The sequence below is a fragment of the Cornus florida genome, unplaced genomic scaffold (genome assembly GCF_030987335.1).
Source record: "Cornus florida cultivar Cherokee Brave unplaced genomic scaffold, ASM3098733v1 CherokeeBrave_3.0.0_Hap2_Chr09, whole genome shotgun sequence".
NCBI lineage: Eukaryota > Viridiplantae > Streptophyta > Magnoliopsida > Cornales > Cornaceae > Cornus > Cornus florida.
Window position 1 is genome coordinate 86,161,237 of NW_026775579.1, and position 72,089 is coordinate 86,233,325.

General features: G+C 34.9%; 4 protein-coding genes across 4 annotated transcripts; all 4 read right to left on the reverse strand.

Annotated features, from left to right (window-relative positions):
* Positions 1-15,261: 15,261 nt before the first annotated feature.
* Positions 15,262-18,911, reverse strand: LOC132273069 (F-box/kelch-repeat protein At3g06240-like). The gene is made up of 3 exons (XM_059774102.1): positions 18,824-18,911; positions 18,513-18,640; positions 15,262-15,840 (listed from the first exon to the last, which is right to left on the reverse strand). The coding sequence occupies exons 1-3, from the start codon at positions 18,909-18,911 to the stop codon at positions 15,262-15,264; spliced, it is 795 nt and encodes a 264-aa protein (XP_059630085.1).
* A 4,566-nt stretch (positions 18,912-23,477) lies between these two features.
* LOC132273427 (precursor of CEP14-like) lies at positions 23,478-24,060 on the reverse strand. Its single transcript, XM_059774382.1, has one exon. It carries the CDS (start codon positions 23,993-23,995, stop codon positions 23,702-23,704), a length of 294 nt encoding a protein of 97 aa, XP_059630365.1. The 5' UTR covers positions 23,996-24,060; the 3' UTR covers positions 23,478-23,701.
* Positions 24,061-31,765: 7,705 nt separating this feature from the next.
* LOC132273070 (precursor of CEP14-like) lies at positions 31,766-32,056 on the reverse strand. The gene has a single exon (XM_059774103.1). The coding sequence runs from the start codon at positions 32,054-32,056 to the stop codon at positions 31,766-31,768; it is 291 nt and encodes a 96-aa protein (XP_059630086.1).
* A 27,103-nt stretch (positions 32,057-59,159) lies between these two features.
* Positions 59,160-61,319, reverse strand: LOC132273071 (uncharacterized). Its single transcript, XM_059774104.1, has 3 exons — positions 60,667-61,319; positions 60,061-60,549; positions 59,160-59,958 (listed from the first exon to the last, which is right to left on the reverse strand). Exons 1-3 carry the CDS (start codon positions 61,317-61,319, stop codon positions 59,160-59,162), a joined length of 1,941 nt encoding a protein of 646 aa, XP_059630087.1.
* Between the last annotated feature and the right edge of the window lie 10,770 nt (positions 61,320-72,089).

A 72,089-nucleotide genomic window follows, 5' to 3' on the forward strand; every position in this document is an offset into this window, starting at 1 on the left:
TATCTTAGGATTAAACTTTATAAATTTACTCATCGGAGGATTTATGTATACCCCTACAATTTTACAGTTTTTTAAGAAAGGAACCTTTATTCCATCTAGAGATTCTTATATTCCTCAAAAAGATAAAGGAGCCATTACATATGTCAATACTTTACCTATGATAGAAGAAATGACAGAAAATTATTTGATGTATCCGAATTTTTAGAAGACGTTTCTGAAGCCTTAATGTTTCTTAGTCATCTAGACGAACCAAAGATTTTCCTTAATAATAAAGCTATCTTAAAGAACCCCAAACTAAACATTGATAATCTTATAAGATTAGCTGAAACTACAAAAATTCTAGGAGAAGACCCCTGGAAACACTGGTATAAAAATAAAATTGAAGCAAAATTAAATATAATAAATCATTTTATAACTATAAAGACACAAGATAATCCTCATACCGTAGACGATCAAGAAGAATTCCAAAGACAAATTAAGGAACTGTTGTTACTAAAGGTAATAAAAAAAAGTAATAGTAGACATAAGAGTCTATCTTTTATGGTTAGAAATCATGCCGAAATAAAAAGAGGAAAGGCTCGTATGGTTATAAATTATAAATGATTAAATGATAATACTTATGATGATAGTTACAAAATCCCTAATAAAGATGTTTTAATAAATCGAATCCAAGATAGAAAATGGTTTTCTAAATTTGACTGTAAATCAGGATTTTGGCAAATCCGTATGGCTGATGAATCCATTGAATGGATAGTGTTTACATGTCCTGAAGGACATTATGAGTGGTTTGTTATGCCTTTTAGATTAAAAAATGCGCCACAAGAATTTCAGCGTAAAATGGATACTAAATTTAATAAACACTCCAAATTCTGTTGTGTTTACATCGATGATATCTTAGTCTTCAGTCAAACTAAAGAGGAGCATCGAAAACATTTTGAACTTATATTCAACGAGTTTATAACACAAGGACTCATTATAAGTAGTAAAAAAATGATATTAGAAAAACAAGATATTGAATTCTTAGGTTTATACATAAAAGATGGAAAAATAGAATTACAATCTCATATTGTCAAAAAGATTTTAGACTTTCCTGATAAATTAGAAGAAACCAAGTTATTACAAGCATTTTTAGGATTATTAAACTATGGTCGTAATTTTATTCCAAAATTAGGACAATTAGTAGGACTTTTATATTCAAAATTAGGAAAACATGGTCAAAAATATTTCAATACCCAAGACATAGAGTTAGTAAAGAAAATTAAATCTTTAGTCTCTCATTTAGAACCTTTACAAGTCCCACTTGAATATAGTTATAAAATAATTCAAACAGATACATCAGCTCAAGGATGGGCAGGTCTACTTCTCCAAAGACCAACAAAGGAATCTTCTTGAGATGAAGAACAAATTTGTCGCCATGCTAGTGGAACTTTTAATAAAGCACAATCTATTTTATCCTTAACAGGTCTAGAAATTCTAGGAGTAACCAACTCTATTGAAAATTTTCAGATATTCCTTGATAAAGAATTTCTTATACGAACAGATTGTGACAATATAGTTAAATTTATAAACAAGGCAAAGCAACAACAGATGTCTGCAAAACGATGGATTTCCTTTATTGACTGTATTACTGGAAGAGGTTTTAAACCTATATTTGAACATGTCAAAGGAAAAGATAATTATTTAGCAGATATTCTATCCCGTTTACTAATTGATTATTAAATCTTTACAGGAATGGAAATCAAGAGCAACAATAGCTATAGCCTTATACCAGGATCTTCTAATCCTCTTTTGATTATTCAAAACTCAGCTCAACAGTTCCGCGCTAGACATAATCTTTTTCCTGACCAAAAACTTGTTTTAAATAATATTTGGTTTTCTAGAAACAACCCCGATAGAACCCTCGTCAGAAATCTAAACACTTTAAGTGAATATTTCGTATCATCTAATAAAGCGTATCAGAATTTACAGCAAGAACATAAGACTCTTATATCTCATTATAAAAAGTTAAATTTAGCTTATCAAAAAACGACAGCAAATCCCACAGAGCTAACCATTTCTGAGCAACGGACTGATGAAGATGAAAATCTTCAGAAGGTTCAATTTCTGTAGGTACAAACCAAGTATGCCAAGTTATTACCAATGTTTTCTCCCATATATAGAGAAATCCTGAGACAACAAGTTGAGTTCTTTCCTGACGACATCAAAGAGCTTATCCTTGAAGAAATTAAGTCAGATGGGCTTAAGGAATGGGTTGATATCCAAAATTACCTCAGAAATAACAGTCCACCCAAAGGAACCCGTTATAACTATACTTTCATAAGATTAATACAAACAGGCACTGACATACCAATAGCCATTATCCTGTTAGATATAGACCCTATTTTCTTTATTCCTTTTGAAATAACCAGAAAAACCATTTTCTCTACCAAAACAATAATTTGTTATTTAAGCAAGTTGTTAGAACTAGGAATGATCTACAGTGTCACTATACCCAAGGATACATTCTTAGAATATCTAAATTCTTTATGTAATTTTCCCAACCGTTTAAACCAAGCCATCATCTTCGAACAAAAACTAACCCAAAATTTCATGCCAGAAAACCCAATTCTCCTTCAAATCCACAGTACTCCCCTCGAATGGGTAAAAGATGGAGTTATAATTCTGGGACAGTATCGAATCTACATTCATTCTGATCCCACTGAAGTCAAAATTCTTACCCAACATGTTGATTTTGTAAATAACTTTCGTAATGAGATAGAACCAGCTACCTTTAATCATTTGGTGTACTATAAAGCTTATCGACAAATCAACCCAAGCTACAATCCTGGTTTCAGACTTTACGATCATAATATCAATATGGAAATTTTTGTTAAGGCAATAAATTCTCATGTCATTATGTAATACCCCTAATTTTAAAAGGACAGCCCCGGAATTTTATATAAGTATTTTAAATATTTTCCAATTAGTTAATTGGTTATTTGCTTGTTTTAATTAATTTGAGTTTTTAATTGGATTTTGTTTTTTTTTTGGTTGACTTAATTGTTTTAATTATTTGTTTTAATTGTTTAATTGGGTGTTTAAATTCTGTTTCTTTGCTTAATTGTTTTATTTTATTTTAATTCAGTTAACGGTGTATTTTTCTTTAATTAATTATTTTAATTTATGTTTTTTTCATTAACTGTTAAATGGTAGTTTTTCTTTTGGCAAGCAGGTATAAAAATTAAAAACATTAACCAACTTAGATAGTTTCATGGGCCGAATAAGTGTTGCATTAAGGCTCTAATTATACAAGGATTAGGGTTGGAGTATTGAGCCTATAAATATATAATGTTACTGTGGTTTAGGGTTTTAAAGAAATTAAACGTAATTCTGTAAAAACGATTACAGAGAGAAATAGAGAGAGATATGAAGGAAGACTAGGGTTTTGGTTTAGACTAAGGTTGGACCAAGAAGGAGGAAGGAGAGGTTGTTCGTTGGTGACACCAAGGGCAACAGAGGTGGAACATCAGTTAGGAATTTCATCGGAAAATTTCAGAGACGATAGTTAGAGATTTTAAACTGAAGTCTCGAAGGCAAGTCTTTGCTCTATTCTATCCCTTTAATCTGTGTTCTGTGCATGTTTAGGAAGAATCCAGGGATTAAACTAAGTTTTAAATACATCTTGTATGCATGTTAATCAGTATTTAAATTTATTGAATTAATCTGTTCCTCAATTGTTTTAAATTTCAATTTTGAATTCTACTGTCGTTGTTTTAAAACTGATGTTTAATTAAATTCTTGGTGGTATAATTCTATCTTGTGATCAATCTGGGACTGGGATGGACCTTGAAGCATGTAATTAAAATTACTACAGAGGACTGGTAATTTTAGAAATCGGAGAAGACGATGATGAAATGGACGGAGGCTGCAAAGAGAAGGGAGAGCAGGTTCCCAAAACTCTTAGAGCCGGCTCCTAGAAGGATGGAGCCGGCTCTTGGTCTTATGGAGCCGGCTCTAGGAAAAAAAAAAGAGCTGGCTTCAAAATCTTAAAGCTTGCTCTCTCATAAAATGCACAGAAACTGAGTTTAAAGGGTTGTTTGGTTGAAACTGGGTTTTCTAGGACTATTTAAAAGCTACTGAATGTTGTAATTAAGTGTTTAGGACTTATAAAAATGTTGGAAAGCAAGCTTACAATTCGGTATTGAAGATGGAATTAATCCGAGTTTAAACAGAAAACCCGTAGGAGGATGATTGGAGAATTAATCCTCTATTGTTTACTGTTTTTGGAATTTTAATTTCTCTGTAGAGTCTTAAACTGCTATTCATGTTTTTATTGTGATGCAAGCATATAGTAGTATAATTAGGTGTATACATGGATGGAATTAACGGATGGTTTAAACTGGATATAGATTGCATCAGTTATGGTATTGTCTGGTGAAGTAAATTGCTTACTTTTGCTTCATCAATTTAATGGACTGTAATGAGGCTTCTAAGTCTTATATTGGATGCATAAACTAGTTATATACATGTTAAACTGCACTTATGCATATCATGGGAATGGTTGATAAATACCTATTACCATTTTTATCAATTTATGGAGTTTATGGAGAATTTTAAATGCTATGGTTGATTCTAGCTATTTAAATTATTGGAGTATGATATTTAGGTTCTGTAGTGATTACCTAATGATGTTATATATGCATGAATTTATATTGATTCATATTTTGGGGGATGGTTGTTGCGTACATAGGATTAAATTTTGTAACTATGTTATGTGAAGGATTGTATGTACCGGTATGGGACGATGACATATTAGGTATGAAACTAGTTAAAACACTAAGTTCTACCTAACTTGGATTAAGGTATGGATTTACCATTTAGGTTAAGTCCATCTCCTATTTTGTGTCATATCAATTGAGAATTGAATGACCTACTTGGTTTCAAGATGGATGCGTTATACATTATATCAGACCACTACAAAGATGGATGGTATTTTGTATTAGGAGGAGTACAGATTTTATATATCTATTATATGGTGCCATGGTATGAGCTTGAGTCTCAGGACCATGGTTAGGGCTCGTATATCGCTTAGGATGGATAACTGGACATAGGTGTTGTTTCCTGGTAGGTCTAGGTATTCATGCCCACCTTAGGGTGTGTATTCGCATGTTTCCTTCTATTCAGGCTGAGACAGACCTATTGGACTAGCGAGCGTCCTATAGTGTGTACTATATACTTATATGGACTACTTTAGATATTGTTGAGTCTTCCTATGATGTATCTGCGTATCGGATTACTGTTTGGATTGTAGTAGATCAGGACTTGCATGTGGGCCTGACCCACTTCTTTATTTTTTAGGTGTTTGTCAGTTCCAGAGTTAGAGATTGGATGTGCAGAGCAGATACAGATATTCATTCCTTCGACTATGTAGGAATCTTCTTTATGCTAGTTTTAGATTTTACTTCTATTATTTCAGTTTCGGTTTGAGAATCTTTAATAAGGGGTCCAATGAAGGGATTCCCGAGTTGTAAACCTATGGAGTTTGGATTTAACAGATTTCAATAATTATATTATTTTTAAGGATTTTCAATTAGTATTCTTTTAGCTTATTAATTTTATTTCTTAGTTTATCTTGTATTCTGTGTTCGGTTACATATTAATTACTTGATATCCCTCGAGTTTGGGCCTGGGCCTGATCAACCCATGTGTCGGATCCAAGGGGTATCACAGTTGGTGTCAGAGCACTCCAAGTTCAAGTGTCTCTAGGATTTATCGTATAAGACTTTCGCGTAGCGTTTTCTCTTGTTTAGAGCTTAAGTTTAGGATTCTTTGTAATATTTACGGTTCAGTTTAATCGTACTGATGTCTGTCTGTCTGTGTTGACAGAATGGCTAATGCAAGAACCAGACGAAACAATTGGCAACGAAGGGAAGCGGCCCGTAGGCAGCGTCAGGAGGATGAAGGTCAGTTTTATGAGGAGCAGGAGGAAGTTCAGCAGACTTGGGATCAGGGAGGAGATTCAGAGTTTCCTCCTCACCTCAATGACCTTATTGCTCGGGCAATAGAAGCAGGGGTAACGGCTGCTCTTCGGAATCAGCCTCAGGTACAGCCAGCACCATTACCAGCACCGGTTGTTCAGACTGATACTTAGGAGAAGGTTATGAGTTCTTTCACAAAGGGGAGCCCACCTGAGTTTGCAAGCTCCACCGATGCGAGAGCAGCTCACCAGTAGAAACAGGATATCTAGCGACATCTTCGTTTGGTTCAGTGCACGGAGGTTCAGAAGCAAATGCTTACTACCTTCAAGCTAGTTGGGGATGCACTACAGTGGTGAGAGTCAGTTACCACCATAGAGGAGATGATGGCTTTGACTTATGATGAGTTTAGTGCACGCTTTGAAGAAAAGTATTTTCCTTATGCAGTCAGGGCAGCCATGAAGACTGAGTTTCTTAATCTGCAACAAGTAAACATAACAGTGGCAGAGTATAAGCAGCAGTTCACACGCTTATCTCTCTTTGCACCGGAGGAGGTGGATACAGAGGAGAAGAAGGGCAACAGTTTCGTCAAGCGACTGATGTGGTCTATCAAGAGAGCAATTACAGGTAGTCTAGCCTATACTACTTATGCTCAGGTGGTAGACGCCGCGCTACAACAGTACCAGTTGACAGTGGACATTAGACAGGCCAAGGGTGAGAAGCGGGGTGATAGAGACTCTGCTAATCAGTCAGCTGAGAAAAGGAATGGGAACGGATACTGACAGAACGACAAGGGCAGATTCCAGGGACAACAGCCTTGGAAGAAGCACAAGGGTGGTTCAGATGCTCCCAAGGATGTGTCACCTATTCAGCGACAGCAGAATGGGGGACCACAGGCAGGACAGGGTCAGCCACAGGCTAACCGATAGAAGAGGCCATTCGGTACTTTCCAGGGTAGTTGTAATACCCCTAATTTTAAAAGGATAGTCTCGGCATTTTTAATATTTATTGTATTGCATTTTTCTTTATTTTATTATCTTAATCGCAAGTTTTATTTATTTTATTGTTTTTCATTTGTTTAAATTGGTTGTTTGTGCATTATTTGGTTTAATTAATTGCTTAATGGTTTATTTGTTTAATCAGTCATGTTACTTAATATGTTTTTGGTAACTGTTTATATAATTTTATTTATTTATTTAATTGTTTAATTAATTTTATTTAATGGAAATTTAAATTTAAGGGAATTTAGTTTTCTGGTTCTTTACGTGAATTTAGGGTTGCAATTTTACATAGGTGGCCGACGTAGGTATTTATCTTAGGTCGGTTTATGGGCCGAGATGGGCTCTGGCTTTAAGGTTACATGGATTAGGGTTTAATCACTAAGCCTATAAGTATGTGTGTCACGGTGGTTTAGGGTTTGAAAATAATTAAACGTAATTTCTGTAAAAACAACAGAGACTGTGGGATATAGAGGGAGAATAGAGAGAGATAGGAGAGGAAGGATAGGTAGAAGCAAGGTAGAAGGAACGTGGATTTGTGGAACAGCAGTGGGGAAATTGAACGGGCAATATAGAACTGGGAATTTAGAGTTTCAAGTCTGAAACTCAAATGCAAGTTCTTATTGTAATACCCCTAATTTTAAAAAGGATATTCCTGGTATTTAATGTTATTTAATTTATTATTTAAGTGCATTTTATTTGATTATGTGTCATTATTTTTTTATTAGGTGCTTAATTGTTTTCTTTTGTGGTGATTTAATTTATTTCTTTTGTGGTGATTTAATTTATTTAAATGATATTTATTTTTAGTTATTTGATTGGAATTACTTGTTAGTGTTTTAATTATTTAAGTGGAATAAATGGTTTAAGTGTAATTGGTTTAGTTATTTGATTGGAATTACTTGTTAGTGTTTTAATTATTTAATTGGCATTAATGGTTTAAGTGTAATTGGTTTAATTATTCTATGTGTGTCTTATTTTATGTGTGTCTTATTTGATTTAATTGGGTTTACTAATTATTATTTTGTTAAATTAGATTATTTGTTAAGTATTTAATGGTGAATAGGGTAATTAGGTAAATACATCTAACTATGGTTTTAATTACAGTATAAATTAGGGTTTTATATTATCGCCGTCGTAAGTTTCTACGTTAATTGGATGGGCCGGTTAGGATTGTGAGTTGGACTTAAATGAACCTAGGGTTTAGGAAAACTCTATAAGTATAAGGTAGACGTCTGTGTAGGGTTTTTTTTAAACAAAGCACACGTTTTGTGGAAGTGGAGAAGGAAAAACGCAGTTTTTCACATTCTGCCAAGGTTTGATCAAAGCTCCGATCCCGCTTCGTCCGTGGTCCGATCGAGCTGAATTTTGGAGGAGAGGTTCACAACTCAGTCATGCACAATCTGAACGGTGGAGATCAGAGTTTGACCTCGGGAACAGTGATTCGTACTCGTGAACAGTAACCGGGGTCGCACAGGTTTTTTCCATTCTGCCCAGATTTCATCAAACATCCGATCCTGCTTCGTCCGTGGTCCGATCGAGCTAAAATTTGGAGGAGAGGTTTACGACTCAGTGGCGCACAATCTGAACGGTGGAGATCAGAGTTTGACCTCGGGAATAGTGATTCATACTCGTGAACAGTAACCGGGTCGCACAGGTTTTTTTCCATTCTGCCCAGATTTCATCAAACATCGGATCCTGCTTCGTCCGTGGTCTGATCGAGCTGAAATTTGGAGGATAGGTTCATGACTCAGTGTCGCACAATCTGAACGGTGGAGATCAGATTTTGAGTTCGTGAATAGTGTTTTGTACCCATGAATAGTAACCAAGTTTTGAAACTCGCCGGGATTTTTTAAGAAGACGACGTTGAAACTTTGAACAAAAGTTTCTGAGACAAGATTCTATCCTTACTCTTTCCCTTAGGCTTCATACTCTTTGCACTCTTAAATGATTTCAGGATTAATAAAGATTAAACCAAACTAAAATGATATCTGTTTTGCTATGAAACTGGTAGTTACAGTAGTGTTGTATGCTTGTTCAACCTAGACTAAGCATGTTTGTGGATGCATTATGGTTCTGTGGTTCACATTTTTCCTTACCACTGCTAGTATAAATTATTGGAAGGATGGGTCTAGATGATAGCTATCTTAACTTCTGTAATAGCAACTGTTGGAACTTAAATACTAGGAGGATTTGAGTTTAACACTAAATCGGTTTTGTGGAACACTATAATTTGAGTATGTTTACATACATACTGTGAATATTGTTTTGATGCTTACATTATCACAGTTAGTATCAACTGTAGAGGTTAGGATTTTGTGATACATACCCTACATATCTGTATGTCATTTGTAAGGTGTTAAATGGAAGTTTTAATTAATTCTGTCTTTATATTAGACTAAAGGGAACAACTTAAATTGGGCATGTATATGTTGTTGTTGTAACCCTGTTTATCAATGCTTATTTTATCACTGTTAACATTGAATGTTGGATGTTGGAATTTAGTTGATATATACTTGATTTATTGGTATTATTGACTACTGGAGGATTGGAAAGTAGGCACCGGTATGGGACGGTGGCATACTAAGGATGGGTTTGGTTTTTAAAACAATACCATTACCTACCTACTTGGAATAAGGATGGGATTAACTAAAAGTTAAGTCCCGTGGATTTGTATTGTCATGGCAACTACTTGTTGAGCGGCAATACCAGGGATTTTGGATGGATTTTATATATGTACTGTTATGGTGCCTCGATATGAGCTTGAGCCTCAGGACCGATGGCTAGGGAGCATATATGCATCGGGATGTGTAGCTGGCTACGATGGTTGGAGGTGTACCCTGTTTAGGTATAGATATATATGCCCACTTCGTGTGCGTTTTTGCATGTTACCTCTATTCAGGTTGAGACCGGCCTGTAGTCCAGTGAGAGTCCTTTAGTGTGACTATATATATATATTTACGGACTATTAGCTATTGTTGAATTGTTTAGGATGTACATGCGTATCGGGCCTCTGTTTGGATTGTAGTAGTATAGAACTTGCGCATGGGCCTGACCCACTTCTATTTTTCAGGTACACGACAGTTCCAGGCTTAGACGTGTTCGTGCTGAGCAGAGGTCTCTATTCACTCTTCCGACGATGTAGGGCTCTCTCTATAGTTTTATTTCTGGACGTTTATTACAATTGTTCTATCTTCCGTTTGGATGTTTAATAGGGGTCCACTAGAGATGGATTCCCAAGTTGTAAACTGATGGAGTTTTGGAGTTTGGGTTTGATGGATTTTAATAATTATAATATTTTGCGGATTCTATTTTTAGTTCCTTCCAGCTTTAATTTCATTTCTTAATTTATTTTGTATTCCGTGTTCATTATAAAATATTAATTGTTTGATATTCCCTCGGGGTTGGGCCTGGGCCTGATCAACCCGTGTCTCAGATCCGAGGGGTATCTCATGCCGGCTATACCTGAGGCTGATTCAGAAGTGCAGCTGTTACCCCAGTCTCTATAGCCCGAGCAACGAGGTCATTGAGGTGAGGAGGAATCTCTGGATCTCTGACCTGGTCCAGAGTCTGTTGAACATTCTCCTGTTCCTCCTAAAACTGATCCATGTCATCTTGAAACCCAAGCCTTTGCTGCTCTTCCTCCTTTTGCTGACGCTGTAGGAGATATTGTTGCCTACGTGCCGTTCTCCTTTCCTTCCTAGTTCCTTGCATGTTCTGTCCATTTCTAGCGTTAACTATCTGTTAACACGAAAAGACAGACGTCAGTACCCTTTCTATACGAACCATAAGGAATACAATGAATCCTAACTTAAGCTCTATTCAAGAGAAAACGCTACGCGGAAGACTTAATACGAAAACATCCTAGAGACACTTGAACCTGGAGTGCTCTGATACCAACTGAGATACCCCTCGGATCCGAGACACGGGTTGATCAGGCCCAAGCCCAAACCCGAGGGAATATCAAACAATTAATATTTTATAATGAACACAGAATACAAAATAAATTAAGAAATGAAATTAAAGCTGGAAGGAACTAAAAATAGAATCCGCAAAATATTATAATTATTAAAATCCATCAAACCCAAACTCCAAAACTCCATCAGTTTACAACTTGGGAATCCATCTCTAGTGGACCCCTATTAAACATCCAAACGGAAGATAGAACAACTGTAATAAACGTCCAGAAATAAAACTATAGAGAGAGCCCTACATCGTCGGAAGAGTGAATAGAGACCTCTGCTCAGTACGAACACGTCTAAGCCTGGAACTGTCGTGTACCTGAAAAATAGAAGTGGGTCAGGCCCACGCGCAAGTTCTATACTACTACAATCCAAACAGAGGCCCGATACACATGTACATCCTAAACAATTCAACAATAGCTAATAGTCCGTAAATATATATATATATAGTCACACTAAAGGACTCTCACTGGACTACAGGCCGGTCTCAACCTGAATAGAGGTAACATGCAAAAACGCACACGAAGTGGGCATATGTACCTATACCTAAACAGGGTACACCTCCAACCATCGTAGCCAGCTACACATCCCGATGTATATACGCTCCCTAGCCATCGGTCCTGAGGCTCAAGCTCATACCGAGGCACCATAACAGTACATATATAAAATCCATCCAAAATCCCTGGTATTGCCGCTCAACAAGTAGTTGCCATGACAATACAAATCCACAGGACTTAACCTTTAGTTAATCCCATCCTTATTCCAAGTAGGTGGGTAATGGTATTGTTTTAAAAACCAAACCCATCCTTAGTATGCCACCGTCCCATACCGGTGCCTATTTTCCAATCCTCCAGTAGTCAATAATACCAATAAATTAAGTATATATCAACTAAATTCCAACATCCAACATTCAATGTTAGCAGTGATAAAATAAGCATTGATAAACAGGGTCACAACAACAACATATACATGCCCAATTTAAGTTGTTCCCTTTAGTCTGATATAAAGACAGAATTAATTAAAACTTCCATTTAACACCTTACAAATGACATACAGATATGTAGGGTATGTATCACAAAATCCTAACCTCCACAGTTGATACTAACTGTGATAATGTAAGCATCAAAACAATATTCATAGTATGTATGTAGACATGCTCAAATTATAGTGTTCCACAAAACCGATCTAGTATTAAACTCAAATCCTCTTAGTATTTAAGTTCCAACAGTTGCTATTACAGAAGTTAAGATAGCTATCATCTAGACCCATCTTTCTAATAATTTATACTAGCAGTGGTAAGGAAAAACGTGAACCACAGAACCACAATGCATCCACAAACATGCTTAGTCTAGGTTGAACAAGCATACAACACTACTATAACTACCAGTTTCATAGCAAAACAGATATCATTTTAGTTTGGTTTAATCTTCATTAATCCTGAAATCATTTAAGAGTGCAAAGAGTATGAAGCCTAAGGGAAAGAGTAAGGATAGAATCTTGCCTCAGAAACTTTTGTTCAAAGTTTCAACGTCGTTTTCTTAAAAAATCCTGGCGAGTTCCAAAACCCGGTTACTATTCACGGGTACGAAACACTATTCCCGAACTCAAAATCTGATCTTCACCGTTCAGATTGTGCGACACTAAGTCATGAACCTATGCTCCAAATTTCAACTCGATCGGACCACGGACGAAGCGGCATCGGATGTTTGATGAAATCTGGGCAGAATGGAAAAAAAACTTGTGCGACCCAGTTACTGTTCACGAGTACGAATCACTATTCCCGAGGTAAACTCTGATCTCCACCGTTCAGATTGTGCGTCACTGAGTCATGAATCTCTCCTCCAAAATTCAGCTCGATCGGACGACGGATGAAGCAGGATCGGATGTTTGATGAATCTGGGCAGAATGAAAAAAACCTGTGCGACCCAGTTACTGTTCACGAGTACGAATCACTGTTCCCGAGGTCAAACTCTGATCTCCACCGTTCAGATTGTGCGTCACTGAGTCGTGAACCTCTCCTCCAAAATTCAGCTCGATCGGACCACGGATGAAGTGGGATCGGATGTTTGATGAAATCTGGGCAGAATAAAAAAAACTGCGTTTTTCCTTCTCCACTTCCACAAAACGTGTGCTTTGTTTAAAAAAACCCTACACAGACGTCTACCTTATACTTATAGAGTTTTCCTAAACCCTAGGTTCATTTAAGTCCAACTCACAATCCTAATCGACCCATCCAATTAACATAGAAACCTACGACGGCTATAATATAAAATCCTAATTTATACTGTAATTAAAACCCTAGTTAGATGTATTTACCTAATTACCCTATTCACCATTAAATACTTAATAAATAATCTAATTGAACAAAATAATAATTAGTAAACCCAATTAAACCCAAATAAGATACACATAAAATAAAACACACATAGAATAATTAAACCAATTACACTTAAACCATTAATGCCAATTAAATAATTAAAACACTAACAAGTAATTCCAATCAAATAACTAAACCAATTACACTTAAACCATTAATGCCACTTAAATAATTAAAATACTAACAAGTAATTCCATTCAAATAACTAAAAATAAATATCATTTAAATAAATTAAATCACCACAAAAGAAATAAATTAAATCACCACAAAAGAAAACAATTAAACACCTAATAAAAAAAATAATGACACATAATCAAATAAAATGCAATTAAATAATAAATTAAATACCATTAAATACCAGGAATATCCTTTTTAAAATTAGGGGTATTACAAATTTTGCCATCAAATTTCTCAATCTCGTATTTGGTCGACATCTCAAAATCTCCCCAAAATAATTCTCGGTGAATAGTACCGTATTTGTGAACAGTACCCGAATAGTATATGTGAATAGTATCTATACACAATATACACGAACCCGAGCTCTGATACCAGTTTGTTATGAAAAAAGGATCGAATAGGAGTTTATGAGAATAAGAGAAAAATAAATGACAAGAAAAATAAATTGGCACACACACAAACAAGACAAAGATATACGTGGTTCGGCTATACCTATGTCCACGGGAAGAAGACAAAATAATATTTCACTATAGAAATAAAGAGATACAAGACAAAAGTGACTCACACCCAAGACCCAATTACACCCAAAACCTCTCACTCTATAACTGATATTACAAACTCACACAATTGATGATTTGGATGCCTTGGATCAAATGTATGCAAGGGTATATATAGCCCAAAAATACTTGGTGAGCAAGTATATTCAAAAAAAAATTTCTTTTGAAGCTTTGTCAAATGAGTTTGCTGTGCACACCAAAAAACTTGCTCATCACACATACTTGGAGGCCAAGAAGATGAAGTCATGGGTGATGCAAGACTTGCTGAGTTGTCAATTTTAAGCCACAAAGTTTAACAAACTATAATTTAAGATTTACACACATATACACAAAAAGTTAGTGAACTTTAAAATTAGACCACATAAGGAAAAAAGAAGTAGCAGCTATTAACCACATTCAAGTTGTAGAGAAAATAGAGGGGAAGGGACTCAAGGGAAAGAGATTAGATAAAATCAGTGCCAGGCATATGTTATGTGCAATGTCTATTATTCCCTCAAATATAAATATAAATATTTAAAAAAAAAAAATTATATATAGGGAAAATTTTAGACAGAGGTAAATTTTTCATGTTGAAAAAGCTCAGATTTTTAAAGAGTAAAATTATCTTATTTATAGAGATTTTTGTTGTGGGGATATTAAATGCTCCTAAGCTTATAGATGAATTTCATTTTATTTACCGAAGAAAAAAATTCATTTAAAAAAGAAATAGCTGCTATCTAAACTTTTTCACTGATCTGATCAACATGATGGAACTCTCTCAAAATGCATTTAGTTACAAAAGTATAAGTAAATCTTGATCAGAAAGAGAAATGGAACAATATGTATCTTCAATTGGCCAAAACTAATTAATAAATATCACGGAAAAAATATTACCTGTAAAAAACAAGAAAACCTACAATCAAGGATAATATAATGATAGGAATTGTATCGGAAAACAGAATAATATGGAGAGATTGTCTGAATTACCTCCTTATGTGAAGCTTCTCTCTTTCCTTACCCTTCAGATGTATGATGTTGCCTCTTAATCAATTGTTGGCGAAACTAAACTATCCACGAATGAAACAACTTGTGTAGAATGCAACATTGTCCAAAATATTGTCGGAAGTTCCCTATACTTCTTTAGTATTATAGACGGCTAACACTTCTCCATTAATCACCATCACAATTTCACCTTTCTCCGCGACACACAACAACTCCGCTGACCAAGAATTTAGATGTGTTGCTCCTCTTGGAACACTAGGGATGATGATTATTCATTACCCACACCACAACCTGATGTCCGTCATCGCCATTATAAGTATTGCAATATAAACCAAGGCATCCTTTCACATCTATCAAACGAAATCTATCCCCTTTAGATCTACACGCTGGTGGTACTGGCACCATCTTGAAGTTTTCATTCACCGGATCAAAGAAAACAATCCTAAATTCTCTTCCGCCATGGTACTCAAAAGAGGGTTTGACCTTCAAGTGAAACATTCCATTCACATTAATCCCAATTTCACCACCGTAAACAAAATGCCTAAATTTTCTAGGCTCTGTCCAAGAATTGCCCTTGAGAGAGAAAACCAAATAAATAAATTTGAAAGGGTGGTTCTTATCACCAATCATACTGATAAGAACCACCTTGTAATCATCAATGGAAGAATCATAACATAGTCCAAAGTAATAGTATGCATTATGAAATGAACATGGCAACTCTTTATATGCTCCGGTGGATGGATTCCACAAAACCAACTTGCAATGATCCAAATCCAATAGTACTAAACCATTACAAGAATACCAACAGGTCAGTGGCCTAATAATATCAAGTTCCTACTTCTCAAAAAGAGAGGTCAGAGTTAGAGTCTAAGTGGAGACGTGTGTGTGAATACCAACTAGAAAAAAAAAAAAAAAAAAAAAAAACCATTACAAAGAACAATGGATTTTGTAACTATTGTGGAACAAGAGTGGTAAGTAGAGTTTTTCATTTGAATTATCCGGAAATTCATAGCCTATGGAGTGGAAACCTTGAAATTTCATGAAAAGGAGTCTTTGGCGGTCCAATTTAATGGATTGGTTTAAATGGGTTTTGATGAATTGGGGTTCAGAGATTACAAGACCCCCACAAAGATATAAATACTCGACTAAATCGCAACACAGACTTTACGGGTAGACTGGACAGTATACTATACATGATTTTTTTTTGGTTAAAATATACTATACATGATGTTGCGTGGAAGATTTGGTGGGTTTCTTTGCTTTTTCTCTCTCCCCATTATCTTGCACTCGTCCTCTTTTCCGCCGCAGAAGGGTTTATGTTGAAACTTGAATGGGTTCTAGGTTATTTTACAAACTTGGGCGGATTATATATTTATTTAAATACATTATATAATATTAAAATTATAATCACTTTTTTCACACATTAATTAAGGTTCAGACCTAACAATCCTAGCCCAAGTTGCCAACCCCAATTCCTATTCTAATATTATTTATTTATATATTTATTTAAATACATTATACAATATTAAAATTATAATTACCTTTATCTTTCCAACCTTCTTTATTTAGTAGGTTACTACTTTGGAAATTTAATTCACTAAGAATTTGTTTATAATTGGTTAAAAATTTATTAAAAAAATTTACAACTTTTTGTATTTGGGGTAATTTAAATTAATGATATTAAATTTTTAGTATCCAAATGGTAATATGAGTAATCCGACTTTTAAACTTGAAATCTCAACTAAAATTGTAATCCAAATTTAAAAATAAGATGACAGGTTAGGTTGGAGTTGGTAGTTAGGGATGACTGTCATGTTATACGACAAATTATTAGATGGTTCTAAACCATTAACACTTAGTGAGTTAAATTTAGACTCTAGGATTAAGAAATTGGCCCTACAATAGTGTATTAATAAATTATAAAGTTTCATAATCGAAGGGTTCTCATTAAATTAGTCCACCAAGTATCAAATAGATGAAGATCATCTAATAATTTCTCGTGACGTACACACTATAAATTATAATTCTACCTGTATACCACCCAATAGGAATTCTTCAACTGAGTTGAGGAAAAAAATAAACCTAGGTGAGTTGGTCCAGAATTCAATAAGGAAGTTCTTGTACTCGTGAACATCTTTGTTATATTTTTATTATATGGGTTTAATTTAAAAAATATTATTCAGGGTTCACCTCTCTACATAAAATTCCTAACTTGTATATTAGAAATTATTGTTAACTTAGGGCCTGTTCGGAGGCCCATATCTGATATTGTTTTGGTGTTTTGATTTTGGCTTTGGGCCAATATCATGTTTGGAGCGGGCTGATATGGTATTTAACAGTGCCAAAACATTATCATTTTTGGGCCAAAACCCATATCAACATTTTGGTGATATTAGACTGATATGGCACTGTAGCGGTGAATTGATCTCAAACCAAAACCAAACCAACCCTCGTTTTTACTGTAGCGGTGATATCACGTATATAAGGTCGCATATCAGATTTTAGGGCATTTTTCAGCGTCGTTTCTCTCTCTTCGTGTAGCTCCCTGGAAGGCGACTTCAGTGGCGATCCAACCTCTTCCACCACTGATCTGGCAGAGCTCCTCCACCAGGTACCTCATTTTGTGTCTCTGTTTGTATCTATAGATCACATATATCTTCGCTTTTGAGATTTACATTTGGGAGGTCCTCGTGTTCACTTTTTCTCTCTAATATTGTGACAATCAGGATCTATATTGCATTTCCAAGTTCTGATCTATATTCCAATCATGTTATGAGTGTTGTAATTTAGGGCATTTGTGTCCAGATCTCAAGTTTCATGAGGCTGTGACGGAGATCTAGGGTTTGGTTTTAGCCCTGTTTCTGGGTTGTTTCTTCTATCAACCATGGTTCTGATATAAGGGTTTATGTGTCATCCATCGATTGTGTGTGTTGCAATGTGGAAGCAATTAGAATGTTGACTGAGTTAATTACAGCTATCGATTTTAGCGATATTTTCAAGATCTGTTCTTAGTCCAAATTACAATTTTGCAAAGGATCTGTATTATGTATAAATCAACCTAACAGGCTCTTAGATCATATTAAGCTTGATCCTGCATTAAAAAGCAAAATTAAGATTGATATTTGTAAATTATTAAATTGTTTGAATGATCAATTTGTTGTATTATATTATTTAAGGACAAGTGGGAGGACAAAAGATTCGACAAAAGGATAAAATTTAAACATTCATCAACTTTTAAATTCTCAAACTTAGGATGATGAAATCTATGGCCAATATATATATATTTTTTTAAATTTGTGCATTATATTGGCTAGGCCCCACCAATATTTTAATGTATGATTCACAGTTCTGTAAACATTCAAACCAGTATAATTTAGACGACTTGAAAAAGAAGAATAAATACAAGTAAATCTTCGAATAAAATTTAAACTAGGGAATTCAAATATCAACAGAAAATGGAGTTTCACTATTATCTTTCCACAAGACCATAACCAACAAAAACATACCCTAAATGTAAAAAACAGAACAAGACTTGAGAATACAAGAATTGGAGTACTAATCTTGATAACAGAACAACTTCCAGCTACAGCACCAAGAAATCCAAACGACAGCCCTGATATTATGAAGAATACACCTAAAAAAAAAACACAACAGACCTGATCAGAGCTAACAGGCCTGCTGCAGAGTAAGAGATGGCACAACATAAGCAAAAGCATTAGATCTTCAAAACAGATTCAGGCAAATCCAAATCCTGCACAATCCTTCTGTTAGAATGATTATTTTCAAGTCTGGCAAAAAAGAATAGCTTCAGTCTAACAGTCTATATCAATTCCTTTTATACTCATTGCAAAAATTCTGGAATTCCTTTCCCTCCAAAGAACATAGATTGAAGCAGCAAGAACCATTTTATTCAAAACTGTTACCAAAGACTTTCCTCCAAGAGTCAAAACAGCCCAGTTCAAAAGAGTACACCAATTACCATTAGGCCAGGCAGTAAGCTTCTAGCAAGTAGCAACAACATAATTCCATAGTCTCTTAGTAAAGCAGCATTGGAAGAGCAAGTGATCTCTGTCCTCAATGTTTTGCAGCATTGGAAGAGCAAGTGATCTATGTCCTCAATGTTTTGCCTGCAGAAAACACAACTAATTCTGGAAATCACCCCCCATCTCAGTAATCTGTTCTGAGTTAGCAATTTATTTAAACAGGCAAGCGAACATATAAAAGAATGCTTGTGAATAGCTCCTTTAAACCAGACAGTCTCATTCCAAGCAACAACATTTTTCTTAGGTCTAATATTTTCCCAAGCAGTTTTAATGGTAAACTGCCCCTTACTAGGTAACAAAATAAAAAAGTGTCAGTTTTTGTTGGTTATGGTCGGTGTCCCTTGTTAATTAAATTTGTGGACGGTGTCCCTTGTTAATTGAATTTTGTAGGCGGTGTCCCTTATTAAATTAATTTTGTCCCTTATTGTGTTTTGAAATTTTGGAAATGTCCATTTTTAAGGGGAAGTCATGCCGGATTTTTTTAAAAAAAAAATAAAAAAAATTGAATTTAACTCTGCTTTATATTTTGCTACTATATTTTACATTCAAATTCATTTTTTGCTACTACATTGAAGGACATGGCAGTAAATTGTAGGCAGTGGCACCAGTGGGATTGATAGGAAGCATTCTCTAATTGCTGCAACTCCAGAAAGCTAGTGATCTCTAAGTTAATCAAATGGAGGCCTATGCAAGTATAAAAAGGTGGGTGTACATTTTATGGAATGAATATTAGTGATCTCCAGTTGTGTGTACATTTTATCTAAGTGTAATGAAGTGTGTGTGTACACACATACTATTTTTAAGGAATGTCTAGCTCCTTATATGTGGAAGTATATATGTGAATGGTGCAACACTCAAGTTCTTAAGATTGTGATGTACAAAGCAAAACTATACGTGGAAGTTTATATGTGAATGTTGTTCAGTCTTGTAAGAGGGATCTTCCTTGATTGCTTGCTTTTAATCTTTATTCATATTTATCAATTCTGCTTATGGTTGGATATTGTATGAAATATTCACAAGTCCGTTATCAAAATAAATACTCAAGAAAAGGGGAAATGGTCCTATGACTAAACAAAAAAAATATTACCAATTTGAAGAACCTCCATTACAAAATTTCAAACTAATCTAAGTGAAGTAAAACTATTCACAAGCTTTAATGTTCACCAAATTTTAACTCTGACCAATTCAAGACGATTAACGTTTTGGCTTTGTTTCTTATTTGTTTCAACTACAAGGATCTCTCTCTCTCACACATTCATCATGAATATATATATAGTGTGTGTGTGTGTGTGTGTGTGTGTGTGTGTGTGTGTGTGAAACAAAACAAAGTTAAATGGAATGCAAGCCAAAAGAAAAAAATAAATGGAGTGCAAAGATTTGCTCTCATTGAAAGATTATTACAAAGTTAGATTTGTAATTTGGTTGCCATTAATCATGTTTATGCAGATTTATTCATTATTACAAAGTAGTTTGGTTTCCATTATACATGTAAATTTATTCATAATTTTTTTTCCAACTCTAATGCAGAATTTTTTTTTTTTCACAAATTAACTCAAATCATAAAGAAAAATGGACTATTTTACATATAAACTTATAATTGTATTCATATATATAATTTTTCAAAACAAAAACAAAACAGTCTTTACCAAACAGGTATTCTGTTATTGATTCAGAATTTTTGATAACAAAACACTAGTCCCAAACGTGTTTTGTTTTCTGATTCCTTAAAACGCATGACAATACCAAACGCGTTATCATGTTTCTGATATACAATTATCAAAAACAAAACAATCGTTACCAAACATGGATCCGATTTCTACTAAAAACATACCAATACCAAAACGGTTGTTTTCATATCATACCAAACCATAACATATAACGTTATTGCCATCCAAACGAACCCTTAGGATTTCAAGACCAAACTTAAAAAATAAGAGAAATGCCACAGTCATTGTTCTTATTGGTGAGTAGAATTGTAATTAATGCTGGCATTAATTACAAGTTTTTCACTTTTTATGGAATATTAAAACTATATTTTTGTGGACAAAACAATCCTTTTAAGTCTTTCATCCGTCTCCTCAATTCTCACTCGATGAAGTTTACATATATATATATATATAAATTGGCATACGGATCTAACAAGGAAAAAAAAAAAAAAAGGAAATGAAAGTAACCCGTACAGATCTAACAAGGAAAAAAAATGAAAAAAAGAAAAGAAAAGTAACGCTATATATATATATAAAGGTTAAACGACAATTAAAAATAAAAGAGAAGAAAGAATACACTCACATATTGTTAGCTATATATATATATATATAAACACCAATATGTGAATAAAGGGAGGAGTGGGAAAAAAGGCAAATGAAATGGATAAGGGTAATTTTGTCCATAAAAATATATATTTTAATATCTTATAAAAAATAGAAAATATTGAATAAAAGAAGACATTAATTACAATTCAACTTACCAATAAAAGCAGTGATTATGAATAGACAGTTGCCTTAACTATGGTCCTTAACATTCCCCAAAAAATAATATAAGTACATATAACTATATAAGTGGTTTAGTTTCTAAAAGGATAAAATATATCAAGTCAACTCATGGTGTTGGAGGTAGTGGCAGTTTGGTCCGCCTAGTAATTACCATGGCGGTGATTTTATTTGTATGGTAAGGTTATTTTTGTAATTATGCTGATCTTGATGGATGGTTTTGACGTTTGGAATTTGTTTTTTAATTGACTTTTACAAGTCAAACAGTCAACTAATGACAGGTTAATTCGTAGTATACCGCCTAAAGGCCCTTATTATTTATTTTTTTATATTATTACTTTTACTAAAACCTCTATTTTCTTATATTATTTGACCTAATTAAGATAAGGAGTTTGACTATAAATTCAGCTAATTTTATATGAGTAAATGTTGCTATTATGATGTAAGGATATTAATGACATCCTGATAATATTAGTATTAAACACTGATAAATTCACGTATAACTTTAAAAATTTGAACATAATAAACATTGAAATTTTGGATCAAGAACACTACGTTGTAGAAGTGTAACATGTGAAGTACTGTTTCTTCGGTGGATTACAGACATTATAGGTTTAGGGCTGATTAGATTCTCAAAACCTAAATGGGTGATTGGATCATAGTAAGTTTACAAATTGTTCTAAAATAATACTGTATAAATGGGTGATTGAGTTCCTTCGAGAAATTCTCATCTTTACAATTATCTTTTAGGCTCCGTTTGTTTGAACGTAAAATACTTTTTTAAAAATATTTTTTATTTTCTGGTGTTTGGTTATCGTAAAATATTTATGAAAAAAAAATTAAAATTTAACAAAAATAATTTATCTATAAATTTTCGGCAAGTTATTTTATATGTTCCACCCGATAGACTCGACTTCAATTTCGACCTAAACCTTTATTAAACACCAACAAAGTAAAAATAAAAGAATGAATATTTTACCTGAAAAAAAAAAAATTCAAAATGAATATTTTACGTCGAAACAAATGGAGCCTTAAAATAAATAATTCAAAATGAAGTTTTATATTACAAAATACAGACAAAAATCACAATTTGGATTTCCATGCTTAAGCATCTTCGATGTTGTACACTTTTCAGTAACCATTATCTGATTTCAACACGATCATTTTTAACATGTTAAGTCTGTTATATATAATTAATATAAATAAATATAAATGCATTGAAAATATAGAAATAATGGTGTGGAAAAACTCAACCTCACCATTGCAGCACCAAAAATCACAACCACAGAGAATTTGAGTGCAAGAACTTGACTTGTTTGACTACTGGATGGTTAGTGTTGTCATTTGATGGGAATAGATCTCAGGTGTACATATGGTCAATTTTCCATCATGTTCTTTTAAACGTACAAGGTTGAAGTACATTCTTCAGCACGTGCATGACACGTTATTATGAGAAGTTCAATAGCATGTATCTGTCATAGTGTCATACTAATAAAAATTTATTATTGTCAACCAAAAAAAATAAAAAAAATAAAAAAAATTGATTAAACTAATGTTACCTTTTTTTTTTACTTTATCAAATAATTTGAATGGTCACAAAATAAATGTTCAAATATGTCTCATTTATTATTAATCAATTGAATTACTAATACTAGCTATCTGATTAATTTTCAGTCCCATCATGTTTTACATGCAAGCATTTGAGGAACTCAAATAATAATTCCAATACATATAACATGAAACTAGTAAACATTGTTGACCAATACATTGACTATAGATATATATATATTTAATAACTTCCATTACTCAATCCATACAAACTCAATCAATATGTATGACTTTACATTGCTTACATAAATCAGAAAGATAAATTTTCATGAGTATGAAGACACGATTTCGTCGTGAGATAATCACACCCTCGTAGCATTTTTCGTGTGTGTGTGTGTATATATATATATAGATATATATTCGTATAAAGTTTACATTGCTTACATATAAATCAGAAAGATAAATTTTTCATGAGTATGAAGACACGATTTCGTCGTGAGATAATCACACCCTCGTAGCATTTTGCGTACTATATAAAATATTTATGTGTATATATATAGATATAGATATAGATATAGATATATATCCGTATAAAGTTTTCCATGAAAGCCATGTCTAGTTGCGGTTACCGATTCCGGGACTTGGGTTGGACTCCAAAATCCTATCAATGCGGGAAAAGTGTTGAGAGAGTAGCTTTTCATAGATGACCATTGCGGGGCCTTTACCACTTGGGGAAGAAGATGGGACAGCAGTGCCCTTGGGAAGGGCAGTTAGGACCAAATTGTCCTCCGGAGAAGGTACTATCCTCCTCCTCTCAATGTTCATGAGCTTCCTTGCTTCTAAAGATGGCACATAACAGATTAAAACAAGAATAATGCAAAAGAGCCCAAGTGTGCTTAAGCGAGCCATGCAGAATGAAATAAGAGACGAAACAAAGAGAGTATTGAGGCTTAAGGGAAATGAGGTAAATTAAGCTCGTGTTGTCTACAATGGGTGGGGTGTGATATGCTTATATAGCAATGCCACATATATATATATAGAGACAGAGAGAGAGAGAGAGGCGTAAAGGTCAAGTTAATTATATAGTTGGCTGAGTCAAGATGCATGCATGTTTGAAACTAGAAAGAAAATTTTGGTTCTGATTTAAAAGTGTGCATTAGAAATGCCTCGTGGTATTAAATTGGGTAGGCGCCGGCACACATGAACTAAGCCGGCCCATGTTTCTTGGCAATTTCGGCCTCTGTTCTTACTCCCTCGTGCACTTATATTGCGTCTGAAAGTATTAAATCGGAGTCTTAAAGTTAAAATTATATTAATTTGGTACTCTCAAATATAATTAAAAGACTTCATTTTTAAGCTCTCCAACATAAATATTGTTTTAACTATTATTTGACTTTTTGGGATTACAAAATTTTATAGTTAGATTTCATAATAAAATTGCATGTAGTGTGTCTTCCTGACCCAAGATGCCATCTATGTTTAGTCACATTATATGCAGATTCCACATGTGCCCGGCATTAATTAATTCGGATTTTATAGCAATTTGATATTAAAAACACAAATTTGAATACTAATTTGTATGTATTCACTCAAATCAAACTCCGTTTACTGTGGAATTGGTAGGCACTGGCATATATCATATACAGTCTGCTACTGTTGTAATATTCATCAACTTTACGCAAAAAAATACTTTACTCAAACATGTGGAAATATGAATACTTTTAGTGATGAATTACCTGAATTTCGATGGTGATTTGGGTTGTAGTTTATAGCGACTGCACTGATATGGCTAAAAAACAAAGGTTATGAAAAGGACCCATCAATATGGCATCGATCAGAGAACTACACCCTTAACTAGTTAATTGCATATTGGCCTCATACATATTTTACTTCTAAGTTCTAAGGTTTAGAATTAACTTAGAAGTAGTTTTGATTGGATTTTACCTCGTTGTGACTTGGATTTTGATGCATGAAGGTTTTCCTCAAAGTTTGAAAGCTTCGAGCCCAGATTGAGGAGATGGATTGACCCGAAAAGATTTTTTCTTTCTATTGCCTATCATAGGCAAAACCTTTTCTTAGGGTGATGTCAAGTAAGATCAATCAAGACACGTATCTATATCATCAATTGCATTCATACAACTCTTTGTTGAATTACTTGATTTGTCCTAGAATAAAATGTATCCATTGAAATTATTGAAGTGGAGCACTTAATGATTATAGTGGGATTACATGGGCCCAGGGTGAAGCCAGGATCTTGAGGTCAACGGGTCAAAATTATAAGCAATACTACCTAGAGGAACAAAAAAAAAAAAAAAAAAACTTTGAAATTAATCTGGATTGCAATATGCATAAAAATTATTTAGATCGATGAGAAAGAAGTGATTCCTTAGATCAAATCATGCATGTGTGCAATGAAATAACTCAATAAGGGATTTTTTTTTTTTTTTTTTTTTTCTTTTCTAAAATTACATTGAAATAAGGGATTGTAAGGATATAATCTTCTTTTTTTGTGTGTGAAACTTGTCTCTCTACACTTTCTGTAGAAAAAGGACAAACAAATTTAAGTAAGGAATAAGACAAAACAAAAAGTGGAAAGTGTGGACGAAAATCATTAAAAAAAACAAAAAAAGGGATAATAAAAAAATAATTTAGATTATTTTAAAAAATCATAAAATGTTAATGGCTTACACATAGTATATAACTAATTTAGATTAGAGTAGTGCTATTTCATCCGATAAATACAAAACTATACTTCACCGACTTCATGTGACAGTGTAAAAATAGGTAATTTAAAACCAAAATATAAAGTGCCTTTCAAAACAAAAACTCTCCAAAAATAAATTAACAAAAATATTAACTCTCTTTACTTACCTATAAGAAAAAAACAAAAATAAATTATAAAAAAAGTAACAATTGAAAATTTAACAAAACAATAATTATGATAAAAAAAACACAAACAAATTAATAAAATAAGAATTTAGATTCTTCAATCATCGATTTTTGTTGATATTCAAAACTTCAAATGAAATTTTTGTTCTAGATTTTATAAAAATTAATTTCTTATAGAATTCTTATAAGAACATTCCAATAAAAATAAAAATAAAAATATATAATATTTGGATAATAAGGTTATGGAAATAATCATGCTTGAGTTGGAAGAATTTTAAGATACTCACGTTATGGAAAGAACTGTGTTTGAGCCGAAATTTAAAAAAAAAACATTAAATTTTTATGTGAGTAAATTTTTAACCAGGTTCTGCAATTGTTAATTAAATTATTTTTTCTTTAGATTATATATAAACTATCTTTTGTAAAAGGGTGAACTACATTAAACTCCCATTTTCTATCTGTGTTTTTCACTAAACCCCCCTTTTCTAATTTTTTTGGTCAAAAAACTCCCCTCAACTATTTTTTTTGTCAAAAAACTCCCCTCAACTATTAGAGGGGGGTGATTTAACTAATTTCTGTTAACTAACTATTAGAGGGGGGTTGATTTAATTCTCAAATATATATATATATATATATATATATATATTTATTTATTTATAGCAAATAAATTTCAAGAAAACAAACCTAGATTTAAATTGGAAAAAAAAAAATAGACATTATTTCTGGTAGTGTCCCTTTAATAAATCTATATAAAATGAAAATTAATAAAAACCAAATAAATGAATGCACAATATAATTCTCAAATATATATATATATATATAGCAAATAAATTTCAAGAAAAAAAACCTAGATTTATATTGGGAAAAAAATCATTGCAATAATGTGTACTCTTCTTCTTGTTCAACTTCTTTTATTTACCCATCATTATAATATTATATAAAATTTGTATCATAATATAATGGTATATATAATACGTATCATTAATTATTATTTAAATATATTTTCATTTCCATCTAACCTTCATACCAATATAAATCTAGGTTTCTTTTTTTTTTTTTTATGGAAAAAAATGTAGGTTTTTTTTTTCTTGAAATTCATTTGCTATATATATTTGAGAATTATATTGTGCATTTATTTATTTGGTTTTTATTGATTTTCATTTTATATAGATTTATTAAAGGGACACTACCAGAAATAATGGCTATTTTATTTTTCAATATAAATCTAGGTTTTTTTTCTTAAAAAATTATTTGATATATATATATATATATTAGAGAATTAAATCACCCTCCTCTAATATTTAATTAACGGAAGTTAGTTAAATCACCCCACTCTAATAGTTGAGGGGGTTTTTTTGACAAAAAAATAGAAAAAGGGAGTTTAGTGAAAAACACAGATAGAAAGGGGTTTAATGTAATTCACCCTTTGTAAAATGCTAATTAAAGAAGGAATATTTTTTTCTTGAAGGGGGTCAAGAATAGATTTTATACCATACATGTTATACTATTTTTATTTTTACCTATATTAAAAATATAAATTCAGAAAATTAGGCCCAAAAATCTGACATGAATATATTAGTACTAGCTCTAGCTACCTCCGTCATACAATCTAGCTCTACTAAAATGGTTACTGGAGCTAAACCTAGACTCACAAGTTAAACCAATTTTTTTCTGCTTAATTGAATTGAATGGTAACTGGTTTTTGATCATTGAATTTGATTTTTATTTGGTCCCACCATGCCCCCATGAAAAACATATTCAAATATAGTTTTCACCATTTGTAGCTGCTAACTATTTCTGGTTTCAGCCAAGAGAATGAGGCTATAGCTTATTGCAACTAAAAAAGGAAAAAAGATTCGAAGTAGTCAAAATTTAAAGCATGGTTCTGATGGATTATCATACAAAGACTATGGTCAAATAACTCTGAACCATTAAAAAGGCAACAGGATAAAAACAGTGTTGAATAATAAACTTGATTTTAGTATTTAGTATTTTCAAGTATTTTTATATCCATGATTCATGTGTGAATTTATCATATATGTTAGTGGGTAAAAAATTGTCTTAGTAGGAGTTAAGGTTATGTAAAATCAAGAGTCATGAGAGTTTGAACCTAATAAATACTATGTTAGTGGGAGTTATGTCTATTGAAGATTGTGTTAGTGGGAAAAATGAAAGCTATGGGCATTTATATGTAATTCATAGATATGTATTTTCAAGGCTCATATAATCATGTACTCTAGCAATTTTATTAAGGTATAAGTGAAATAATATATTTCTTTCTCCATTTCACTTTCAAATTATATATAATTGCATTTGTTTGTATAGCCCACTATTTTCAACAAAGTGGTATCAGAGTAAAGTCAGAAAGTGGTATCAGAGAAAAAGCTAACAAAGTGGTATCAGACCCAGGTCATTATCAGAGCCAAATTTCATGTTCAGAGCCTAGACAATCCTGAAGGCTTGACGAAGTTGATCCTAGAAGGTTCAACATTTGAGAAAAACATGTTTCTCCTTGATGATGATGAAGGGGAGAAAATGTATTTTCTTAGTGAGAAGATGATGTTCTCTAATTACAGGAGAATGAGAATCATCATGACTTCATACCTCAAAGCATGTGATTTGTGGAATGTTGTTGGATCAGAGCCAAAGAATGGCATGTCCAACAAGCTTCGAGATAAAAAAGAAGAAAAGCATTGGTAGTGTTGCAAAAAGCAATACATCAAGAAATTTGGGAGTATTTTGGAGAGTCCTAAACTCCAAGTTATGTTTGGAATATGCTCGAGACCATCATTTCCGATCATAGAAGTGAATCACTACCCATGGAGTATTGGGTACAGTACTTTGAGGATGATGAGTTTACGAAAGCTGATTATGAAAGTTTAGAGAACAAATTTGTACAGAATGAAGAGGCGTACAACACAAATGAAGTTGAAGAAATTGAAGATTCAAAAGTTGAAGGCCAAAGTGAAATGGTGAATAAAGAAGAGATAAAGAAAGGTGTTGAAGAAAAGATTGAAAAAATGGAGGAAATTGAAGTTGAAAGAGAAATTAAAAAAGAAGAATGTGCTAAAGAAGATGCAAAAGTTGATGAAATTTGTGAGTTAACAATTTCAGGTATGGTTCCAAATTCCAATTTCAAAAAAGTTAGATATAACTTATTTAATAAAATTTTGATTTCTTCATATTCATCCCAATTGAAAAAAAGAAATTAAATATTATGATAATTGTGTTCATGTTGTGGAGAATGATGATCTTTTCTTGGAGAAAGTTGTTCCAACGAATTATGAGATTGAAGCTCAAAATGATAATAATTTTTCAAATTATTTTTTGAAAAATGGTTTGAAGAATTTTGTAATTGACACAGATTGTGTGAATATGGAGTTATTTTTTAATTCCAAAGTAGTAGCACATGTGAAGTTCAAGAAGTACCGAAATTTCAAGAAGAAAGAAGATTGGTGTGCTTGTGCGAAGAAGATAAAGATCGATAATGAGAATGAATTATTCAAGCATTTGAAGAAGTTTCACAAGCCCTACACATCAATGGAAATGGCTAAGAAGATTGAAACTATTGAAGGAGGTGGAATTGAAGATCAACCATTGAACTTTTGATCAAACCCCTAAGATTAATAAGATTCTCAAGTTACAAAAATCAAGTTGTAATTATGCCGATCTTGATGGACAGTTTTGACGTTTTGAATTTGTTTTTTAAGTGACTTTTACAAGTCAAACAGTCAACTAATGACAGGTTAGCTCGTAGCATACTGCCTAAAGGCCCTTATTATTATTTTTTTACATTATTACTTTTACTAAAAACTTTATTTTCTTATATCATTAGACCTAATTAATGATAAGGAGTTTGACTATAAATCCGATTAATTTTATATGAGTAAAGGTTGCTATCATGTGAGAATATTAATGACATTGTGATATTAGACATTGAATAAATTCACTTATAACTTTAAAAATTTGAGCATAATAAACATTGGAATTTTGGATCAAGAACACGTTGTAGAAGTGTAACATGTGAAGAACTGTTTCTTGAGTGGATTACGGACATTATAACCAATCTAAAATGCATGAGGAAGAGGTTTAGGGCTGATTAGATTCTCAAAACCTAAATGGGTGATTGGATCATAGTAAGTGTACAAATTGTTCTCAAATAATACTATATAAATGGGTGATTGAATTCCTTCAAAAAATTCCCATCTTTACAATTATCTTTTAGGCTCCATTTATTTGGATATTTTCTTATTTTCTGTTGTTTGGTTGTACTAAAATATTTTTTAAAAAATATTTTTTTATTTTCTGTTGTTTGGTTGTCGTAAAATATTTATGAAAAAAAATATTAAAATTTAACAAAAATAATTTATTCATAAATTTTCGGCAAGTAATATGCCCCACTCGATAGACTCGATTTCAACCTCGTATTCTACTTAGAAAAAAAAAATTTCAAAAAGAATATTTTACATCGAAACAAATGGATCCTTAAAATAAATAATTAAGATAATCATATACAGTAATTTTATTTATTTATTATTATTTATATATATTAAAAAATATTGATGTCAAACCTCTTACAACATTTAGCTTAGATCAATTACTGAAACTTTTTCCTAAGAGTGCCTACAGAAAAATTTCACTTTTTTAGCTTGGAAGTTTTATATTACAAAATACAGACAAAAATCACAATTTGGATTTCCATGCTTAAGCATCCTCGATGTTGTACACTTTTCAGTAACCATTATCTGATTTCAACACGATCATTTTTAACATGTTAAGTCTATTATATATAATTAATATAAATAAATATAAATGCATTGAAAATATAGAAATAATGGTGTGGAAAAACTCAACCGCACCATTGCAGCACCAAAAATCACAACCACAGAGAATTTGAGCGCAAGAACTTGACTTGTTTGACTACTGGATTGTTAGTGTTGTCATTTGATGGGGATGGATCTCAGGTGTACATATGGTCAATTTTCCATCATGTTCTTTTAAACGTACAAGGTTGAAGTATATTCTTCAGCATGTGCATGACATGTTATTACGAGAAGCTCAATAGCATGTAGCTGTCATAGTGTCATACTAATAAAAATTGATTATTGTCAACCTAAAAAATAATAATAATAAATAAATAAATAAAAATTGATTAAACTAATGTTACCTTTTTTTACTTCATCGAATAATTTGAATGGTCACAAAATAAATGTTCAAATATGTCTCATTTATTATTAATCAATTGAATTACTAATACTAGCTATCTGATTAATTTTCAGTCCCATCATGTTTTACAGGCAAGCATTTCAGGAACTCAAATAATAATTCCAATACATATAACATGAAACTAGTTAACATTGTTGACCAATACATTGAGACTATATATATATGTATATAATAACTTCCATTACTCAATCCACACAAACTCAATCAATATGTATAACTTTACATTGCTTACATATAAATCAGAAAGATAAATTTTCATGAGTATGAAACACGATTTCGTCGTGAGATAATCACACCATCGTAGCATTTTTCGTACTATATAAAATGTTTATGTGTGTGTGTGAGTGTGTGTGTATATATATATATATATATATCCGTATAAAGTTTACATTGCTTACATATAAATCAGAAAGATAAATTTTCATGAGTATGAAGACACGATTTCGTCGTGAGATAATCACACCCTCGTAGCATTTTTCGTACTATTTAAAATATATATATATATATATATATATAGATAGATATAGATATATATCCGTATAAAGTTTTCCATGAAAGCCATGTCTAGTTGGGGTTGCCGATTCCGGGACTTGGGACGGACTGCAAAATCCTATCAATGCGGGAAAAGTGTTGAGAGAGGAGCTTTTCATAGATGACCATTGCGGGGCCTTTACCACTTGGGGAAGAAGATGGGAAAGCAGTGCTCTTGGGAAGGGCAGTCAGGACCAAAGTGTCCTCCGGAGAAGGTACTATTCTCCTACTCTCAATGCTCATGAGGTTCCTTGCTTCTAAATATGGCACATAACAGATTAAAACAAGAATAACAAAGAGCCCAAGTGTGCTTAAGCGAGCCATGCAGAATGATATAAGAGAGGAAACAAAGAGAGTACTGAGGCTTAAGGGAAATGAGGTAAATTAAGCTTGTGTTGTCCACAATGGGTGGGGTGTGATCTGCTTATATAGCAATGCCACACACACACACACACACACACACACACACACACACACACACACATATATATATATAGAGAGAGAGAGAGAGAGAAGCGTAAAGGTCAAGTTATATAGTTGGCTGAGTCAAGATGCACGCATGTTTGAAACTAGAAAGAAAATTTTGGTTCTGATTTTATAAGTGTGCATTAGAAATGCCTCTTGGCATTAAATTGGGTAGGCACACATGAACTAAGCCGGCCCATGTTTCTTGGCAATTTCGGCCCCTGTCCTCACTCCCTCGTGCACTTATATTGCGTCTGAAAGTATTAAATCAGAGTCTTAAAGTTAGAATTATATTAATTTGGTACTCTCAAATATAGTTAAAATCTCAAATATAGTTAAAAGACTCTTCATTTTTTAAGTTCTCCAACATAAATATTGTTTCAACTATTATTTGACTTTTTGGGATTACGAAATTTTATAGTTATATTTCATAATAAATTTGCATGTAGTGTGTCTTCCTGACCCAAGATGCCATCTATGTTTAGTCACATTATATGTAGATTCCACATGTGTCCGGCATTAATTCGGATTTTATAGCAATTTGATATTAAAAACACAAATTTGAATACTAATTTGTATGTATTCACTCAAATCAAACTCCATTTACTGTGGAATTGGTAGGCAAGGGCATATATCATATACAGTCTGCTACTGTTGTAATATTCATCAACTTTACGCAAAAAAAATACTTTACTCAAACATGTGGAAATATGAATACTTTTTGTGATGAATTACCTGAATTTCGATGGTGATTTGGGTTGGAGTTTATAGAGACTGCACTGATATGGCTAAAAAACAAAGGTTATGAAAAGGACCCATGCATCAATATGGCATCGATCAGTATATTACTAGTATATTGACCTGATACTAGTATATTTTACTTCTAAGTTCTAAGGTTTAGAATTAACTTACATGTAGTTTTGATTGGATTTTACCTCGTCGTGACTTGGATTTTGATGCATGAAGGTTTTCCTCAAAGTTTGAAAGCTTCGAGCCCAGATTGAGGAGAAGGATTGACCCGAAAAGATTTTTTCTCTCTATTAATTGTCTATCATAGGCAAAACCTTTTCTTAGGGTGATGTCAAGTAAGATCAGTCAAGACACGTATCTATATCATCAATTGCATTCATATAACTCTTTGTTGAATTACTTGATTTGTCCTAGAATATAATGTATCCATTGAAATTATTGAAGTGGAGCACTTATTGATTAGAGTGGGATTACATGGGTGATGGGCCCTACTCCAACATCCAATATCAGAAATCTGACATGAATATATAAGTACTAGCTCTAGCTACCTCCATCATACAATCTAGCTCTACTAAAATGGTAACTGGAGCTAAACCTAGACTCACAAGTTAAACCAATTTTTTTCTGCTTAATGTTGAATTGAATGGTAACTGGTTTTTGATCATTGAATTTGATTTTTATTTGGTCCCACCATGCCACCATGAAAAACATATTCAAATATGGTTTTCACCATTTGTAGCTGCTAACTATTTCTGGTTTCAGCCAAGAGAATGAGGCTAAAGCTTATTGCAACTAAAAAAGGAAAAAAGATTAGAAGTAGTCAAAATTTAAAGCATGGTTCTGATGGATCATCATACAAATACTATGATCAAATAACTCTGAACCATTAAAAAGGCAACAGGATAAAAACCAGACACTTGGGGCCCGTTTGGTAGCTATTTATGTTTAGGGTTTATTGTTTATTTAAACATATTCAGGGTAAAAGCATGTTTGTTAATTTCTGTTTTGTTTATAATTTATACAAACACCCATAAACAAACCCTGTAGCGCTAGGGTAAATTTATAAACACCAAAAAGTCGTTTATGCCATTTGTGTTTAGCTTTTTACTATAGCGGATGCGGCAACCTCTTTTACTGTAGCGCTAAATACTGTAGCAACTTATAAATAAAGCTTTTGTCCCAAATCGTACAACCCACCTTCAAACATGAGAAACCCTACCACAGAAGTTCCTGCCGGCGTCCTCTAGTCACCTACCAACCGATCTTCTCTTCAACTGCCACCTCCAACTCCTCTAGATTTACACGTGAGTTTTTGTTCTTGTTCTTCATTTCTTTTTTCTCTTAGATCCTTTTTTTTTTTTTTTTTTTCCTTCTAAATCAACAATATTTTTTTGCTACATCTGTAGTTAGTTTTGATGTTGGATGATTTGTTAATATTTGTTTTGTGATTGGTGATGAGGTTTGATGTTGAACTGATTTGTTTTCTCTCTCTCTCTCTCTCTCTCTCTCTCTCACACACACACACACACAAATATATATTGGTGAAAGGAACATGTCCATTACATTCTGATATGGGGAGATTCAAATATTATTATTTTATTATTTTATTTAGGTAAACAATGGAGGTTTGTTGTCTTTGACTTAACTTTTTTCCTTTTATCTCTAGTATTTTGCTAGTCCTGAATGGTAATTGTAAACTTGAAAATTGGGGATTGTTCCTTTTATGATTTTTTCCAATGCTAACTAATTACTTCAATGCCGCTTCGATGGATCAAAATTATGAAAATTTCTCACAACCCAACACTGAAACATTTGACTTTGAGGAAGACGCTACTCAGTTAGGCAAGAATGGAAATATATTATGGAATGAACACAATGAGGAAACATTCATTCTTTTAATGGAGGATGAAGCTAGGTAAAAAATGGAAATCAGAGTTCAACAACCTTCTCAACGAAAGGGTGGAATAACATACATGCAGAGATGATTAAAAATACTAAATATGATTGGGAGAAGGTTCAACTTAAGAACAAATTCAACCTTATGAGGGTTGACTTTAAGATTGTCAAAAGGCTCATGTAAGAGACAGGTGTCGGGTTTAGTCGAACCACAGGAATGATAATTTTAAGTGACGAAAGATCGGAAAGGTTGTCAAAGGTTAGTAACATATACTAGCAAATTGGTTAGTTTTTTTCTTTTTGTTTTTCACAAGTGCTAATATCTGAAAACTTGTAGGTTATTAAGAACTGCAAATAATTCAAGAAAAAATCATGCAAACACTATGACAAGCAATGTTACATCTTTGATGAGACAGTGACAACTGGCTCCTATACACGTCCATCTACGAGAGTTCCTTTACGTGGTGGGACTGAGAAAGACAAAGATATTCTTAATCTAAGTTACAATTTGGATGATGATGAGGAAGAGGAGGAGGATGAAGGAGGTCGGCCACGAAGCCGATCTCCAAGAATAACTCGTAAGCCCCAAAATATGGGTTTCACAGCTAGCATGTCTAATGCTTTGATGACCTTGTCTGAAACAAACACAAGGAAAGCTGTGGCATATGAGAAAGCATATAAGAAGACAAAACTTACTCCATCTCCCGTTTATGTTGGGCATGCTTATGTAGGGTTGAGTGGTGATAATGAGTCTGGTCAACAGGCCATGCCTAAAATTGATGATGAAATGATGCATAAATGCATGCAAGCCATGGACTCCTTTGATGGGATTGATCATGTGCAGTACTCCAAGGCAATTACAGTTATGATTAAGGAACCGTTGTGGAGGGGCGTGTTCCTTCATATGAGTGATGACAGGAAGAAGGGTTGGATAAGCACTCTTTGAACTATGTGTGTTGAACAATATTTTATTTATAACTTTATGTAGGTAATATTTTAACTCTATGTAGATGTAATGTATGGATGTTCTTATGTGGAGGGGCGTGTTCCTTAACATTGAACTATGTGTAATGTTCACCTACAATGTTTTGTAATATTTTAACTCTATATAGGTGAACATGTATGGATGTTCTTATGTTATGTAAGGATGTTTTTTATGTTATGTGTGGATGTTTTTGCTTTGTAAACATCTTATATGTTATTATTTTGTTCTCATATTAATTTTTATTTCATTTGGCATTACTTTATACGTTCTTAATTGTGTGACTAATTTTAGCTAGACCAGGTACTTGATATGGATCCTAGAATGATTGCTCTCTTATACGATGATGATGATGATGAGGAACAACTGCTTCTCCTTTTCATTTTGAATGAGTATGCGAGAAGATTTATATTTAAACGACCGTGTAGGAATTCACGGTTAACTGGTAATGATTTTGTGTTGGAAATATTAAATGGTCACCCATCAAGATGTTTTGATATGTTCCGAATGGAAAAACACGTCTTCATGAATTTCTGTAATGAGATTAAGAAGCTAGGGTTAAAAGAAGAAAGGTATGTGGGGGTACAAGAGCAAGTTGCAATGTTTTTAATGACTATAGGTCATAACGAAAGGAATATGATAATTTGCGAGAGATTCCAACACTCTGGACAGACAGTGTCCAAATACTTGCATTGTGTTTTACAAGCAATTCTGATTTTGGGGACCCAGATTATAAAACCACAACCCTTTAATGTCATTCCTCCACATATTTTGCACAGTTCCAAATACTACCCTTTTTTAAGGTGCATTTTTCTTATAATCCAAAGTTCAATTTTTGTGAATAATTAATATGTATCTTATTCATTATGTGCTAACCAATAATTATTTATAATAGGGTTACATTGGAGCCATAGATAGAACCCATGTGAGTGCTGTCGTTCCGTCTTCTGAGCAGATTCCTTATCGTGGTAGGAAATCAGTCACGACGCAAAATGTGTTGGTGGCATGTTCTTTCGACATGATGTTCACTTTTGTAATGGCAGGTTGGGAAGGTAGTACCTATGACTCATATGTGTTAATGCAATGTCTAAGTGATGCTGAAAATCAATTTCTATTACCTCCATAAGGTAATTAAAATCTCATTAAATTCAATGTATGTAATGGAAAAATTAGACTTTGAAATCATGTTATTGTACTTTGGATGCAGATAAATATTACTTGGTTGACTCTGGTTACATTAACATGCCGGGTTTCCTATCACCATATCGTGGTGAGAGATACCATTTGCAAGAATATAGGAGAACTCGTAGAGCACCAGTGCATCGTGAGGAGCTTTCTAACTTTAGACATTCGTCTTTTCGGAATGTTATTGAGCGTTGTTTTGGTATTTTAAAGGCAAGATTTTCTATATTGAAATTAATGGCAGCAAACTCCTTAGATGTGCAAGTAGATATTGTGATTGCATGTTGTGCAATTCACAATTTTATAAGGATGGAAGCACGTTTAGATACTCTATTTGAAGAGTATGGAGAAGTGGACGTGGAACCTGAGGATGTGGGGCGCAGTACCTCTGAAGCTCCCGTTAAGATCAATGTCAATCAAGTTGAACTTCGACAAATGAGTGAATTTCGTGATTCAGTTGCTGATGAAATATGGAATGACCATGTAATGCTTCAACGAAAATGTTGTTATATACATAACAACATTATGTATGCCTCTGTTAGTTGCTATATTTACCAAATAAAAAAAAAAAATGTTGTTATATATATGTATGCCTCTGGTAGTTGCTTGATTATGCTTCATTTCTTTTTGGATCATGTGTACTTGATATTTTCTATCATGAACATGGTTGTTTTGGGGCTGTGAATGAAACAATATCTGAAAATTTTAGTTCATTTGTGTCTTCCTAGTTGCTACCAGTGAATGGGATGGGATATCTTGTGGATATATATATATATATATATATATATATATATATATATATATATATATATATATTATTAATCAACTTGCTTGATACAATGACTTGATCACTTATCAAAATTGATGAAAAAGTATGCCAATCAATATCCTTTAATGAAAAAAGTATATTAAATTTGTTTTAGGTTATCAAACAAGTTTATACATATTTGTTTTGTTTATTGTGTTGGATTTTTAAAAAATAATTTAAAGTTAACAGACATATTTTTTTGTTTATTATTTTTAAAATCAGTTAAACATTTTTCCGTTATCAAACAATGTATCTGTTTATCAATAAACAAAAGTTACACATAAACACTGATTATGTTTATGCATAAGTGATAAACAATAAACAAAAATTGTTATCAAACAGGGCCTTGGTTATTTCACAATGTCATTGCTACAAAATATAAAAATAAATATTGCATGAAAAAGAGTCAAAAACTCATCATTCTTTGCTAGCTAATTCATAAGATCTCTGTCTTTAAGAAAAGCTAATATAACAAAGCTTGGTACGAGATTGCAGCGTATATCGCGTTGTCTCTGTTTGGACATGAGAGAAAAATAATAAGTACATATGAGATTTATGATAATAAAAAGAAGTTAGTAAACTTGAAAATTAGACAACACAATGGAAAATATATATATATATATATATATTTAATATATACAAGTAGGAGAACAAATAGGGGGAAGGGAGTAAAGGGACTAGTAGAACAATTAGGGGGAAGAGAGTAAGAGATTAGGAAAACTGAGTATCATGCGTGTGTTGTGTGCAATGTCTATTCTTCCCGAATTTCAATTTAAAGTTAAAAGATATAGTTTTATTCTGATAAGTAATTTAATTTAATTTAATTTTATTTTATTTTTTGAGCTTCTCATTGCGGGGATATTGAATTGTCATAAGCTGATAAATGAATTTCATTTTAAAAAGAAATAGTTACCATTGAATCTTTTGAAAGTGAAAACCGGAAAGTCTGATCAATGATTAGCATGATTGAACTCTCTCAGGATTTTTTTTTTTTTCTTTCCAACTCTCATGATGTATTTAGTTACAAAAAGTAATATAAGTAAATTTTGTGGTAAATCTTGATCAGCAAGAGAAATGGAACAAAATATATTTTCTCTTTACTAAATAAATAAAAATATATATATATTCTTTGGATAACTAATATCCAACATACATTACCAACGTAAAAATAGTCCCTATCAAAAGCAGAAGAAGGAAAAACTATTATGAAAGAAACAGTTTAATGACAGGAATATTTGTCACAGAAAATAGAATAATTTGGAGAGATTATTTGAATTACCTCCATATGGCACCATTCTTTTTCCTTTTCCTGGAGCTGCACACTGTTTCCTCTTAATCAATTGCATGTAGGTAAAACTAAACTATCCACAAATGGAACCACTGATGTTGAATTCGATCCATCTATCGTCACAAGTTTCCAACTCTTGTGTTTTTTAGGATTATAGACGGCTATATTTGTCTTGCGATTATTAGGATTATAGACGGCTATATTTGTCCTATCAATAGACTCCATCACAATTTCAACTTTCTCCGTAACACACAGCCGCTTTGTCCGCGAATAAATATTTAGATGTGGGATGATGATTAACTGAGTCCAGGAATTGATCTCACCATGTTCTTTCATCACCCATATCTCAGCTCCATAATCATAATCGCGTTTGCAACATACACCAAGGCATCATTTCACAACCATCAGCTGAAATTTAAAACCCTTTTTAGGAGGTGGTGGCACCTCCTTGACCTTTTCATTCACTGCATCGAAGAAAACAATAGCATAATAGAACTTCCCATGGCCAGAATGGTTTGTGACTGCAAAGTGAACCGCTTCATTCACATTAACTCCAGCCTCACGGCCGTGAAGTTCAATAAAATAAGGAAACTTTCTAGGCTTTGTCCAAGATTTATCCTTACAAGAGAAAACCACATAAAAAAATTCGAAAAATTCATGTTCAGTGATAAGAACCACCTTGTAATCATCACTGGAAGAATCAAAACATAGCCCATATAATATTGGATATGAGAACTGTTCGTACGCTCTGGTGGATGGATTCCACAGTACCAATGTCTTTCCATCGTCAAGACCCAATAGTACTAAACCATTACAAGAACAATGGATTTTGGGCCGTGAAATTTCTTATGCGGTAAGTACAGCTTTTCATTTGAATTATCCGAAATTTCATAGCCCGTTATGGAGTAGAAATATTCTGGAAGGGTTGACTGGCAAAAGAGTCTGTGGCGGTCCAATTTAATGGATTGGTTTAGGTGAGTCTTGATGAATTGGGGTTTGGAGATTAGAAGATGCAATGATTTACGAACGCACCTGAATCGCAACAGAGATGGACTTGACGTGTAGTCTTGAGAGTATAATGTATATGATGTCGCATGGAAGATTTGGTGTGTGGCCTTCTATTGCTGACTTTCTTCGCTCTTTCTTCTTTCCCATTCTCTTGCCGTCGGCCTCTTTTCAGTGGCAGAAGGGAAGGGTTTAGGTTGAAAGGGTTTTAGGTTATATATACATATATAGTACACACACATATATTGCAAAATAAGGCCCAGCTATAATGAAAAAAACTCCGCTTTTACTTTCGGTATAATCTTTGAAAAAGTACTTATGTGAACAATTTATTTTGTTTGTCTAATTTATTTTATATATAAATATTTATTTTTTATTTTCTGTTTTTTTATTTTTATTTTTTAATTCTGACATGTTATATATGGTATTAATAATCCTTATTTCATTAATTGAGTTTAATTTTATAAAAAGTATGTGACAATGACTTAAAATTTATGAATCGGTTATTTACTTGAGTTTAATGGTCTAACAAAATTCTTAAAAATCAATAAAATAAAATAAAAATCAATTTTTATGGAATTATGTGGTTAAAGTTGCAAGTATGGTGTATTTTGGACCTAAGTCACACAGAGTGGGAGCAAGTGCGAGAGTGGGAGCAAGTGCGAGAGCGGGAGCGAAATTGAGAACACGAAAGAGTCAAAGTCTAAATTTTTTAGTGATATATGTAATAAATAAGCTAACTTTTTTCATTAATAAATACTATTTGTAATATTTTTTAATTTGGAAGTTTTTTAGTATTATATTGGGTGAACTACAAATAATCCCTCTCGACTTTCACCTCTTAGTAAAAAACCCTTTTTATCAATTGTTTTAGCAAGAAACCCCCCTCAACTATCATGAGGGAGGTATTATAATTGACATCCGTCCAAATAATTTTTTAGGCAATTTTTTTTGACCAAATTACCCCTCAATGCACCACCCATGTTCAATGTTTTTCAGTCCTCCAAACCAGGTCCCGGTGACAAAGAAAAGAAAGGATAGTAATAATTTTTATTTGTGTTTGGATAGACGGGGGAAAAGAAAAGAAATGATAGTTATTGTTCTTTGGATAAGATAAAGGAGAGAAAAGAAAATAAAGGATAATAGACAAATTACTTTTTTACCCTTTCATAACCATGGGACTTGAATGGAATAATAAATTTGCGTATTAATTTGTGGAGGCTAATTTTGGTACTCTCTATCTTTTTAAAATTGAGGAGAAAGCAAATAAAAAATAGGGAGGGATAGCTATCCCTCCCTATCTCACCTTATCCCTCCATTTAACTTACCCAAATACAAACTTACACTATCGTCTTTCTTTTCTCTCCCTATCCCTCCAAATCAACCCTACCAAACACACCCAAATTGAAGTGAAAGAAGAAATCTCATAATTGAAGTGAAAGAAAAGAAATTACCCCGCGGTGATTGTAAGAGAAGAGATCGCCGGAAAATGGGTGGAGCTTCGGCTATTTCTTCCTCCATTCCTCTAGTTGGGTAGCTGTCATGGAGAATTGATTTGGGGTCGGAGAGACCGAGAGAAGCAGGGGCGCAGCCAAGACAGAGGGTGAGGGCATTTCTTGATTTTTATTTGCTGTTGATTTCTTGTGTATTTTTCTTCCCCCAATTTTGTTGGTGTTTTTGTTTCATGTGAAGAACACTGTTTGAGTGCCGAAAGTTTTCAAGATACCCAGAAATGAAATTGATAGTTATTGGGCTTTGTTTGTTTGGACTGTAAATGGTTTCTCGGAGTTTCTACTGAAAAATGTTTGAAACCCATTTTTATTTTCACAGTATATATCCCAAAACATATTTTCACTGAAACATTTGTTCCTTTTTTTCTTGAGAAGATATATAGACCAATTTCCGGTTAAACAAGAATGCCTCGTATAAAAGAAAAGAGATAAGATTAAGCCAGATGATTGAAAGAAAAATTACATCAAACCCTCAAGATTAAGGGGAGAGAACCCCACAAGACCAGGCGTCGTCCTTCACGGTGAGGTTCTGGGGTTTGATGTTGCGGCGAGTGATGCCGTTCTGGGCAACAACTTCTTCAAGTACAATGGTTCCAGATCCGGCGGGGCGCCAATCACCGACGTGAGGCATAACGCGGCGACAGCAGGGAAGAACTCTGGCGATGTACGGGCAGTGAGTTGCGGATCGGATGGTGGAGAGCTTGGCTGTGGCGGTGCAATGGCGGTGACGAGCGTAGCAGTGGAAGGCTAGGCTGAAATGAATAGGCGGCCGGCGGCAAGCAAAAGGGAGCTCGGAGGTGAGAGGAACAGCCGGCAAGCTTGGAACTGAATCGGCAGTGCTTGCGGTGCTGCACCGGCGGGCAAGGAGAAGTCTGCTAACTACGGTGGTGAGCTTGCGGCTTCGCTCGGAACGGTGAGGTCGAATGATGGTAAGGACGGGATCGGCTGGTGGAGAAGGGCTGGTTCGTGGAGAGAGCGGCCGGTGGAGATGGGCTTCGGTTATTTCTTCATGAGTGAACATGGAGGGGTAATTTAGTCACAAAAAATTGCTTAAAAAATTACTTGGACGGATGTCAGTTAGAATACCCCCCTCGTGATAGTTGAGGGAGTTTTCTTGTTAAAACAATTGATAAAGGAGGTTTTTTGCAAAGAGGTAAAAGTCGAGGGGGGTTATTTGCAGTTCGTCCTATTGTATTTTCAAACATGTATATATATATATATATATGGTAGTATAGCAACTACAGTTGGGACATACTTGAAATTTAAGTAATTAATATATATATTGAGTAATAGTGTAATAAATGCATATATGGTAATATAAGTATTTCATATCACCAAAACTCTAACAAATTTAGCTCTATAAAGTAAATTAGTATGGACATCGCAAATAAATTTAGCTCTATAAAGGAAATTAGTAAATTAGTCTTGGATAACAAATTTAGCTCTATAAAGTATATTATTATGGATGATTTCTTAGTGCTGATTCTTCCTTGTTACTTTACTATAATTTCAAATGATAAATATCTTCATGTGCATTATTCTTCTTCTTCTCAATAAGATTTCATCACTCATATATGTTTGGGGGTATTTGATGTTGCTCCTTTTTTCTTTTCTTTTTTCGTTTCTGTATTTTATTTTATTTTTTTTCTTTCGAAATCAATACATAAAAATGTCGTTTAATGGCTGCAGCAGGAATTTTATTTCTTTCTTTCTTACTGTAAGCATGCATTTGCTAAATATATTACCCAAAACTTGCAAGTAACAGGGTCTATTTTCTTTTAAATTTTCTGTTATAAATTAGCTTTGTTTAAAATTTTCATCCTAACCACAGAAAATAACTTTTACTCCGGTCATTTCACGTTTTTTTACTTTCAATTTCCAAGTTTTTATTTATTTATTATAATAATAATTATTATTTTTTTGTTTTTAACTAACTGAACGGAGTCTTGGGAATGTCTTTTCAATTTTTGAGCTATATATATTCAACCCAAGTCCACATGAGACTTGGGTTTTTCTTGAGTTGGGTGGGTTTGCAAACCTAAGCCCAATCCAAGCCCTTAAACCAACATTTCTGATGGATTTGAATTAGAAAATTGGCCCATATTCGTATTAGATTGGAAACGTTATTTAATTTGGCCCATGGTTTAATTTTTTCTTGAAACAACCAAGATGTTTCAATTAACTGGATGTAATGCAACCAATATATATTATAGAAACTATATAGTTTCAAACTACTCGAGCTTGTTGAAATTAATTCCATTGAAATCTTTGGGGGACTTTTATAATGAAAAACCTATAGTTGGATTTAAACTTTTTTGAGTAGTGATACTTAGGTCTGCTTCATCTAATATAAGTTTATCAAATATAAGGAACTAGAATGTCTTCTCAAACAAAAGTTGTCAGTCAAACATCACTTTAATTGATCCACATCAATTCTACAGTATCTTTTTTTCACATTTCCATATTTATTACATACTGTACTTTTAATCAAATACTCAATAATCCATAAAAAATTAACTCATTACATATTATCACAAATTGTGTCTCCTGTTGATTATTAGATTTAGACATCATTCATTAATCTTCTTAACTAAATAAAAATCGTATTAAGCCTCAATCCAGATTGAATATCCACACTCTTAAGGTTGCAGATTAGTGAGTTCATTAAATAGTTCACAACAATAAGCCATCACTATTGGTAGTCACATGGTTCTTTCAATTTCTTAAAAAGTGAGTATACTTATAGGCCATGTTTTGGATGGCTTTTGAAAAGCCACTTTCAGCTTTTTAGAGCTTCAAGCAACCTTTGGAAGTGTCGATGGTCTGCGGCAAAGAGCTTCCAGATTTTGAAAGAGCTTTTGCCTGCTACCAGCTTCTAGAGGAGGGTTTTTTTTTTTTTTTTTTTTTTTTTTTGAGATATACTACTAGTTATACAACCACAAATACATAACTATTGAATATCTTTTTCATCAGTTCACATTTTGTAATTTGCATAAAGTAGATTATTATATTTTAAGTATTTTTAAACTATAACCGTATCAATATTCTTAATTCAGTCTGACTGTATAATTAAAGCCTGTCAGGTGTTGGATAAAATCCTTAAATGAGACGATGTCTCATGGAATTAGATGGTTGCAAGGTAATCGCAAATGGGTTTGCATAAAGAGAAGCTTGTGGTTTGTTTTTATCATATGATAATTAAATGATTGTTCTGATTGGAAATTGTTTGTTAATAATTTTACTCTTGCTATGGTTATTAAAGCTTGTGTTGGTTTGGCTTTTTCTAAGATTGCTGAACAATGCACGTTTGTTATTTAAACTTTTGATTATGATATATTTGTTGTTGGGTGTGCAATTGATATGCATTCAAAATGTGGTTGTTTAAATATGTCACATTGTGTTTTTGATTGGATGGAAACTCGTGACCTTTTACTTTGAAAACTATGATTACTGGGTATATATGCTCAAAATGATTATGGAGAAGCAGCTATTGAGTTGATTCATAAAATGCAACATGAAGGTTTTTGTATCGGCGGCAAGGAAGGACTAGCTCGATCAACAATTCCACTAGACAATATTTTCTCTATTTTTTGTCAATAGCACAAAAAAATTGAAGGCTTGAAAGTTTATATTTGCACCTCTGTCCATCAAGAGCATTGTGTCGAACTGGGTTTGAGACTCACCTCGAATAATGATCGTCAATAAAAAGGAAAAAGCAAAAAACTTTGTGCAAGGAAACCTAATTTCACAAATATTTTTCTCTTCACTCTAACCACACACCTATAAAATTTGAATTTTTTTTCTTTTCTTTTTTCCTTTTCCTTTCCTGCTACTTCTAGCTAGCCAAACGCACTCTTAGGAAAAATTTCTAAAAGTGGCCCTTTTTTCTAATCCAATTCAGATTTTTTTTCTTCATGCCGAGATTCAAATTTTCTTGTAGACATAATTGACAATAAAAAAAAAAAAATTTGTTTTGCTTAAATGAAATGTAGATTACGGTGATTACCTCAAAATGCAATGCAAATTTTGTTACTTTATATTGTAAAAAAAAAATTATATTAAAAAGATCATAAAAATTTTCACCAAATAGGAGTTAGTTTGCAAAACAAGAATTACAGACCTTGATTAGTTGATTTAGAAAAAAAAATTAAAACAAAACCCATACATACCAAGTTAACAGTTGCATTGCAGAGAGAGGGGGGCAAGCTTGAAAGTTGAGAGACAGCGTCGGAAGCTTGCGAACGGCGAACCCGAATTGGAATAGCGGGTGATGGAAACTGAAAGATATGGGTTTTGATTTTTTGAACATTCTGAAATGATATGCCGATATGGGTTTTGAACTCTTGATTCTTGCAGACAGATAGATAAACTGAAATATATGGGTTTTGAACTTCTGATTCTTGTAGATTTTGTAGTTTGCAGTTGCAGAGACACATGGGGGGGGGGGGGGGGGGGGCATCGTCCATGGGCCTATAAATTTCGAGACCTTGGGCAACTGCCTTTAATTTGTTGCCTTGGGTCAAGGCCGGACGAGACTTGGGCCTATATTTTAGTATGGTGGCTGAGTTGACTTGGTCTTGATTGAGTGGGCTAATACTATTACTAATATATATATATTTTTTGGGGGGGGTGGGCTCAAGTCCATTAGAGCCCACCTCTACATTCGCCCTCTATGCCAGCCCCCACCTTATGCTTGACCAGTCCTCTTGCCATGCCTCTCAATCCTCCGGAAGCCAGAGCTTAGGGTCAATTTGGTGTAATGAAAAAGGGAGGAAAGGAAAGGAAAGATGATAGAGGGTGATTAGAAATTTGTGTTTGGCATAAATGGTTGGAAGGAAAGGAAATGAAATGGATGGTTTTGGAGGGTTAGCACAAGGCTCAAACAGTAACTTCCTTATCCTCCAAAAAATGGGAGGAAATAGAAGAAAAGGGAAGGAGCTTAATGTATTTTGGTAATGCCAAATTTACCCTCAAGATTACACAAGTTTGCAAAACAAGAATTACAGATACATACAAGTTAACAGTTGCAGAGAGAGCGAGAGACGGCGGACAGCGGTTGAAGCTTGTGAACAGCGAACTCGAGCTGGAACAGCGGCGATGGAAACTGGAAAATATGGGTTTTGATTTTTTGAACAATCTGAAATGATATGCCGATATGGGTTTTAACTTTTGATTCTTGCAGACGGATAGATAAACTGAAATATATGGGTTTTGAACTTCTGATTCGATCTTGTAGTGCAGAGAGAGACAGAGAGAGAGAGAGAGAGAAAAAGTTGAGAACGAGAATAGAGATGGAGGCGGCAAGATTGGGGAGGTTGAAATGATTTGCCCTAAATTTTATTTTATTTTTTCTTTTCTTGGCCCATCATCCATCATCCATGAGCTTGTTAAATGTATAGGAGACAATATATATATATATATATATATATATATATATATATATATATATATATATTTATCTTTTAAAATAGAAAAGGGTATAATAGTAAATTTCCTAAAATAATTCTCTTTCCTTACTTTTCCCAAACATGATTATTATAATTCCTTTTCTTTTCCTTCATTAATCAACCAAACACGATGGGGGGTTAAAATTATCCTTCCCTTCCCTTAATTTTTTTTCCTTTTCCTCATAACTAATGTTATCATTTCCTTTCAAACCAACCGTACCAAACATAGCCTTAGGGTCAGTTTGGTGCAATGGAAAAGGGAGGAAAGGAAAGGAAAGGGGATGGAGGGTGATTAAAAATTTATGTTTGGCTCAATTGGTTGGAAGGAAAGGGAAGGTTTTGGAGGGTTAACACAAGGTTTAAACAATAAATTTCTTAACCTCCAAAAAATGAGAGGAAATGGAAGGAAAGGAAAGGAGAGGCTTGGTGTGTGATTTCTGATGCCAAATTTGCCCTTGATTACACATGAATTTAGTTTGCAAAACAAGAATTACAGACCTTGATTAGTTGATTTTAAAAAAATAAAAATAAAACAAAACCCATACGTACAAGTTAGCAGTTGCAAAAAGAGAGGGGGGCAAGCTTGAGAGTTAAAAGAAAGAGGGCCAGCGGCTAAAGCTTGCGAACGGCGAACCCGAATTGGAACAGTGGGCGATGGAAATTGAAAGATCGATATGAGTTTTGATTTTTTGAACAATCTGAAATGATGCCGATATAGGTTTTGAACTTTTGATTATTGCAGACAAATACATAAACTGAAATATATAGGTTTTGAACTTCTGATTCTTGTAGTAGTTTGCAGTTGCACATAGAGAGAGAGAGGACAAGTTCAGAGTTGAGAACGAGTATAGAGATGGAGGCTGAAATGATTTGCCCTAAATTTTTTTTTCCTTTTTCAATGGCCGATCCACGGGCCTTTATATAGGAGACAAATATATATATATATTTTAAAATATAAAAGTGCATAATAGTAAATTTATTAAAATAATTATCTTTCATTTTCTTTCCTTTCTTTTTCCAAATATGATTATTATCCTTCCCTTTCTTTTTCATTCATTAATCAACCAAACACAATAGGAGATTAAAATTATCCTTCCCTTACTTTTCCCTCGTAACTAATGTTATCCTCTCCCTTCAAACTCACCGTACCAAACATAGCCTTAGTGTAGTTGACTTAACAGTCCATAAACTCTTAGCTTTGATAAGATAATCATAAGACCAAGCAACCCAAAGACCCTTTTTCCTTGAGCAGAGCTTCCAAATATGCCTCAAAAAAGCATTCTTCTTGCCTTTTGAGATGCAAATTAAAATTTTCTTTTTTTCATTGGCAACAGGGATGGATACCATCAAGTGAGGGGGAGGCAATAATGATAATTTTTAATAATTTAAGGAGGGGCAATAGTTATATTTTAGCAATATATAATTAAAAAATAATAATTTAGTAAGGTGTATTAGTAAAAAAAGAAAGTTCAGGGAGGCAATTGCATCCTCATGTGTAGATCACACTCACAGTTTCGCACCCCCATAATTAAGTTTTTTTGCGGCAATTAAATGCAAAGTAAGTTACTAATTAGAATATTAAGAATTTTGAATTTTTATGTAATTTAACATTTCAATTGGAATGTTTATTTCAATTTATAAAATTTTAATTCCCATTTTTTTAATCTTATATATTTAATACGGTTGGAGTATTAAATTAATATTCCAAATTTATTATTATTATTATTATTATTATTTTTTCCGATAAGTGTACTCCAATATTTTGGATAGGTTTAAGTCCATATAGTTTCTTGAGCCCCACACCTCTCCTAGGCCCTCTTGTTCCATAACCGCCTCTGCAATATAAACTCAGGCTGCGTAACCATCAATGGAAATGGAAATGGAAATCAGATATACACATTGGCGGTGGCGATTGTTGACATACATGATGATCACGAACATAGCAACACGAACCTGTCACTCATCAACCTATGATTGTATTTGTGGTGGCGAATATTGCCATGTTCGTTATCATCATGTGTCAACAACTGCCCCACGAACAATTAATCTTAGGGAGATGCTTCTCAAAGACAACCCTTTCTCTCTTTGGCCCATCGTCTTCAACGGTAATGTTTCATTCATAACCTTTTTTCCTTGCCGTGTCAATTGATTTTTGTATGGATTTTAGAGTTTATTACTAGTTTTTATTGATTGGAGTCTCTTTCCATGAATCTTGGTTTGGGGTTTTTTTAACCTTTCTTTCTTGTGTATTATTTATATTTTCTGTCTCTCAATTTGTGTTATTTATTTCGATTAGGATTTGATTAATTCACTGATTTGTTTACATTAATTCACTGATGTGGCTTTTGGATTTTTGAAATTTCATGCCTTTACATAGCCTTGCTTTTACAATTATTCTGTCTTTCTTTTCAAGAAAATGAATGAAAAGGAAGAAGAAGAAAAAGAAAAGGTTGATTCTTTTACTGTTAATAACCATACGAGGTAGTACCAGAAATATGAGAAACATAATTTTGTGGAAGCCAAGAAAGAAATAAAGTCCGAATGCATATCACCCTTTGAAGAGCCTTGCAATAGTATGGACCCCAATTACCATTATGTCCGAATATCTAAAATAGAGGCCGGCAATCTCAATGGAGCAAGAGCTCAGCCCCTCTAAGTCATCAACCACCAATTTGATTAATCAAACCCCCGTTTTAAACCTGTTAGAAACTTATACAGCATAACCTAAGGGCAAACTTTCTCTCTCTACAACTTTTTCTCTCGCTTCTCTCTAAACCCAGCTGCCCCTTCGTTCTCTCCCTCTGTTTTGTTCCCCACCCCCTCCCATGGGGGTGGGGAGGTGCCGATGTAAATAAATTTAAGAAACCATACACGTGTTTAAAACACAACAATATAATAATTAATAGTATGTAATAATAAATAACTGCGAAAGTCATTACGCAACGTGTAATAAGAAATCAAAACAACTAACGAGAAGTATAACAACAACATACATGATCTGCAAAAGAACGTTTTGCTTGATCTTCCACCCTCTCCACTTTTGCTTGGGGTTGGGGAGGTGCCGACGTAAATAAATTTAAGAAACCATACACATGCTTAAAACACAACAATATAGTAATTAACAGTATGCAATAATAAATACTTGTGAGAGTCATTACGCAACGTGTAGCAAGAAATCAAAACAACTAACGAGAAGTATAACAACATACATGATCTGCAAAAGAACGTTTTGCTTGATTTTATTCAATAGGGCTAGACTAAACTGAATTAAGCGTGTGAGAGTGGGGACCAAACAATATATATATAAAGTATCTGATAAAATCTCTCCCATCAAGGGATCTTTATCAGATAAAGACAAACTTAACGTAACGTGAGTTATGTTTATATAATGCTAATTTATATTTATATCCTTATCCATATCTCATAACACATTATTACATATGATAAGGTATACCATAACTCAATAATTTATAATCACCTCAATAGGGTATCCAGTAATCATATATATAGTCTCAATCATCAATTCGGGTTTTAATAACGTTAATCAATGGAAGCCCAAAAATTCTTACAGCCAATCCTCGCATTCCCACCGCGTAATAAATTCGGCGTGTTGTACATTGTCGCTCGGTGGGTGGGATTTTTCTGCCGTTTTTGTTGTTGTTTTCTTCGATTTGCTCATGTTAGGCTTGTTTTTGGCTTGACGGGATAGATTTGCTTTTTGTTTTCCGGCTAGATCTCCGATCTAGGTCGGGTTTTTTTGTCCCCGCCTCTATCTGGGTTTTGTTGTCCCGGCCTCTTGTGCAGGATTTGGGGGTTTCTTCCTCGTCGGCGGCGCCTTGTAGATGCAGCCTTGGAACAATTGCCTTAAAGATGGCCTGACCTGTGGGTCACTCCTGTTGCTACTTTTTTCCCTTGGTGATTTCCGCTAGTGTGTTATGACTGATTTTCTTATTACAAGGGTAAAAAAAAAAAAAACAACCTGTTAGAAACTTGAAGGACCAATAATCTGACTGAATTCAAGGACCTCACCTTTCTTTCTTTCTCTCTCTAGCAAACCCACCATAATCAGTGCACCACTTGTTTCTATCACTCTATCCAGCAAATCCATTGCTTTTTAAAAAAATTTAAAAAGAAAAAAAATTTCATGTTGAAAAAGCTCCAGATTTTTTAAGAGTGTAAAATTGTCTTATTTACATAACCTTTTGTTGTGAGGATATTAAATGCTCCTAACTAAAAAGACTTGGGCTGCCTCATGAATCATTAGATTTAAAATCAATTTCTGTTAAGGCTTCGGTTGTTTCTACGTGAAAATTTTCAAAAAATATTTTCCTTTTTTAGGTAAATTAATTTTTTTATTTGTAATTTTTGATATTTGACAAAAGTCTAAGTTAAAGTTGAGGTCAAAGTTTTTCAGACGGGACGTATAAAATAACTTACTAAAAATTGATGGATAAATTATTTTTGTAAAATTTTAATATATTTTTTCTTTATAAATATTTTACAACAATCAAACACTAAAAAATAAAAAAATATTTTCTGTAAAAAACTTACATCCAAACAAACGGAACCTAAATGTAAACAATTCTTTGGAGGTTAGTGTTTGAGTACCAAAAAAAAAAAACTCTTAAACTTATAGACAAATTTCAATCTCAAAAGAAAAAGTTACCAACAGATCTTTTTTCACATAAAGATAAATATTTTTTATAGTCTCGACTTTTTTTCAGAGTAATAAAGTAATTTAGTTAATAGAGATAAAATTGGTTTGTACTTTGACACCAAACATAGTCATCTAATCGGACTCATTATGGATCACTCAAAAGGATAATTGTATTTTATGTAGAAATGGATCAGAAACTACTCAATATCTTTTCTTCCATTGAAAATTTACTGTTGAAGTCCAGACTTCCATACAGAGAAATTTGTGGCTTACGCTGGCCTCAAACTCCGTCTCCGATTGATCTGTTAAACAAGATAGGGAGTACGTTAAGGTAAAGGAAGAGGAATGGCAATTTCAGATTTAATAAAATTACTACAACCCTGTGTAGCGAATGGAATGCAACGCTTACAAAGATGTACATGAGGGTATTAGGATGGAAATTCAATCTCTAGCTGTCATCATTACATGAGATTGAGAACTCTACTTAATCTTTCTCATTCTGTAACTCTACTTAATCTTTCTCCTTCTGTCTTTTACTTAGTTCATTACATGAGATTGAGAACTATAGTTAATCTTTGTCATTCTGTAACTCTACTTTGTTATTTGTGACTCTGTGAGTTTATTCTTCCCTCAAATTTAAATTCAAACTTAAAAAAATGGAAAAGAAATTAAGAATAGAGACAATTTTAGAATATTTTTTTTTTTTTTTTATAGAATTATTATTATTATTATTTTGTGGGATATTAAATGCTCATAACCTTATAGTCAAATTTCATTTTAAAAACACATTTAAAGTCGAAACTTGATCTTTTGAAAGGGAACTAAAAGGTCTGATCTATTAAGATATAGAAGTAAGCTTTGATAACAGTTTATATTTTCTCTTTACCATAAAAAGAAAGAAAAGAAGGGCAATATATATATTCTTTTGATAACTAAAATAAAAAAGAACTCCGGGAGGAAAAAATACAAAAAAAGAATTTTTTTTTAATAAACATAACAAAATAATGACGTGAATTGTCTTCAAAACAGGAAATAATATGGAGAGATTATTTATCAAGGGTTGTGTAGTTTAGTGGTATCTCTTCACTTTTCACTTTCCAAAATAAAAGTTCTATAATTCAAGTCCTCATAGAAGCAAAAAGTAGGTGTGTGAGTGAATTTCTTACCTTAAAATATATATATATATATATATATATATGGAGAGTTTATTTGAATTATCTCATGTGGTGCGTTTCTTAATTTTTTTCTCTCTTAATAGCCCGTGGGGAAAACTAAACTATCCACAAATGGAACCACCATATCTATTGTCCCGAGTATCGTCTCAAGTTCCCTATACTTGTTTTCTGTAGGATTATAGACGGCCAAGGCTATATTTTTTCCTTCCTGAATCACCATCACAATTTCACCTTTCTCTGTAACACACAACAGCTTTGTTGACCAATAGTTTAAAAGAGTTCTTGTTCCCAGACGACATGGGATGATCATTAACTTAGTCCACGAATTCATCGCTCCATGTTCATGTTCCTTCATCACGCATATCTCAACCTGACGTCCAAGATAAGTATACGTAATATAATATAAACCAAGGCATTCTTTTACAACCATCAACCGAAACTCATATTCAGATATACTGAGTGGTGGTGGCACCTCCTTGAACTTCTCATTCACCGCATCGGAGAAAACAATCTCATATGTGCTGCTGCCACTAGAGGTTCGGACTTTAAAGTGAAACACTTCCTTCACACTAACACCAGTTTCATGGTAACAAGGAATATAAGGGAACTTTCTAGTGTCTGACCAAGACTTGCTCTTAAAAGAGAAAACCAGATAAAAAAACTCGTCATCATCAGGTTTACTGATAAGAACAACCTTGTAGTCATCCATGAAAGAATCATAATATAGTCCACATAATTTAACCACGAAAGATGTACATAAGAACGTTTTGTATTCTCTGGTGGATGGATTCCACAATACATACGTCTCGTCATAGTCAAGACTCAATAGTGCTACACCATTACAAGAGCAGTAGATTTTGGGGCGATGCACGAAATTCTTATGTGGTAAGTACAACAATTCATTTGAATTATCAAAATTTTCATAGCCTAAGGAGCGGAAATTGTCGGGAATGGACGACCGGCAAAAGAGTCTTTTGCGGTCCAATTTAATTGATTCGTTTAAGTGAGTCTTCATGAACTGGGAATCACAGATTAGACCACACAATGATTTACAAGCGCACCTAAATCGGAACAGAGACTTGACGGGTAGTCTAAAGAGTATACCTATACAATATCCCACGGAATACTTGATCCGTTGTCATCTTCTATCGCTGGCTTTCTTTTTGTTTTCTTCCTTCCCATTCTCTTATTACAGTCGGTCTCGTTTCAAAGGCACAAGGGTTTATGTTGAAAGGGTTTTAGGTTATATGATGTGCGATCTCTAACTACCCGGTATTCCACTCCCCAATAGGAATTCTCCAATTCGGCGACTAGGTTCACAGTGAGTTTAGTAGTAAGCAACCCCTAAATTGTAAATAAGCCCGCAAGATCAAGCTAACTATCAAAACTAGCCAAACAAGGCCGAAGCGTTGGCCCAAACAAAATTCCCAAAACTCGCGACAATGAAACCAGGCAGCAATTGGAATTATCCAATTAGGCAACTAGGTTCACTATGAATTTAGTAATCAAGCCCTTAATCGTAAATTAAGTTTGGACTCCAGCAATAAAAAAATAAACCATTTGTTAAACTGAAAATACGCTAAAATTCAATCAATAATTGTAATTATAATACTACTTTTTTTTTTTTTTTTTAGTTATAAGGGTAAGCTTTATTTATAATACCACTTAGCTACATATAATGAGCTCACACTAGTATAATGTCTAGCTGGTACATCAAAACGATTGTTAAAAGATTCTAAACACCATTTTAAAAAATAATATAACAGGAGTAGTACTATATATGAGTGGTGGCTCCGTTCTTTAGGAAGGAAGTAAATTGGATAGAAGGGAGAGAAGAATGGAAGGATGAGACATCCCTAGGGAAGAGATTATGGAATTCCCTCATTTTATTCGGTTGTATGAAAGAGAAGAGAAGAACCTACCAAATTTCTTTGTTCGTTGTGAGAGAAGGGAAGTGATAATTTAAAATTATTTTTATCATTATACCTTTCATTATTTTTTTTTCTCGGTAAATAGCCATCATCTTTTCTACTCATTTAAACAGTACCATTAATTTCACTCTAATTTATTGTTTGCTTTAATTATATATATATATATATATATATATAATGAATAATAATAATATAAAAAAATGTATCCCACTATCTACATACTTCGTTGATAAATATTATCCTAGTAAAGTCATGTCAAACTAAAATTTTTATTTTCAGCCATTTGCGTTGAACACTCAAAATTATTTGCACCACTAGTCGTAGTCTTACAATATATGACAATACTAGTGAAGTAACTACTATTTTTAGAACTAGGTGTGAACATGGAGTTTTTTTTTTTAGGTTTTAAATATGTTCTAAAAAAATGCTTTATGGCATTGTATAGTTTTTTATGTAAACCGTGTCTTTTTTCTTCTAAATCCTCTTTTTTACTAATAAGAAAATTATATAACAAGCAATCCATATATATATATATATAAGATTCAGATTTCGACCAAATAAGGATTACAGAGGTCAAAAAGAAGGTATACACACACACACACACACATATATACATATAACACATGAATCATACCTTGATAGGGTTTTTTTTTTTTTTTTTTGCGTGAGATGAGATGTGTAGGGTTTAATTTTTAATATTTGGAAAGGATAATATTGTAATTTAATAGTTTTATAATAGCTCCAATTGTTTTCTCTCCTGTCTTCCGCCCAGATTTGGGCGGCTGAAAATTTGTAAAGAATGAGGGATAAGACATCCCTCCTATTATCCTTTCCCTCCGTGTCTTCTTCCTACCGAACGAAGGAATTTTGTTCTTTCCCTCCTGTTTTCTTTCCACCCCTCTTTCTTCCTTCCTACCGAACAGAGTAGTGTAACGGGTGGATGCTTATCCATTTATTTAAAAATTTAAGTTATTAGGTGAGATTAACACCCTATCTGAATTTGGAACATCCTCTTTGTAGCTCGGGTCACCCTGTCTACCCGGGTTGCAGTCCCGGACGCCTTTCGGCCGGGCGCTTGGCGTAACATCAAGGACTGAGTCTGGCGTTGATACCAACTGTAATGGATCGGTGCTTGTCCATTTATCCAAAAAAAAAAAAAAAAAAACTTAAGTTATTATTGTGAAACTGACACTCAATTCATTTATACCCATATACTTTTTCATTCAGATTTGACGTGGGACAAGCTCCCCCTATTACACTTAGTTTATAAAATATTTGCTGTTGAACTACCTTACAATTGAGTGTAATGTATTTCATTTGAAAGATTAATGAATTTCCCGAATTGTTGCTTTATGTGTTTGTTATTACTTCCGGCTTTCAAAAATTGCGCTTCATTGATTCAAGAAAGCACCCATTGATTCTTGGACAAAGTACAGAAAACCACCCTAGCCTTGTACCCTTTTTTAGTAAACTCCTATTATCTATTTTTTTTTTACCAAATAATCCTCCTCAACTTGTAGCATTTTTCCAATAAATTTTATTTGTCTAATTTTTTACCAAAGAACCCACATCAACTATCTGAATGAGGTAAAATAGTTGATATTTGGACAAAAATACCCTTTTATTTAAATCTTAATTCTCCCGAATTTCAAAATTCATATCTCACAGACCGTAAATGATATATGCACGGAAAACTTACGAAATAAAAAATCCAGAAATATAAGATTTGTACAACAAACCTTTATAACTAGAAAGAAATGAGCAATCTAAAAATCTACTCCAAAAATCTTATTTTATTTTTAATACTCGAGAAATTTGCAAGACAATTTTCAGAATTATTCATTTACATATGGAGCCAAATATATATATAAAAAAAAAAAATTAACCCTAACAAAGATCAATTTTATGAGATATCACATTTTGCATCAAAGTATTTTTATTCTTTTATAAACTCATAATTTTTTTTTTTTTTTAAAAAGAGTAAAAAAGAATATTCAGTCTCTATTGGGGCTAATTTTTTTTATATGTTATGCTCCATATGAAAATAAATAATTCTTAAAATTTTCTTGCAAATAACCTAAGTATTTTATAAAAAATAAAATAAAATAAGATTGTTACAGTAGATTTTTAGATTGTCTATTTCTCGTTGGTTATAAAGTTTTGTTAAACAAATATTATATTTTATGGAATCCTTGTTTTATAAGCTTTCCGTGCATATATTATTTACAATATTTGGATGTACGATTTGTGATATATGAATTTTTGAAATTCAAAAAAATTAATATTTAAATAAAATGGCATTTTGGTCTAAATATTAACTCTTTTACCCCCTAAATAGTTTAGGGGATTCTTTGGTAAAAAATTAGATAAGAGGGATTTATTGAAAAATACTACAAGTTAATGGAGGTTCTCTGGTAAAAAATTAGACAAGGGGGATTTATTGAAAAATGTAACAAATTGAGAGGAGTTTTCTGTACTTTGCCCTTATTCTTTGATCGGTGAAAGAAATTAAGGCTTCATCCGAATAACTTAACGAATTTACTTTCTTAAAAAAGGTTTATTATTGAAGATGGAACTGGTACTCAATTGCATAATAAATTAGAGTTATGAGATCTCCGCAATAGCGGGCTTGAAAGACCTAATATTTTTTGAGAGTCTAGACGAATGTGAAGCTCAAAATTTTGATAGGGTCTTTGGGCTCCAATAATACAAATTATTAAGCCCGAATTGGAAGCCCTGAGAGACCTGTGGTCGTATAAGCCCAAGCCGGCCCTGCTCCACAAAAGCAAGTAAGTCAAGCGACGGGGATTAATAATCGATTACTTTAAATACATTCAATGCTCTCACCAATCGAAAATGCAGGAGGGAAAGATTAATCCAGAAAAATTAAAACCAAAGGAAATAGTTTCTCAAAACCTAATGCAAATTTGTTTACTAATATTACCATGAATTTGGTTGCTAGAATGCAACAACTATAATTTAGAGGTTAACCTTCAAAGAATCAATTGGGTTAAAACCACTCTCCTACTCAAAGAAAGCAAACTTATTTTACATCCACCAGATGAACTCGACCTCAATCTCAATTTTGACCTAAATCTTTGCCAAAAATTAAAAATATTTTTCGAGAAAAATATTTTGCGTCAAAACATTTTAGAATATAAAATACATATCCCAAAAGAATATAAAATACAAGTTTAGGTTATTCGCCTCAATTACAACGCTTTACAAAAGAATGCTAGCACTAATGAATTGGTTACAAAAATTACCAAAAAAAAAAAAAAATACATTCATTAACCCTATCTACATTGTGAGGGTCCTTCATCAACCACGTCCTTGTTGTGACTTGAAATTTTATTTCAATATCTACATATACCTCGGTGTCCCTCGTATAAAACATGTCTCCCAATTCTTTTTTACTTATTTTTTATTATTTGTTTGGGTAATACAGTTACAAAAATACACTCTTAACCTAGTTCTCGCTCAACTCTTGTCCTCTTGCAATTTAATAAACGGTTTTGAACGGAGAGAGGAATTGAGCTCCGCTAAATGAGGGCCGGAATGCATGGGTTCTCCTGTCCCAAACCCACTTGTTGCATTAATAGGGATGACTTCGAATAATATTAAAATTTAAAAATAAAAATTGAACCCAGATAATTAATACAAAAATATAATTATTGATTGAATTTTATATTAAAATATAATTATTGATTGAATTTAAAAAAAAATAAATTCAACCTAGGGACAATTTTAGAATCAGAGGTAAATTTTTTATGTTCAACAGCTAGGGAGATATTTAGAGATTAAAGTTACCTTATTTATAGGGCTTTAATTTGCTCTGGGGATATTAAATGGATATAAGCTTATAGACTAATTTCATCTTAAAAAGAATTAGCTACCATTGATTTTTTTCACAAAAAAAAAAAAAAAAAAAAAAAAAAAAAAAAAAAAAAATCTTTTGAAAGTGAAAATTAAAGGGTCTCATAAATGATCAAATGGGATAACTAAAATAAAAAATCACTCGGGGTAAAAATAGATCAATCAGAAAAAGAAAAACTATTATCGAACATAACAAAGCAATGACATGAGCTGTCTCAAAAAGGAGAATACTATGAACGTATTGTTTGAATTACCTCCTTATTTTCTTATTCCATTAGATCCGGTAGGAGTATGCTGTTGAGTGTTGACTCTTCATCAACTAAACAATCAACAAATGGAACCACCTTTTTTACCATCTGATCAAGTTCACAATACTTCTCTCTTTTAGGAGTTCTATGGTCAGAACTGGTGGCTCCTCGCCCCCATCCTTGCTGGGAGGATGGTTCTGTAATTGCTATTTTGGAATGGCGGAACGGATGGGATTTTTCCCTTTTTCAGCAGATTTCAAAGTTATTGAATAACATTCTTTAGCCGCAACCTGGTCCCCGTGTATATCTATCACCTTGGTCCCATCCGGACCCAAACATCGTATCACTTGATGTAAGGTTGACGGAACGCCCTGAATTCTGTGAATCCATCCTCTGCCCATCAAGAGGTTGTATGATGGATAAATTTCCACTACCACGAAACTTTCAGTCAAAACCCGCTCAGCGGCTTGTACTGTCAATTCCACTATTCCAATGGGTTCCACTCGCTTCCCATCAAATCCGAGCAACGGATTTCCTGTGGGTTTGAGTTTTTCGGGTTCGATCTCCAGTCGGTCGAACATCACCCTGGGCATAACATTCGCACTACTTCCTAGATCAATCAGGACTCTCCGAACCAGGCATTCTGCAATCGTCAGACTGACGACTAGTGGATCTTCATGAGGAATCTGAACACGTAGTAGGTCCGTCTTATCAAACTTTATCGATGTGGACGTGTTCTGCTGGTGCAAAGCGCGCACACTACCAATTCTTCTTTTTAGCTGGGCCTGGCGTAACCTCGTCCTGAGCAACTCCTCTGACTCCGTTGTTTGTTCAGGCCGGCCATGAATTGCGTTTATAATCTGGTCGGGCTGGGAGTTGTGTTGGTTCGGCCTCTGGTTCCGCTTGATTTGCTCAGTCGGGCGGTTATGCTCCTGCACCGGACCCTGAACATAGCTTGCAAACTCCCCCTTTGCGATCAGCATCTCTACCTGCCTCCTCAGGTTCCTGCATTCGTTAGTCTGATGCCCAAAATCACTATGGAAAGCATAATGTTTAGTCTGATCCCTCTGTTCAAGAGGTTGTCTGATTGGCAGAGGAGGACAAAACTTATCTTTGTTCTCCTGGTATAGCCTTACTAAGGTGACTCTGAGTGGAGTGACTGATTCCTCCTCCCTGGGCCTCTTCTCCGCCTTCCATGAGGGGTGATGTTGCGGTTGAGCTTGTTTTTGCCGGATCTTGGCTTTGGACTTCTCCTCTATCGAAATAATTGACGTCTTCCTTGAATTAGCTGCTTCTTCCTCCTCAAGGCGAACAAAGCCGTCAGCTCTCTCGTTCAGCTCGTCCATTGTCTTTGGCGTATTAACCACCAAGCTGGTATGGAACGGCGTCCCCCGGTTCATTGCGAGTTTAAATGCTTGGACTACTGTTGACGGGTGACACTCTATTACCATGCTTTTAACGAGGTTGAACCGGGTGAGAAAAGCTTGGAGCTGCTTATCCTCATGCTGCTTCATTGTAAAAAGGCTCGATACATCCTTAGCCAGACGCTTATTCCCGTAATACTGGCTTATGAACTTATCACATAAGTCCTGGAAACTGGCGATTGAGCCTTAAGCCAGATTCTTGAACCAATTGAGAGCTGCTCCAGCCAAGCTCGTAGGGAAACACTTGCACATCAAAGGATCATTATTAGTATTCAAAGCCATTTTCAACTGAATATGGTATATGTGATCGACCGGATCAGTTGTTCCGTCGAACAGAATGAAGATCGGCATGGAAAACTTCTTCGGATTCGGCGCGTTCAGAATTTCATCAGTGAATGGCGATGCGACCGTCCTTGCTGAGGAACGCAGTGCTTCGTTTTCTCTTGAGAACCGTGACGGAAATCCTCGATCAGCAGATCTCCTTTCCGAGCTATAGTAATCGACTGTCGCTAATGAAGGTCGGTATGGCGGATCGAACGACCTATCCTCCCCAAATTCACTCCGCCATGGTGACGCAATCCGATGTTCATACGCCGGTGCTTCCTCCCTCATAATCCGTTTGTGATGCGGTTCCAGACGAACAAATCCTTCCCGATCCTCCACTCGGCCAACATTCGGAGGTAGATTACTGATTATACCTTTATCACGACGTTGACCACCATGATTGACGTCTTCTGGATCACCTTGATGATCAGCTTCGGACGGTAAAGCTCCCTCTCCTTCAGGAGGCGGCCTCGAAATTGCAGGAGCCTCTCGATGCTCCATTCCAGCTCGTAGCTCTGCATTTTCTTTCCTCAAAGCATCGATCATGTTCATTAGTTCATCGAGCTTTGTCTGCTGGCCGTTCTCCAAAGAATTCGGGTTCGCCTCTCCGATCATCATTCCAGATCGGAGTAAAGTCATCAACTGCAGGCTTCTTGATCAAATTGGAGTTCCGCTAACGCGCGCACACCAGATCTGAACTTATGCTTGCCGAATTCAGTCCACTACTAGCTGGATTCAGTAACTACAATAGATCACAACCGCGCAGTTCGCCGGATTAAGCACGGATCTGATCTGCTTGGATCGGACGCCAATTTTCCGAAATCAACCGGATGTGGACTCGTCAACACAAATCGTATTATCACCAATGTTGATTCAGCTTTCGCAGATTAGTCGTCTTCCTCGCAGAATGCGTTGAATCAATCCGATCTGGAATGATATCAATCAATCCTCCCGTTCTTCCCACAGACGGCGCCAATTGAAAGTACAAAGAATTTTTCCCTAATTGTAGAGAGAGAAACTTTACACTCTCAATGATTTTTTTAAAACCTTTTCCCTCTCAATCCCTTCTATTTATAGACGGTTACAACCTCCACTGAGCTGGTCATATCTTGTTCTCCTTTGGCTGGACTCGATTTCTCTCATTTTATCATGGGCTTCTGAAATGGCTTTATGGATCTGGGCCCATACGGCACGAACTTGCTTCATCCCGTTCGTCCACACCCGACCCATCCTATGCAATGTGGATCACACCAAACCCGGGTCATTTTGGTATCTTCATATATATATATATATATATATATATATATATATTATGCATATTAAATGAATTATATATATATAATTATATAGAGAATTATATATTTATAATAGGTATATATGTATAGGACATTATGCATATATATGGTAAGTATAGTTAAAAAGGATTTATAAATATATATTACATAATATATATATTTATACTTATATGTTTTATGTATATTAATATAGTTGGAGTCCTACATGGAAGAGGATTTGAATTGGCAACATATATTATTTATTTATTTATATTTATATGTGTCATGTATATTAATATAACTAGAGTCCTACATGGAGGAAGATTTGAATTGGCAATATATATTATTTATTTTTGTTGTGTGAGGAATATATATATATATATATATATATATATATTAAATAATTATATATATATATAATATAATATATGTGTATATATTTTATTTACAGTTATTATTATTTTTATTTGGGTAGTCATACTAGGAATGAAATTAGGGTATTAATGTGTATAAATATAAACATAAGGTTATATTATTAAAAGGTTTTTCACGTTAGAAAAAAAATAAGAGAAGTAGAGAAAATGAAGAAGGGAAGACTGACAACGAGAAGGCCGAATCAGAGAAAGAGGACGTCGTATTTGGAAGAGACAACCAAGGTTAAAGCGTCAATTTCGTTTCGAAACCTTCAGACAAGTTCTTTTCTAACTCTCCTCTTATAACCCATTAGTTTATCACCTTGGGTATCAAAATCTATAGATTAAATTGGCATGTTAATCACCTAGACATAGGATAAATGCATGTGAAGAAATTGATTAGTAGAAAAGGAAGAATCCTTCTTCAACTAGAAAACTTTCTCCAATTCCCGTTTTATTATTCTGTATGTATCTCTTTGCTCGACTGCCAAAACGGCTCAAATCTTGCACAGTTGAATGGAAATTCGATTATCTACAATTTTGTATTTGACGAAAATTTCGTGAAACAGATGTTTACCTTATCAAAACTGGGTTGGAAGACAATACGAATTTTGTGTATATATATATCTTATCCTATAATTGTTTTAACCAATTTGGATAATTTGTATGGTTGGGTGTTAACTAAATAATTCTTAATATTTATATTTAACGTGTAACGTGTTATTTAGATATTGCTAAATTGTGTAACCTACGTGTTATATACGCCTACGTGTTATAATGTCACACATAAATAAATAAATATAACCTAATCAACTAATAAGTTGGTTATTGATATTTATTATGTTTATATATGGGATGTTGGTGTTGATGAAATCATAATAGGTTGTTTATTTAAATTAATTATATACTTATATCTTGCATGGAGTGCCTATGTATGATTTATTTCATAGTTAATTGTAAAGTTTGGTACATGGTTAAATTGGAGGCATGGATGAGTTGCTAAAGGGATAAATAAATTGTCTTATTAATTATATGAATAAAATACATACATGGGAAGTATGGATGGATTGCTAATTATTAGTATGGATTAAAAAAAAAAAAAAAAAAAAAAAACATACTTTTGGAGGCATGGATGAGTTGCCAAGATATAAACAGATTGTCATTTAATAGGCATGGTTGATTTGCCAAAGTATAAATGTATTACTTATAGAAGCATGGTTGAGTTGCTATCGTATAAATAAACATACTTCTAGAGGCATGGTTGATTTGCCACAACATAAATAAATATTTGTGGAGGCATGGATGATTTGCCAAATTATAAATAAATTGCTAGGTAAGTTAGATGATTAAATATACATCTATGGATATTGTGTTTATAAATTGGAGGTGATAAATATTCTTATATTATAATAAACTAATGTTTAAAGGATATTATATTATTTTATAGTATTGATAAAATAATATTAGTGAAGGCATGAGTGAGTTACCAAAATATAGATCTTTGTTATGTGATATTTATAAATAAAATCATACATTGGTGGATAATGGGATTTGGATTGAAAAAAAATATTTCTTGGATTATTATTTATTATTTAAATGGTTAAATAATTGTTTAAATATGGAATTTAGGTTTAAATGAGTTTTCTTTTAAAAGGTGAATGTACTTGATGGTTAATTTAAATATAGAAGTAGTTTTATCATTGTTTATGGTCTTGGATTTCAAGGATTATATTAATGAATATATTCTTTATATTTTTATATTAATTATATATGTATCATCTTATATTAAAGGTTAAAACTTTAATTAGGATGATTTTGGTTAAAGATGTTTTATTTATTGATTTTCAAAGGCTTGGTAGAGGGAACTTGCTCGTGGGTCTAACCCACGATTTATTTTTCAGGTTATTAGAAGTTCCAGTCTCGAGGTTGAGGATCCGCAGCTGGGAAACTGTCATTCATCTACTCATCTGGTTTACTTTTTAGTGTTGTTATTTATTGTTAGATGTTTGGTAAATTAATAGTTTATGGTTTAGGAGTCCTTGACTTATAGGATTTCCGAGTTGTATTTTAGAATTTTAAATTCATGGAATTTATTTTTTTTAAGGAGGTTTTATTTTATTAATAAAATTTCGTTCAGCGATTTATTCATTCTTTTTATTCTTCTTATATTCTATGTTCGTTTAAATACTAAAGTGTTTTCGGGTGTGGGCCTGGCAACCTACACGTGAAAATTCGGGGGTATCACAACTATGATCGGAGCCTTCGAGAGTACAATAGCTACTATCGCTAGATGTTCTGACAATGTAAGGACCTTCCCAATTGGGTGAAAACTTGGGAGATAAAAGTCCTTTCATAACATGTAGGGCAGCCTTAAGCACAAGTTCACCTGGTCTAAACTGTCGAGGCTAGACATGTTTGTTGTACGCTCGCGCGATGTTGCGCTAATATTGCTGAAGATGTTGTAGGGCTGCCTCGCACCTCTCATCGAGGGCTTCCAGCTCACTATCTCGAGCCATAGGGATCCTCGAGGCCAGCTATGTCACTGGGATCGCAATATCTACAGGCAAGACAGCCTCAGTTCCATAGACGAGGGAGAACGGAGTTTGTCTAGTAGAGCGTTTGCTGGAAGTGCGATACGCCTAGAGCGCCAAAGGTAGCTGATCAACCCACGTGGTTGGGCTTTCTTCGAGGGTCTGACTCAAGATTCGGATGATATTCTTATTGGAGGCTTCAGCCTGGCCATTACCCTGGGGATAGTAAGGCGACGAGCGTATATGCTGGACATTGTATTGCGCGAGTAGCTTTTTGACTTTGCGATTTACAAAAGGGGTACCATTGTCGATGAGAAGACATTGAGGAACCCTAAAACGACGGATGATATTTTCTCGTATGAATTCAATGATAGCCCCACCTGTTGCATGCTTAAGCATTATGGCCTCGATCCACTTGGTGAAGAACTTTGTCGCCACAAGGATCCATATATGCCCTCGCACTGGCAGGTGGATCGGGCCAATGAGGTCTAATCCCCATGTATGAAATGGCCAAAAGGCCTCAATGGGATGGAGGGGCGTAGCCGGCGTGTGACTTTGATGATGATGATGTTAACAAGGCCTGCACCTTTGTACATGTGACGCATGATGATAATGTTAACAAGGCCTACACCTTTGTACAAGAGACTTGGCGTCGCATTCCATAATGGGCCAATAGACTCCTTTTTGTAGCAAATGCGCGAAGAGCTTGCGCGCACCTTGATGATCGAATTGGTGAGCCTTTTTAAGGCTTCTGCGGCCTCGCTTTGGGATAAGCATTGTAAGTACACGCCATTGAGGGCGCGTCGAAAAAGCTCGCCTTCCCTAAGCTCGAACCTTGCAGATTTTCGCCTTATCTTCGCCGCGACTTGCTTATTTGCGGGGAGAGTGCCATTAGATAAAAATTTGATAAAAGGATGCCGCCAATCTACAACTTCGAGGACACAAGACTCTGTCTCATCCATCATGGCCTGACATCACGAGCAGTTTCGTTGAAGGGTGTTGGCTTGCACAGCCATATCTGGCCAATAATAACCCTGACGCTGGAGCCTGCGATACAGTGCGAGAGGGGTAACGCAATGTTGCTTGTGAGTCATTTTGAGGACCGCTTCCACTTCTTGAGAGTTCAGGCATCTGGCCAATGTTCCACATGGTAAACGGGAGTATAGCAGCCCTTGCAATAGCTGGAAAGACTTCAATTACATAAAGGGTAAATGTCCCACCTTGTGCTTGAGTTGTTAATGATGGGGGCTCGTCAGTCATCGTCCGGAACTGTTGGGGCGAGGAAAAGCTCGGTGATGGTAGCTGGGCTGATGTACTCGGTAATGCGGACTTCAGTCACGTCATCTGCAATTGTTAGTTTAGAGGCCAATGTTGCGAGTGCATCGAGATACCTATTACTGGAGTGAAGCATATGCATAAATCGTACTGCAGAAAATCTAGTGAGGAGCCTCTGGATGATGGTACGATAAGATGCGAGCGAAGGTTCGTGAATTAGAGTACTCGCTAGTTACTTACTTAACGACTAGCTTGGAATCCCCACAGATGCATATCCTCGAGATGCCCCTGTCGAGGGTTACGAGGAGGCCAAAAATATTTGGCTTTGTTTCATATTTGGCTTTGTTGTTGGAACAATGGAAATCGAGTTTAAAAGCCGCTATGACTTGCTGAGCTGGAGATGTGAGAACGATTCCTACTCCTCCTCCCTTGGTAGTGGAGGAGCCATCAAAAACAAGTTGCCACTCTTCATTACTATTCCGTATAGCTGCCACCTGGAGTTCATCTAGGGTAGTGCCTCGTCGAGTGGCTCGTGTCTCTGTTCAGGAAATTGGGCGAACAAATCTGCTAAGGCTTGACTTTTAATGCCTCGTGGCACGTGGCATGTGATGTCAAAGCCGGAGATGGCCAGGAGCCATCGCAACGTTTTTCCAGAGATGATGGGCTTAGAGAGGAGATGTCTATACGGATCAGATCGCGTGATCAAATGTACGGGATGAGCCATGAAGTAATGTCTAAATTTCTGTGCAGCAAAGACAAGCGCGAGGCAGTAGCGCTCGATGGCCGAGTATCGAGTTTCAGCTTCTCGAACAAGCCGGCTGAGATAATAGATTGGGCGTTCTTGTCCCTCAACCATTTACGCGAGAAGGGAGCCAATAGACTTGTGGGTCGAAGTGAGATAAAACAGCAATGGTTGCCCCTGGAGAGGTGGATGCATTGTGGTCGAGGAGCTAAGGATGGACTTAATCTTTTCGAAGGCCTCCTGATGAATTGCTGTCCAAACAAACTTGGCATTACCCTTAATTAGTGAACTGAAAGGGTGAGAGACTTCTGCCAGCGCGGGTATGAATCTACACAAGTAAGAAACTTTGCCTAAAAAACTCTTGAGCTACTTGAAAGATGAAGGACAAGGCATCTCTGAAATTGCCACAGCTTTAGTGGGATCTAAATCAATTCCCTAATGGTACACCGAGAAGCCCTGGAAGTTGCCTCGACTTACCCCAAATGCACACTTGAGGGGGTTCATGTGTAGCTTGTATAGTCGGTATCTTGTGAAGACTTTGCGTAGATCCTGGAGATGATCTTCTGGCTGCTTGGACTTTACAACTAAATCATCAACATAATCCTCCACCGTATGATGCAGCATATCATGAAAGATGGCTGTCATGGCTCTCTGATATGTAGCACCGGCTTTTTTAACCCAAAAAACATGACAGTATAGTGGAAATTGCCGAGTGGTGTTCGAAATGCAATTTTGTGAGCATCTTCTTCAGCCATTCGTATCTGATTATAGCCGCTGTAACCATCCATGAAAGAAAATAGTGAATGCCCAGCCATTGCATCCACTAGCGTGTCTATAATTGGGAGCGGGAAGTCATCTTTCGGACACGCTTTGTTGAGATCACGAAAGTCGACACAAATGCGAATTTGACCATTCTTCTTTTTTACAGGGACTATGTTGGCTAACCAAGTGGGGTACAGGATTGGCTGGATGAAACCAGCGAGGAGCAAATTTTTAACCTCAGTTTTGATCTGGAGCTCAAGCTCCAGACGATAAACTCGAGATGCTTGTTTGACAGGGCGCGAGCCTGGTATGGTGCTGAGATGGTGTGTCACGAGCTGAGGATCCAACCCTAGTATCTCACTGTAAGTCTAAGCAAAAATATCTGAAAATTCTTTCAAAAGACAGATGAGATTGCTATATAATACAGGGTTCAGCTGCGAAGAAATGAAAGTAGTCTGCGGTTCTTGCCCCTCAGGGGCTAGATTAATTTCTTCGAGGTCTGGAAGTTGTGAGGACTCTTCTTCCAAAGACGCAGGCTCCACAACTAGGCTCGCCGAAGCCGAGCCCGCATACCGTCATAAGCAATAGACATATCGCCCATCTGGCAGCCGGACTCGTTTGCATTCTCGAGGGGCAGCGGCTTCCATGCTGCGCCTGGGAACATATGGTTGTGGCGGGTAGAAAATACCTTGCTAGACCTCCTCTCACTTGGGCAACGGGGTGCGAATAATATGCGCTTCACCTTCCTCTTCTTCCTCATCTAAGTCATTAAAGAAAAGAGCTTCGGTGAAATGGGCCTCGTGCTTTGCAAAAGGCTTGTCAGAGCATGGAACTGTGATGACTCTGTTGCCCAAGATGCCTTTGAAACATTGGTGATATGTTGAAGCCACTATCCCAAAACGATGCATCCATGCCCATCCGAGGAGTACATGGTAAGAGGTGTCGGCCTGAATAACATGGAACTTGGTGGGAGCGCGGAACCTATTCACCGCCAGATCGACATTTACATAACCAATGGTTTGATGAGCCTCATTACCGAAACCATACACTTCGATGGACTCCTTGACGAGGCAATCTTGAGGTAAACCAGCTTTCTGAAAAGTTGCCCAGGGCATAATGTTGATGAAGGATCCATTGTCCAGAAAAACTCAGTTGAATTCTTTGTCATTGACCTACGCAGTGACATAAAGAGGACGATTTTGAAGGGTGGATACCCTCTTGTCAGCTTCAGAAAAAGAAATAGTTAAAGGGGGTTGCTGGGGGGTGTGCTGTCTCGACGAAGCCGCTACACAGCATTCTTTCTTATCGGGTGGCGCCCACATGTTTGACTGCATTGGGTTGGTCTCTTCGAGCTCATCATAGTACATGACCATAGCCACACCACGATGGCAAGGATAGGGATTGCGCCGTACATCCTTTGGTGCAGTCAACTCAAGATCACCACCCTCAAGCCGCTGCTGAAAGATTCGCCTCAGCATTCTACAAACACTTGTTGGATGAGTGGTGGCTTGATGGAAAATGTAGAAGTTGGGACTGGCGTGTTCTTGCGCAGTTGGCTCTTTGGGAGGAATAGGTAATGCGATCACGTCATGCTTTACCCACTGTTCCAGAGTGCTGGCCACTTCTTCCATACATACTGGGAATAGGGGAGGATCATTGGCTCGCTCGGTGCGAGGTCCCTTAGCCTTGTCGTATGTTTCGCGGCGCTTCTTGCTTCTGTCATTGCGAGGAGCAGCTGGTATATCTTTGCAAGTAACTTATCCAGCAACTTCTACTTTGGGAGGTGCGAGGTCCTTGTAGATATTTCGTACAGCTGTAGTGAGGTCGCTGAAGCTGTTGAGTCCCAGGTTGACCAAGTGTATCCTGTAAGTCTTGCTCATGCCCTGTATGCAGATGTCAACCAGGTCTCTCTCGCTGCTTCCCTCGAAGCACTCCCTCGCACGGCCTTGAAACCGAGAAATGAATTTAAGGGGCTCCTCGTGGGGCTCATGTTTTTCCTTAGTGAGAGAGAGAGTGGTGACCCTCTCAATGGCTTGGCCAAACTTGTCATGGAATTTCTAGGAAAGCTGCTGCCATGTGGTGATTGAATTAGGTTCGAGGCTTCTGAACCATCTGTAAGCGAGTCCTGTCAGAGACTTGGAGAATTCGCGGAGGCGTAAGATCTCGTCGTGACTGTGCTGGCCTAGAGACTCTACGAATCTCTGTAAGTGCTCATCAGCATCTCCCTTTACACCGTCATACTTTGGGAACTTTGGAATGATGTATCCCTGTGGATACGAAGTCTGAGCAAGACTTTTTGGGTATGGTGGTTCAGTACGCAATACCAGGGCGCATGTGGCGGATAGGGCATGCTTCATGAAAAAATCCCGCAGTATGGACTCGGTAACATACTTCGGCGGAGGAGTGGCTGGAGGCACAACTTGAACTGGGGTAGGCTTTGAGGCTGCTTGAGCCTGCGTCGGCGGGTACCACAGTGGTGGCATATGGGTGAACGAACTGCCTGGTTGGTCGTGTTCGGGCAAGGTTACTCTGGCGGGAGAAGTAGCTTTCGCCCGAGCACTTTCTATGATCAAGGCCTCCAACCTGTCAAGACGGTCATTAAGGTCACGATGGGACTATAACAATTCTTCCTGAACGGAGGGGGCTGCTGAGCTTTCTGGCAGTGTGATATGTGATACACGAGCATTAGAAACACGTGATGGCGCCTAGAGAGGAGCATCGCCACCCCTCCAACAGAGGCCTCTGAATGATGAGTCTGCATATCCTGTGATTCCATCGGCTTGTACTGATATCCCAGCAGAGTCGTCAAAATGTAGGGGTCCTTTTTTAATCAAACAATAAACAACAGTATAATGGTGATATCAAAATACAAATATGAAGGAAACAGAGGGGATACTTAGAGTGGGAGGAGGAAAAGAAGGCCAACTATCAAGATTTTGATGGAGGTAGGACAAGTATACAATACATTATGACAACTTCCTCTTCTCGGGTTGGTTCATTTTTTCATAAGACAATGCTATTTATAGACTCGGGTCCCATTGGTCATTACCTAATGGTCTCTTTCATGCATGGTTGTTTGCATACATCACCTCCAACCCAGATTTCATGGGTAATCCTGGAGATTTAAGAGCCTGAAGAGTCTAATCCTCTCATTGAGCCTTGCATTACATTGCTATGTCTTTTCTCCCTTAATCAAGGGCATTAAATGTTGCTTGGCCGCCGGTTGGTAAACCTGACACAGCATTAAATATGATTTTAAGGTTTGTTATCATAATGTGTATAACCCCATCATCTTGCTAATTGTGCCTTGCCAAATACGGAGGCACTTCTTGACTTCTCATCCACCAATCCAAGATCCTCTTAAGTTTCCTAATCTTTAGATTATTTGCAGCTGCGAAGATCCTACCTGCTCTTCGCGCTATGTACGGAATCTGACATGTTATCAAGACTTAGAGTACTCGAGGTTTGGTCCCTCAAGGCTTGATGGGCCTGGCTCAATGCCAGGGCTTGGAGTGCTAGGACTGGTCTCTCGAGACTTGATGGGCCTGGTTTGATGCCAGGGCTTGGAGTGCTTGAGGACTGGTCTATCAAGGCTTGATAGGCCTGGTTTGATGCCAGGGTTTAGAATGCTCGAGGGTTAACTTTTTAAGGCTTGGTGGGCCTGGCTTAATGCCAGGGCTTAGAATGCTCGAGGATTGACTTCTCGAGGCTTGGTGGGCCTGGTTTGATGTCAGGGCTTAGAATGCTCGAGGGTTGACTTCTCGAGGCTTGATTGGCCTAGCTTGATGCTAGGGCTTAGAATGCTCGAGGATTGACTTCTCGAGGCTCGATGGGCCTAGCTTGGTTCCAGGGCTTTTAATGCTCGAGGATTGACTTCTCAAGGCTTGATGGGCCTGGTTTGATGCCAGGGCTTATAATGCTCGAGGGTTGCCGTTCGAGGCTTAATGGGTCTGGCTCGAATCCAGGGCTTAGGATGCTCGAGGATTGTCCTCTCGAGGCTTAATGGGCCTAGTTTAATGCCATGACTTAAAAATGCTTAAGAGTTGGTCTCTCAAGGCTTTTGACTTTTCAAACCGCCATGGGGGATTTGGTTGAGGTTGTGTTAACTTGTCAACATGCCATGTCAGCTTTAGTAAGTGACACCCACAACACCCTTGCCACATCTGACATTAGATGAATTGACTTTTTTGCCCTTTAACTTATTAATTGTCCTATTTAAATAATAAAATTACCTTTTTAACCATTACACCCACCGCCACCACTCACTGCCCCCTACCATCGCTTCACAGCCCACTACACCCACAAACACATAAATCATCAAATTCAGCCTATATATAGATATATAATATACACACATATATAAAAATCTCATTAGAGAGAGTCTCACACAA

What these genes read in the sequence shown, in the direction of transcription:
- LOC132273427 (XM_059774382.1), bottom strand. Translation starts at nt 23,995, where the DNA reads ATGGCTCGCTTAAGCACACTTGGGCTCTTTTGCATTATTCTTGTTTTA.
- LOC132273071 (XM_059774104.1), bottom strand. Translation starts at nt 61,319, where the DNA reads ATGATGATCGGAGAGGCGAACCCGAATTCTTTGGAGAACGGCCAGCAG. An exon ending in GATCACATATACCATATTCA is followed by an intron (nt 60,550 to 60,666) that starts GTTGAAAATGGC and finishes CTCAATCGCCAG; the next exon opens with TTTCCAGGACTTATGTGATA. An exon ending in TACCAGGAGAACAAAGATAA is followed by an intron (nt 59,959 to 60,060) that starts GTTTTGTCCTCC and finishes TAACGAATGCAG; the next exon opens with GAACCTGAGGAGGCAGGTAG.
- LOC132273070 (XM_059774103.1), bottom strand. Translation starts at nt 32,056, where the DNA reads ATGGCTCGCTTAAGCACACTTGGGCTCTTTGTTATTCTTGTTTTAATC.
- LOC132273069 (XM_059774102.1), bottom strand. Translation starts at nt 18,911, where the DNA reads ATGGTTCTTGCTGCTTCAATCTATGTTCTTTGGAGGGAAAGGAATTCC. An exon ending in AAAAGGAATTGATATAGACT is followed by an intron (nt 18,641 to 18,823) that starts GTTAGACTGAAG and finishes TTTTTTTTTTAG; the next exon opens with GTGTATTCTTCATAATATCA. An exon ending in TTCTGTTTTTTACATTTAGG is followed by an intron (nt 15,841 to 18,512) that starts GTATGTTTTTGT and finishes TTTGAGAAGTAG; the next exon opens with GAACTTGATATTATTAGGCC.